The sequence below is a fragment of the Aegilops tauschii genome, chromosome 2 (genome assembly GCF_002575655.3).
Source record: "Aegilops tauschii subsp. strangulata cultivar AL8/78 chromosome 2, Aet v6.0, whole genome shotgun sequence".
Taxonomy (NCBI): Eukaryota; Viridiplantae; Streptophyta; class Magnoliopsida; order Poales; family Poaceae; genus Aegilops; species Aegilops tauschii.
In genome coordinates this window covers 89958478-90030566 of record NC_053036.3, presented here as the reverse complement: position 1 = coordinate 90030566, position 72089 = coordinate 89958478, and the positions used below count along the sequence as shown (strand labels likewise).

At 46.6% G+C, this 72089-nt stretch overlaps 3 protein-coding genes and 1 long non-coding RNA gene across 4 annotated transcripts in view; 2 read left to right on the top strand and 2 right to left on the bottom strand.

Moving 5' to 3' along the window:
• Window positions 1-37402: 37402 nt before the first annotated feature.
• Window positions 37403-39539, bottom strand: LOC109774433 (probable galacturonosyltransferase-like 4). The gene has a single exon (XM_020333153.4). The coding sequence runs from the start codon at window positions 38860-38862 to the stop codon at window positions 37801-37803; it is 1062 nt and encodes a 353-aa protein (XP_020188742.1). The 5' UTR covers window positions 38863-39539; the 3' UTR covers window positions 37403-37800.
• Window positions 39540-48490: 8951 nt separating this feature from the next.
• Window positions 48491-51209, top strand: LOC141041550 (uncharacterized). The gene is made up of 2 exons (XR_012201900.1): window positions 48491-49627; window positions 50605-51209. It is a non-coding gene; the product is annotated as an uncharacterized lncRNA (long non-coding RNA).
• Window positions 51210-55702: 4493 nt separating this feature from the next.
• Window positions 55703-58645, bottom strand: LOC109774436 (uncharacterized). The gene is made up of 3 exons (XM_020333154.4): window positions 58456-58645; window positions 58285-58365; window positions 55703-58178 (listed from the first exon to the last, which is right to left on the bottom strand). The coding sequence occupies exons 1-3, from the start codon at window positions 58606-58608 to the stop codon at window positions 55935-55937; spliced, it is 2478 nt and encodes an 825-aa protein (XP_020188743.3). The 5' UTR covers window positions 58609-58645; the 3' UTR covers window positions 55703-55934.
• A 12927-nt stretch (window positions 58646-71572) lies between these two features.
• LOC109748885 (uncharacterized) overlaps window positions 71573-72089 on the top strand; it is a 6404-nt gene continuing 5887 nt past the window's right edge. The window contains exon 1 of the mRNA XM_045232648.2: window positions 71573-71917. The gene's annotated coding sequence lies outside the window, so the exon portion shown is untranslated. The remainder of the gene's footprint in view (window positions 71918-72089) is intronic.

Here is a 72089-nt window from a genome sequence, read left to right as displayed (position 1 = left end):
CTGATCTTCAAACCCTTGTAACTTTTCAACCGTTTGTCCGAATCCAGTGAAACCAACGCCAAAATCTTCGTCTCGAAACCCTCTTTCTGTTTAATTAACTTGAACAAGGTTTTGACAAATTAAAATTTAGTTTCAAGCAGATTTGATTTCGAAGTTCTTTTGACCGTGGTTTCAGTTCCGTAGCTCCGATTTGGTTGATTTTTTTTGCAAATCGAATCTCTTCAGTTGAGTTTTCAGATTCGATCTTCTTATTTGAGATTTACCCGTGCATCTATGCTTGAGTGATTATGTATGCTATTGTTTGTTTGCGATAGAATTCCCGGAGTGCGAAGCATGCTACTACGAGTCACTAGGTTTTGCGGATCGTCAGCAAGGGAAGTAACACATTGATCATACTCTTTTTATACCCAGTTTTTATGCATTAGTTACAATCCTCAAACATTGCATGATTAGGATGTGATTAACATGTGGGTATTGGGAAGTAGATGATGAGGTAGAACCTATTACCTGCTTTATTATCAAACCCTTGGGAGTTACTTCTACGTTATGCTTATATTGCCATGCTATGCTCGTAGACGTGGATTGGGTTTGAGTGTATCCATGAAAGATGTGAGATTGTTAATTAATGGTTCAACTTAAGGTGGCAACTTTAATACACATCTGGGTGGATTGTTGGTTTGGGCACCTGGGGTTATACCAGTGTTCCTAGGAGATCCCGGGGTTATACTGTGTGATCCTCCTATGGTCCGCCACCCAGGCTCAATGGGATCATAAGATTGTTCATGCTAGAAACTCCCGTGTGTAGCCACAAGCTATTATGGGCTCTAGCATAGTTGAGTATGTTGCATGACCTCTTCCAGTGGTAGGCTAGCAGATATAGGGGATGTAGGTTGGTACTGTCTAACCGGGGTTAGAGTTAATGCTTCTGAAAGACTGTGTCTAGGTCATCCGTTTCTCAAACACCATGTAGTGCGAGAAATTCAACGGAGGAGATCGAGTCTTGTGGGGAAAAGTGCGCAAACCTTTGCAGAGTGTACAAACTAATCATGGTTAGCCGTGTCCCCGGTTATGGGCAACTTGAGTATCTAGTTCTTGGATTATCATGTGGATCTCATCACTCTAATTTAATTTGTTGGGTTGATAACTACTTTTAATTGGGATTGAGATGGGGGTACCATTCTCAATGCTTCAACTACCATGATAGTTAAATAAAATATATTCCTTTGTTGTAGGGAAAAATCAGCTTTTCGCAAAACAATATAACCATAGAGCCTCCACCAGCCATATATGCATGGTGATAGCATTTATCTTGTTCATTGCTCTACTGTGTTATATTGCCAGTATATTCCATGTGCTGACCCGTTTTCGGGCTGCAACATATCATGTTGCAGACTTTTCAGACGAAGAGTAAGGTGCGCTAGGTCGTTTGTCGTGCACTTAGCTATGCCGTTGGAGTTGATGGACTCACTTTATCTTCCAAGCCTTCCGCTGTTATCTTAATTAGATGGCCTTAAGCCATATTTATTGTAATAAGTTCTCTCTTTAGACTGTCGATGTAATAAGTGTGTGATTGCTACTCTGTTATAAGTCCTTCGAGTACTGTGTGTGTCATCATTACCGATCCAGGGATGACACTGAACACAGAGACTTGACCGTCTGAGGTCAGGTCGCTACACTTATCATGGAAGCTTCTTGCAAAATATTTAATCATTTGGGTAATTCATTCGGTGTCATTAAATTGGATCCCTTGCAGCTATGGTTCCGACCATATTGTCCTTCTTTGATCCCATTTCTCGGACAAGTTGAGTATTTGTCTTCTGCGGATCAACACCCCAGTCCAACCTTTACTTTGATCTATCGTCGAGTATTACACTCTCGTATCTCGAGAATATCATGGAACTGCATAACTTCTTATGGGTTCTTCATCAACTGTTATTTCTCACCGATTCCAATTTTCCTGGGTTCTGGGTTGTCGTCAATCGAGAACACCGAATAGTGAATCAAGTCCGCACTCCGATTCAATAACTCTTAAGTATTTTTGTTGCTTACGAGTTTAATAATCCTTCAAGTCATTCCTAGCATGATCGGCTATATCATTATCGTGCTAATTTTCCTTGATGATGAGCTAAGCTTACATTGATATTCCTTTTCTTATCGTTTCACCTCGAACAGTAAGCTTGATTCCGAGTTGGTGTCGTATCCGTGGTTCTAATAATCTTTCGCTGCTTTGGTCCTGTTGCTTGATTTAGTCGCCGATCAATTGCTTCTTCATGGAGCGTCTCGACAAAATTTGTCATGATCATCATCAGCATTCTGAGCTCTTCCAGGGTATCAATTGAATTCATGATGAGAAATACCATCTTTGCCCTTGATGATTTGTGTTATCATCGACAACATTCTTGCCTTCCCCCCAACACAAACTTGTTCCTGTTTTGTGTTGTACCTAGAGGTCCCTTCTATCCAACTTATGTTATGATTCTATCTTGGTGTCTTAATGTCTTTTATGTAAAGGATGTGGTGAGGATTGCTTCACCTTCTACGAATTCTTGAAATAGTGATACTTCTCACCATCACCATCCTTTCTTGGTTCCCGTGTTGATTCTAACCGGGGTACCAACAAGTGAACGGTGCTGCTTGGATTCTGTATTTCTAGCAACCTTATTGCTTTGAACTTTAATGGTCGACAGTTCAGTCTTAGACCATTGGTTATTAAAACACCATTCTAACCTCAACCATGCTACCTAATCCCATATTTCGGGTGCACCTTTCAACCAATGTTTAATTGTGTATGTTTTCCTTGAGCATACATCATTATATCATTTGATCAGACAAATGTTATTTCCTTGTTCACATAATTGTGGAATCCATCTTGTTGGTAATCTCGAGGAATTGTCGCTGAGTCCATCAGCCACCTCCTCATCCTCTCTTTTGTTTAATGATGAACTCATGTTTTGGAACTCGCTTCCATAGTTCATTGCCCGAGAATCTTGTAATGCCATCTCGTCAAATTGTGTTGCACCCCTTCCTTCTCAGGCATCCCGAGTCTGAGGTATCCTGACACCAATCAGTTCTGAATCTCGGTCAGATACGATGATTGGAACAAATTCCCAAGAGTTATAACGTTGGTCTTTATATGACCCGGTAAGGTGGTGTCATGCCTAGCGCACCTGGCCGAAGGCCCTATTGTTATAGTTTCCTTTTTAGCAAGGTTAACCATTCTTCCATGAGGAAATTGTAAGACTTATTCTTTAAGTTGTCCCTGATGAATCCTTTGTGTATCAAGAGTCCGACCTTTGCTTGAAAACCATGTCAATGCTATCTCGAAGCATGTTTGTGGTACTCTGATCTTCAATAAGAACATTTGAAGCACAATGCTAAAATTTCTTAATCAATTATCCAGCCACCGTTGTATGGGTAATGTCATGAAATTTCTCTCCCCTTACCTAAAGGGTTTTCTACTTTATATCCTGCCGTGGATATCATGCTCTGCTTGTCCTTGGGAAGGATATACCCCCGAAATATGTGTTTAAACCCATTTACCTTTCCATTGTTCTGTTTAATCTAATAATCATATTTTCCTTTCATTGTCTTGTTTAACCTTTCTTGTGATGTATATGATCTAAGAAGTAATATTTTCTGCTTATGCAAACACCTCGGTGTACAACTCTGTCAGTAAGGCCCTGTTACTATTGTTGATGACATTCCAGTAACCACCGATGGACGAGAACTTTGCCTATTGGTCCGCCTCGTTCAACGAGCAGGAAAATGGTTCTCTTCGTCCCTCGCCCTTGGTACCGATGTTGTTGCCGACATAACTGACATGCTATCATCTGACATGCCATGCTATCATAATCACGCAAAATGACAGCACCCTCCCTACTTTTGACCCACATGGTGGGCCCATAACCCACAGTTCCACAGGATCGAAACCTGACTCTCCTATACACCCCCTGTTCCCAAAGTTATTCCTCGCGTGTGGCCTCGTATGTAATTCACGAGCCACCGTCTGAGAGATCATCAATTCTGGTATCAGACACAATACTTATTCCCGTTGCTTGGAACCCCTTTCACGCCCTGTTTCAGGCATCGAACAATTCCTGCCCGCTCGAAACTCCCCATGATACCTCCTTACTTTGCTCTCGATATTTTCTTAAGTTTCAATTCGAGAGTTAGTTTCCTCCACCTCCCCCGATGTTAGCTACTAGGTAGCCAACCTTGCAGAGGTCCGTTCTTCTGGAATAACCACCCTATGTTCTTTCGTAAGTATGATGGAGTTCCCCAAGAAAGGATGCCGACTTCATCATGATGACCTGAAGCAGAGAAATAAAGACATCAATGAAGAGGATCAACTACTTCAGGAAGAGCAACCAACACCGAGAAGACCCGTTAGAATTTCGTAACCAAATCCCTTCCCCCTTACTCTCGCTCCTAAATCTCGGGTCGAGATTTCTTGTAATGGAGGAGAATTGTGACGCCCGGATAATTAAGCTACAGTAATTCCCTGCTAATGATGCCACGTCACCACGATTACCGTTAATTAAACTTGCGTTGATTCAAACGGAATTCAAATTCAAATTTAAACTAAAGCCAGACACTAAACGTTCTCAAACATTAAAACTAAAGTGTTCTAAATGTGAAAAATAAATGCAAAGGCTTATTGGTAAAGGAATCAACTTTTTATAAAATATTTAAATGGCCTTACTTAAATAAAACTGCAGCTTAGACACATAAATAAATGCCTTTTTCAATTAATAAAATATTAACTAAGTTATTTAATTGCCCAAAACTATTGGGGCAGTGGCATGTTTATTAAAACTAAATTAGGTACAACTTTGGTATTTTACTAAAACTAAAGTATATTGAAAATAATAGAAAATAGTAAAGAAAAATAAGTAAAAAGAAAAGAACAAAACAAAAAACAAAAATAAAAGAAAAAGGACCACCCCGATGGCCAACTAGGCCAGACGGCCCAGCCGGCCGGCCCAACCGCCCTCCATATCCCCACCAAGGGGAAATCCTAACCCCCGATCCACCCCACTTCCCCCACTCCCCCCACATCGCTCGCTCCTCTCTTCCCCCGATCTGGATCGAGAACGGGGGCAAGGACCCGACGCCCCCGACGCCGCTGGACCTCTCCGCTCGGAGGCCCTGCCGCCACCTCGCCGGACTACCTCCCCGTCTCCGTCGCGCGTCCCCATCGTCCTCCCCATGCCTCGCTGCCAAAATCCCTACAGCCCCCGTGAGCTCCCCCTCTCCTCCTCTCTCCCTCGTGCGCACGCGCTCACGGCCGCGGCCTCCTCCCCGCGGCTCCGCTGGCCGCTCGCCCGCTTCGCCCGCTCACCGACTCTTCCCGAACGCGCCCGCCTCTGCCGCTCGGGCCGCGCCCCCGCTCCTGCTAGCTGCTGCTCAAGCTGCTGCCGGCAGCGGCATGGCCGAACGCCCACGCCGTCCGCGCCCGGCGCGTGGCCGCGCCCCTGCTCTCCAGCGGCCGCTGCGCTGCTTTCCCATGCGCCTCGCCTGCGCGCACGCCCGCAGCCCCTCCAGTGCGCTGCCCAGCATCGTCGTCGCTCGCCGACCCGCCGCTCACCGCAGTAGCAAGCTGTGGCTGCTCCTCCTCCTCCTCCACCGTTTCCCCGCTCTGGCCCGTCTCCTCTGTCCGCCGTCAGCCGCTGCTTGCCGCGCGGCGTCGCCAGCCACCGCCCGCGCTCGGATCCGCCCCAGTCCGGCGCCCGCGCCCGCCACTGCCCTCCCGCCGGCGTCCCCCTCCTGCGATCGCCCGGCCTCGTCCGCCACGGCGCCCCTGGGCGTGCGCGCGATCGGGCCGCGCCCGAAACCGTCGCCCGCAACCATTAGGCCTCTGGGCCACTGCCAAACGAGGCCCACTGCCCAGAACGTTAAAAAAACGATAATGAAATTAGTAAAACTAATAATTAAGTAATTAATCAATTAATTAGTGAGTTAATTAAGTTAATTAATTCTCTTTAACTAAACTAATTAAAATTAGTTACCAAATCATTTAGTTAAACTAATTAATCCGGTCTAGTTAACCTGAGTCTATGACGAGTGGGCACGTGTCAGTTTGACCAGTCAACGGTCAGAGTTGACCGCTGACGTCATAAAATGATTTCCGATTTAATGAATTCTGTTAATTCTATAAATGAAATAAAACTTTGAAAATTAATATAAAATAATCTGTAGCTCGGATGAAAATACTTTGTAAATGAAAGTTGCTCAGAACGACGAGACGAATCCGAATACACAGCCCGTTCGTCCGCCACGCGTCCCTAGCATAGGGAACATGCAACAATCCACCTCTAGTCCATTTGTCCGAAAACGCGAAACACCGGGAATACTTCCCGGATGCTTTCCCTCTTCGCCGGTATCACCTACCACCGCGTTAGGGCACACCTAGCACCGCTCATTGTCATGTCATCCATCGTCATGCTTATGTTTGCATTATATTTATTGTTTCTTCCCCCTCTTCTCTCGTTAGACACGAGACCGACGCCGCTGCTACCCAGTACGACTATGGTGTTGACGACCCCTGCTTCTCGGCTGAGCTTCCAGGCAAGCCCCCTTGATCAACCCGATATCACCTATTCCTTCTCTCTACTGCTTGCATTAGAGTAGTGTAGCATCTTACTGCTTTCGGTTAATCCTATTCTGCTGCATAGCCTGTCATTGTTGCTACAGATGTTACCTTTACCTGCAATACTAAATGCTTAGTATAGGATGCTAGTATTCCATCAGTGGCCCTACATTCTTGTCCATCTGCCATGCTATACTATCGGGCCGTGATCACTAGGGAGGTGATCACGGGTATATACTTATATACATAATATATGATACGTGTGATGACTAAAGTCGGGTCGGCTCGTAGAGTACCCGCGAGTGATTCACGGATTGGGGGCTGAAAGGACATACTTTCCCGATGGCACTCTGTGTGGATCTTTGTGGCAGAGCGATAGGGCAGGTTGAGACCACCTAGGTGAGAGGTGGGTCTGGTCCTGGTCGGCGTCCGTGGTTGCTTCAAAATAACACGCATAACGAGATCTTGGTATTTGATCTGAGTCTGGCCACTAACCTATACACACGAACCAACTACGCGGGAACAGTTATGGGCACTCGACGTCGTGGTATCAGCCGAAGCCTTCTTGAAGTCAGTGACTGAGCGGCGCGCGCCGGATTGGACCGTAAGCATGTGCTTGTATTAGGGGGGCTAGGTCTGCTTCCGGCCGTGTTCGCACCGTGCAGGTGTGTGATACGTCTCCGTCGCATCTATAATTTTTGATTGTTTCATGCCAATATTATTCAACTTTCACATGTTTTTGGCAACTTTTTATATGATTTATTGGACTGACCTATTGATCGAGTGCCCGGTGCCAGTTCCTGTTTTCTGCATGTTTTTTGTATCGCAGAGTATCCATATCAAACGAAGTCCAAATGCAACAAAATTCCACGGAGAATTATTTTGGAATATATGTGATTTTTGGGAGTTGGAATCACCACAAACGGAGGCCCACACAGCCCACAAGACACCAGGGTGCGCCAGAGGCCCCTGACGCGCGGTGGTGGGTTGTGCCCACCTCGTACGTCGGTTGGAGCTCTACTTTGGGCGCAAGGAAGCTTATATCCGGAAAAAAATCGTGTTCAAATCTCAGCGCAATCGGAGTTACGGATCTCCGGGAATATAAGAAACGGTTTTCGGCCAGATCTGAGTAGCGCGAAACAGAAGAGAATAGAGAGGGAGATCCAATCTCGGAGGGGCTCCCGCCCCTCCGCGGCCATGGAGACCAAGGACCAGAGGGGGAACCCTCCTCCCATCTAGGGGGAGGCCAAGGAAGAAGAAGAAGGAGGGGGGCTCTCTCCCCCTCTCTCCTGGTGGCGTCGGAGTGCCGCTGGGGCAACGATCGGGACGGCGATCTACATCAACAATCTTGCTACCGTCAACACCAACTTTCTCCCCCTCTATGCAATGGTGTAACACCTCTTCTCCCCGCTATAATCTCTACTTAAACATGGTGCTCAACTCCATATATTATTTCCCAATGATCTATGGTTATCCTATGATGTTTGAGTAGATCCGTTTTGTCCTGTGGGTTAATCGTGATCTTGGTTGGTAAGATTGTATATTTTATTTATGGTGCTGTCCTACGGTGCCCTCCGTCTCGCGCAAACGTGAGGGGCCCTCGCTGTAGGGTGTTGCAATATGTTCATGGTTCGCTTACGGTGGGTTGCGAGAGTGACAGAAACTTAAACCCGAGTAACTAGGGTATGACGTATGGGAGTAAAAAGGACTTGATACTTAATGCTATGGTTGGGTTTCACGACCTTCATGATGTTTAGTAGTTGCGGATGCTTGCTAGAGTTCCAATCATAAGTGCAGATGATCCAAGTAGAGAAAGTATGTTAGCTCATGCCTCTCCCTCATATAAAATTACAAGAATGATTACCGATACTTGTTATCGATTGCCTAGGGACAAATAACTTTCTTGTTGACAAAAGCTCTCTACTAAAACTAACTTAGTTGTGTCTTTATCTAAACAGCCCCTAGATTTTATTTACGTGCTCATTATTATCTTGCAAACCTATCCTATCACACCTACAAAGTACTTCTAGTTTCATACTTGTTCTAGGTAAAGCGAACGTCAAGCGTGCGTAGAGTTGTATCGGTGGTCGATAGAACTTGAGGGAATACTTGTTCTACCTTTAGCTCCTCGTTGGGTTCGACACTCTTACTTATCGAAAGAGGCTACAATTGATTCCCTATACTTGTGGGTTATCAAGACCTTTTTCTGGCGCCGTTGTCGGGGAGTTATAGCGTGGGGTGAATATTCTCGTGTGTGCTTATTTGCTTTATCACTAAGTAGTTTTTATTTTCTGTTCCAAGTTGTTCTCTATCTTTAGTTATGGGTAGGAAACGCAAAATACCAAAAAAATTAGTTGTACCTACTGAGGGAGTCCTGGACTAAGGGGTCCTCGGGCGTCCGGCCTGTTATCCATTGGGCCGGACTGATGGGCTGTGAAGACATGAAGGCCGAAGACTGTACCCGTGTCCGGATTGGACTCTACTTGGCGTGGATGGCAAGCTTGGCGACTGATTATGAAGATTCCTTCTTATGTAACCAACTCTATGTAAACCCTAGATCCCCCGGTGTCTATATAAACCGGAGGGGTTAGTGCGGAAAGGACACATACACATTACCATAGTCATATAGGCTAGACCTCTAGGGTTTAGCCATTACGATCTCATGGTAGATCAACTCTTGTAACACTCATATTCATCAAGATCAATCAAGCAGGAAGTAGGGTATTACCTCCATAGAGAGGGCCCGAACCTGGGTAAACATCGTGTCCCCCGTCTCCTGTTACCATCGATCCTAGATGCACAGTTCGGGACCCCCTACCCGAGATCCGCCGGTTTTGACACCGACATTGGTGCTTTCATTGAGAGTTCCACTGTGCTGTCGGCAAAAGGTTCAATGGCCCCTTCAATCGTTGATAGTGACGCAGTCCAAGGAGAAACCTTCCTCCCCGGGCAGATTTTTGTGTTCGGCGGCTTCGTACTGCGAGCCAACTCGCTTGGCCATCTGGAGCAGGTCGATAGCTACGCCCTTGGCCGTCAGGTCAGATTTGGAAGCTTGAACTACGTCGCGGATATCCATGGAGACTTGATCTTCAATGGATTTGAGACCGCGGCGATCGCTCCCCCTCGCTCCGATGAACATGACTTAAATCTGTCATTGGATCACATCCAGGAGATGGTTCCTGTTGCTGCAACGGCCTTAGAACTAGAGCAGATCGTGCCATCCAAAGCCATAGAGTCCGCGGCGTTGGAGCCGCACACAAACTCAACACCCTGCAATATTTGCTTCAACGGAACTTCGGACTCGTCTCCGGCTATAAGTTCTGGACCGTGTACGCCTGCGGACACCGAGCTAGATCGGTTATCGATCTTCGAATTCAGCGCCACAGACGTTTTCCAGCACTCACCTTTGGGCGATGTGCTGAACTCTCTAAAGAATTTGTCCTTGGAGAAGGACTCGTAGCCGAACTATGTTTGGTTCGAGTTAGAGGCTGATGATGGGGAATTTTGCTTCCCACCCGCCACCCACTTCATAGCTACCGTCGAGGACTTAACCGACGAGCTCGATTATGGCTCCGAAGACATCGACGTTATGGACGACGATGCCGACAAGGAGCAATGCCAAGACCCGCCATTCACTGGACGTTGGACGGCCACCTCTTCGTACGACATGTACATGGTTGATACACCTAAAGGATCTGGCGACGACAAAGAAGAGCCAGATGCGAATAAACCCTCTGAGACACAGTCCAAGCGTCGGCGCCCTAAACGCTGCTCTAAGCCTCGTCGCTCAAAAGATGGCAACACTGGCACCGGAGAAAATAGTACTCGGGGCGACGCTGAAAACAATGAAGACCCTGTTGGAGCTGGATCCGAACAGGAGCACCAAGACAACGAGCAAGTTAACCCTGATAAACAGGCCACGCCCAATGACCCGGATGATGATAGTTATCGTCCACCCTCCGAGGATGATGAGAGCCTTGGCAATGAGGACTTCATCGTGCTTGAGGCACCCCTCGAGCAGGAGCGCTTTAAGCGCCAGCTCATAGCTACTGCAAGAAGCCAAAAGAAAAAGCAGCAGCAGCTCCAAGCAGATCAAGACCTACTCATTGATAGATGGACCGATGTTCTGGCAGCCGAAGAATATGGCCTCAAGCGCCCAGCCAAGAGTTACCCAAAACGCAGACTACTACCTCAGTTCGATGAGGAGGCACCAGATCCCATACCTCCCTCGCGCAATGCGGACCGACCACCACGCGGTCGGGATAGTGCGGCAGACCGACCACCTCGTGGTCGGGATAAAACGGCAACTCAGGCCGAACAACAGCCCGCCCCACCGCCTCGCAAACAGAGGGATAGACCAGCTCGGGACCAAACATACGACCTTCGGTAGGAATTGGACAGTAGAGCAGGACACACCAGATCAATCTACGGATCGCGAGGACGCTTCCCTACTCGGGATGACAGCTACCTATTCGTACGTGACAAACTTAATCACACCCGCGCCGATAACCGCAGACGGACTTCATCGGAGGTGCGCCGTGACGCGGCCCGATATAGAGGCGCCGCACACCCTCTCTGCTTCACAAATGAGGTGCTGGATCACGAATTCCCCGAGGGGTTCAAGCCTGTCAATATTGAATCATACGACGGAACAACCGATCCCGCAGTGTGGATCGAAGATTTTATTCTCCACATCCACATGGCCCGAGGAGATGACCTCCACGCTATCAAATACCTCCCATTAAAGCTCAAAGGACCAGCTCGACACTGGCTAAATAGTCTGCCTGAGAACTCCATCGGCAGCTGGGAGGACTTGGAAGAGGCTTTCCTTGATAACTTCCAAGGAACTTATGTCCGCCACCAGATGCCGACGACTTAAGCCACATAGTTCAACAACCTGGAGAATCAGCCAGAAAATTCTGGACTAGGTTCCTAACTAAAAAGAACCAGATCATTGACTGTCCTGATGCCGAGGCCCTAGCGGTCTTCAAACACAGCATTCGTGACGAATGGCTAGCGCGCCACCTCGGCCAAGAAAAGCCAAAGTCTATGGCAGCCCTTACGGCACTCATGACCCGCTTTTGCGCGAGTGAGGACAGTTGGCTGGCTCGTAGCAACAACACAGCCAGCGAGGCAGGCCCCTCCGAGGCCAAGAACAGCTCCGACGCAATAGACACAAACACCGAAGCAATGGCGACAACACCGATGACACCACAGTTAACGCCGGATTCAGCGGCTCCAAGTCCGTCCAACGGAAGAAGCCCTACAAAAGAAACAATGAAGGACCTTCCAGCCTGGACCGCATACTCGACCGCCCGTGCCAGATACATGGTACCCCGGATAAACAAGCCAATCATACCAACAGGGATTGTTGGGTTTTCAAATAGGCTGGTAAGTTAAATGCCGAAAACAAGGAAAAGGGATCACAAAGTGAGGACGAGGATGAAGAGCCCCGGCAGCCGAACACTAGGGGGCAGAAGAAATTTCCCCCTGGTGAACATGATATACGCTACACACATCCCCAAAAGGGAGCGTAAGCGAGCACTTCGGGACGTCTACGTGGTAGAGCCAGTCGCCCCAAAATTCAATCCGTGGTCATCATTCCCGATCACCTTCGATCGTCGAGATCACCCAACTAGGATCCGGCATGGCGGTTCAGCCGCACTGGTCCTGGACCCAATCATCGACGGATTTCACCTAACACGAGTCCTAATGGACGGTGGTAGCAGCCTCAACCTGCTCTATCAGGATACAGTGCGGAAGATGGGCATTAATCCCTCACGAATCAAACCCACAAAGACTACCTTTAAAGGAGTCATACCAGGCGTAGAGGCCCGCTGTACGGGCTCAATCACGCTGGAGGTAGTCTTCGGTTCTCCGGACAACTTCCGAAGCGAAGAGTTAATCTTCGATATCGTCCCCTTCCGCAACGGCTACCATGCACTGCTCGGACGAACCGCGTTTGCTAGATTCAACGCAGTGCCACACTATGCTTATCTCAAAATCAAGATGCCCGGTCCACGCGGCGTCATAACAGTCAATGGCAATACTGAACGCTCCCTCCGAACAGAGGAGCATACCGCCGCCCTAGCAGTAGAGGTATAGCGCGGCCTTCTCAAGCAGCACCATAATACGGCTGCCGAGCCCCTAGACATCATTAAGAGGTTCTGGACTACACTGCAATAGGACAGCGCGGCTCGTCAAGAGCTGGATTAGCAATCCAGCCTCCGTCCCAGTCCCGATGAAGCAGTGGCACTCGTACTACGCATACATAATTACGCACTCAAAATCCCATGGGACGGAGGCACAAGCAAGCCCGGGATCTACAGTTTGGCTAGACCGATCCCGGACACACATATAACTTTACTATTTCCCTTTTTCGCAGGTTTCTCTTAGGCGGGCCTCTTTTGACGGCCTGATTTATGGTCCTATCAAAGGACAAATACACCGGATCGACATGGAGCACAGGCGTACAGGGGCGGCCCTAGAGGCCAATCCAACGATTACTCTATCTGTTTTCATGACCCACGCGGAGCTTGCCTTTAGTTGATGCATGTCAAATAGCCAGTTGCTTATGGCATTACTTTGTACCGATGCACTTTGATGCATTAATCCAACTATAATGGAAACAGTTCATGGTCCAAGTTCAAAGGCCCCAGATATCATCTCTTCTCTCCTTCTGTTTTCCTTTCAATTACTTATTTCCTAGCAACCGTACACTCTGGTACATTTTTTATTTGCCAGGGGCACCTCATCGCCCCATAACACGGCAACAAAGTCCGAACACTTCTTATAGAGCAGTTCGGCACCCCGAATTTAGCATTATATGCATTGGCTCTGAATCATGTCTTTGGTCAATAGTTGGGTTGCCCGGCTCCTGTGCTTGCTACCCTACGTTCCGCTAAATCGGCTAGGGTAGTAAAGGGAGAACTACTGTGATTGTGCCCTGGCCTTGACTAGACGAGTGCATCAGTAGAGAAAGCCAAAAACTGACTGTCATGATAGGGCGAGAGCCGGTCAGCTGTTCGAGGGTTACAAATCATTGGAGATTTTTTTTCGCATTATGCGAAAGATCGGCACTTCCCGATCAGATGCTGACAGCACTCTGGTTTGAACCAGGGGCTGCGCCCACGCTTTATTATAAAACTCCTATGGCTAAGTGAGGGCGTTTAAGCCGTATAGTCTGATTGCCTTGTTTGTTGCGCTAAACAACTCCTTCAAGGACCATACAATTGGATCAAAATTGTTTAGATTCCATCCCGAACACCTCCGTACTACCTACGTGAGGGCAGAAGCCAACGATTGGCCAACCCTCAGATTACATACAACACGGACGCACAGGAGGAAACAATTAAAAGCATAACAAAATTACATTACAAAACATGCTTTGTTTTCATAATACAAGGCAAAGACAACACGAATGTTTCTCCTTCGAAAATAATGTCCTACCTGCACTGTGCTGCCGCAAGTCGAGACCCTTCTATGACATCCGCAAAGTATCGCTCGGGTGTGCAGTGCTCCTTGCCCTCCAGCGGCCCTCTGGCCACTTCAACGGCGTTCATCTTCGCCCACCATATCTTGCAACGGGCGAAGGCCATGCGGGCACCTTCAACACAGGCAGAGCACTTGACGACGTCCAGCCGAGGACGGGCGTTCACCATCCGCCTCACGAGGCCGAAGTAGCTGCTAGGCATAGCTTCGGTTGGCCATAGCCGGATTATCAAATCCTTCATGGCTAGTTCGGCCACCCTATGCAGCTCCACCAGCTGTTTCAGCTTATCGGTGAAGGACACAGGAGGCTCTAACGCCGCATATAGCTTCTCCGTAGAACCCCCTCCTTCGGCTCGATAGAACTCCACAGCGTCCGGTACACTGCATGGTAAATCCGCAAAAGCCCCTGGGGAACTCCAAACCCGGGTTAGTAAAAGGTACTGCTTCTCCGCATACTTGCTTTGCATCTTAAATGCCTTACCCGCCGTGATCTTCTTGGCCTCCTGGATCTCCTGGAGGGCGGCCTGGGCCTCATTCCGTGTGGTCTCCGTGCTCTGATGAGCCTTGGTGAGTTCAGCCCCTCGAGCCGACGCATCATGCTCCAAGGCCTCGCATTTTTTCGCCGCACCCTGGAGCTCCTGCTGGACTTCTTTGACCCGGGCCTTGAGCTTCTTACGGGCAGCTTGCTGTTGGACAACCTTCTCCTCGGCCTTGCCCAGGGCCTTCCTCAGGGCCTCGACCTCAGTCGCGGCTCCTGCACATATCATGACACCGCAGTCAATATACAACGCTTATTCTTTCCAAACACATAGCAAGTCGTCATTCACCTTGCTTCTCCTGGAGCCGAATTTTAACCTCACCGAGCTCGTTCTCGGTCTGCTCCAGCCTCTGCTTAGTTCAGAGACTTCGGCAGCATGCGAGGTTGCGGCCAACAGTGACTCCTACTTATAGATACATATTAAGTTAGTCTCCTATAACAAAGGATTGATCCTCTGTCCGGTTCTTCTCGCCGAACACCGGACAGTGTCTCAGGGGCTACTATCTACACGGGGTTTTTTCTCTTTCTTACCTCGAAACCTGTCAACAGGTTGCTGCAGGCTTCATTTAGTCCGCTCTTGGCAGACTGAACCTTCTCGATCACTGCACACATAAGGACACGGTGCTCGTCCACAACGGAGGCGCCTCGTAGCGCCTCCATCAGGTTATCCGGTGCCCTGGATGGACAGGGGCCACCGGTGGAAGCGGCGCACCCCCCTCCTTCAAAGGGGGCTGCTCGCCGGACTCCGGAGCCATATGAGTCTCCGGAATCGTATTAGCCTCCATGGGGCTTGGCTCCCCCATGTGTCCGGCAGTGGAGGTCTCGCCTCATGGTGCCTCCCGGACAGCGTCCTGGGCTCCTCCCCGGTTCGGAGCGATCCTCCGGGACAACACCTCTGTGTCGTCCCTGTCCCCGGGGGAATAAGCAGGCGGTGGCGACATGCTCGCCATCTCCAACGGAGCCAACGAACCTCCGAATGAGGATCCCTGGATAAGGTCGCGGGCCGGACTGCAATAGTACAGTTAACTATGTCAAAATAAGGAAGAGAAAGGGCCGGAGGTGCGCATGAGCAAGCCATGTCACTTACGATGCGGCCTGGGGCTTAGTGCGGGGGCGTCGTTCCGGACTACTATCAACGTCCCACGCGGTATTGACCGCTGGGACGCCCTTCCCCTTCTTGGGCGTTTCCGCTTCCAGATGCACTGAAGCCGCCCTATTCTTCCTCCTCTCCTCAGGGGGAGGGTTGTTTTCCTCTTCCTCCTCCTCTTCCTCATTATTGTCCTCAGGGACAGAGGAATGAGCTTCGTCGTCTTTGGACGTCACGTCCGAAGTGCCCTTGCGACGGGGGCCACTCTTGGCCCCCTTGGCCTTCTTCTCCGGCGCCTTATATGGCGCCGGCACCAGATCTTCGCTAGACGCGGGATGACCGGTTCTTCAGGCAGCGGAGCCGGACACTTGATCCGCTTCATCCTCTCCATCCAGTCCTGAAAAAGCAATAATAACGCTCAGACGTCATCCTCGAAACAATTAAGTTAGGGATACGTCCAAAATAACATACCTCGCTGGCGGGGTGTTTACAATCGTGACCACGGTCTGAATCCGTGGCCGGCGGTTTCTCGTTGCCCTTAAAGAGCAACTTCCAGGCATCTTCGTGGGTGGTATCGAAGAGCCTCACCAGGGTCTGATGCTTCTTCGGATTGAAATCCCACAGAGGGCGACTTCTGCGCTGGCATGGGAGAATCCGGCGAACTAGCATCACCTGGATCACATCGACGAGCTTGACGTCCTTGGCTATCATGCTCTGGACGCGCGTCTGCAATGCTATCAGCTCATCGGACGAACACCAGTCCAGACTCTTCTCGACCCAGGAGTTGAGTCGCATGGGAGCACCGGAACAGAATTCGGCAGCCGCGGCCCAGGTAGTGCCGCGGGGTTCTGTGATGTAGAACCATTGTCTCTGCCACTCCTTTACTGTCTCCACGAAAGTACCTTTCAGCCAGGAGACGTTGGGCAGTTTGCTCACCATGGCTCCTCCACACTCCCCATGCTGGCCGTCCACCACCTTTGGCTTCACGTTGAAGACTTTGAGCCACAGCCCGAAGTGGGGATGGATACGGAGGAAGGCCTCACACACGACGATAAACGCCGAGATGTTGAGGAAGGAATTTGGGGACAGGTCATGGAAATCTATCCTGTAATAATACATCAGCCCGCGGAGGAAAGGGTGGAGTGGAAACCCTAGCCCACGGAAGAAATGGGGGATGAATACTACCCTCTCGGTGGGCTTCGGCGTGGGGACGACTTGTCCCTCGGCCGGCAGACGGTGGGCGATCTCCTTCGCCAAATATCCGGCCGCCCGAAGCTCAGTAATGTCCTCCTCCTTGACGGAGGAGACCATCCACTTGCCCTGACCTCCGGATCCGGACATGGTTGCTTGAGTGGAAAGGAGACGAGAACTTGGGGCTGGAGCTCGAGATTGGAAAGGCGGAGACAGAGAAAAGGCGTGAGAGAGGAAGAGGGAATCCTTATCCCCTTATAGAGGCAGCGAATATTAAACGCCTCCTCACCCGCCTCAAGATCCGCCTATTCCCAAGGGTTGTATAAACGGCACGGTTGGGTTACCCATGCCCGCATTGATGAGGATCCCGCAATAAGGGGACACGATCTCTGCTTTGACAAGACGTGCCAATGACAACCGCGTCTCGGGACGTGGGGCGTCGAACACAAAAACGATTTGTAATTATGACCGGTCGAACGTACTGTCGTGCTACAAAAAGTTGTCAGTGGACGGAACTCGTGTAAAAATATATTCTCTCTGCGGTTGTGTATGGTGTGTGTAACAGGTCCGGATACAATTATCGCATCCGAAGACTATCTTGGAGTACGGAAAAAAGGGGAACCCGCATTGCAATGCCGAAGACAATCTCTGCGCCGGACTCCTCGTCATTGAAGCCAGGTTCAGCGGCTAATGAGGGAGTCCTGGACTAAGGGGTCCTCGGGCGTCCGGCCTGTTATCCATTGGGCCGGACTGATGGGTTGTGAAGACATGAAGGCCGAAGACTGTACCCGTGTCCGGATTGGACTCTACTTGGCGTGGAAGGCAAGCTTGGCGACCGATTATGAAGATTCCTTCTTATGTAACCGACTCTATGTAAACCCTAGATCCCCCCGGTGTCTATAAAAACCGGAGGGGTTAGTCCGGAATGGACACATACACATTACCATAGTCATATAGGCTAGACCTCTAGGGTTTAGCCATTATGATCTCGTGGTAGATCAACTCTTGTAACACTCATATTCATCAAGATCAATCAAACAGGAAGTAGGGTATTACCTCCATAGAGAGGGCCCGAACCTGGGTAAACATCGTGTCCCCCGTCTCCTGTTACCATCGATCCTAGACGCACAGTTCGGGACCCCCTACCCGAGATCCACCGGTTTTGACACCGACACCTACTAAACCAATGGTTGAAGAACCACCCAAAAAATATCATACTACTGAAGCTTTCTACTTGGATCATCTTTGATCCATTTGTGCTCGTGCTGAAAACCCAACTAGCTTAGTTGAGGGAAAATCATTAGATGAGCATGCTTGTTTTGTGCGACATCGTTTATCTGAAAAAGGGAAACTTTTACAGCATCAAATTAATACTATGCAATGCTATGCTTGGAATTTATGTGAATTATATGATGTTACTTGTTGTTTTGAAGACCCTAAGAAACACCTTCCCTACCAATGTGAGTTTATTGATAATGGAATCGTATCTTCTTATGCCGAAGGTATTTATAATTACTTTGATATCGAACAAAGTGAAGAATTTGTTGCTTTTAAGGGTGCTTATGAAATTGCTTCTTTGATTGAAAAGTATGATGCTACTCTTTACAAATCTGAAAATTGCGCTATACTTAAATATTGTTATGATAATTATGCTTCTAATGCCTATGTTAAACCATATATTGAGGACTCCTCTGCTATCCAAGAAGAGACTAATATTTTGCAGGAGTCTATGGAAGAAGAAATTGATGAAACTGCGAGCTCATTGGATGAAAAAGATGATGAGGAGAGCAAAGAACAAAAGGAGGAAGATCGGATTAGCTACCCGTGCCCACCTTCTAATGAGATTAACTCTTCAACTCATACATTATTCAATTTCCCTTCGTTCTTACCGAAGGATGAATGCCATGATAATTGCTATGACCCCGTTGATTCGTTTGAAATATCCCTTTTTGATGATGCTTGCTATGCTTGTGGCCATGATGCCAATATGAATGATGCTTATGGAGATGAACTTGCTATAGTTCCTAATGTTAAGAATGAAATTGTTGCTATTGCACCCGCAGATGATAGTCCTATTATCTTTTTGAATTCTCCAAACTACACTATATCGAAGAAGTTTGCTCTTATTAAGGACTATGTTGATGCGTTACCTTTTACCGTTGCACATGATAATTTAGATGCATATAATATGCATGTGCTTGCTGCTCCTACTTGCAATTATTATGAGAGAGGAACTACATCTCCGCCTCTTTATGTTTCCAACACGAAAAAATTGCAAGAAACTGCTTATGCTATGTATTGGTCTTTACTTGATGTTCATGAATTGTTCTTGTATGACATGCCGATGCATAAGAAGAGAGTTAGACTTCGTCATTGCTTGATATATGTTGCTTTGTGCTCACTTCTAAATTCTAAATCATTGTTGATTCAAATTGGCTTTGATATACCTTGGGATCCGGGTGGATCCATTACTTGAGCACTTTATGCCTAGCTTAATGGCTTTAAAGAAAGCGCTTCCAGGGAGACAACCCAGAAGTTTTAGAGAGTCGTTTATTTCTGTTGAGTGCTTTTATAAAGTGTAAAAACAAAAAAATATAGAGGGAACTTAAAACTTCACAAAAAGAAAAGTGAAAGTGAGATAGACAAGCACCGTGGAAGCGGGAGCTAGCCTTGAACTTTGTAAATGCCCATGGAAACTTTGTGAATCTTAAATTACAGAAACTTTTCAATAAAAGTAATTATCCCCTTGTACAATTCCATTGTGTTATAAAAATAATGTGCCACGACATTGCTCGTTGGTTTGTGCGGTGCAAAACAAAAACTTTGGCTGTAGTGCGTGATTTTACATTTTTTTACTGGAACGTCAAACGGTTCTGAAACTTTTTGCACTGTCTTTCTATACAAATTGTTTATTTTTCCTAAAATTTTCAGAATTTTTGTAATACCAGAATTATGGTGAATGTTCAGATTACTACAGACTATCATGTTTAAGGCAGATTCTGTTTTTGATGCATTGTTTGCTTGTTTTGATGAAACTATCGATTTCTATCAGTGGATTAAGCCATGGAAAAGTTATATTATAGTAGCTACAATGCAAAAACAAAATATGAATTGGTTTGCAAAGTACTTAGAGTAGTGATTTGATTTATTATACTAACGGATCTTACCGAACTTTCTGTTGAGTTTTGTGTGGATGAAGTGATCAAAGATCGAGGAGGTTTCGATATGAGGAGAAGGAGGAGAGGCAAGAGCTCAAGCTTGGGGATGCCCAAGGCACCCCAAGTAAATATTCAAGGAGACTCAAGCGTCTAAGCTTGGGGATGCCCCGAAAGGCATCCCATCTTTCTTCAACAAGTATCGGTATGTTTTCGTTTTCGTTTCATTCATGTGATATGTGCAAATCTTGGAGCGTCTTTTGCATTTGGTTTTTCCCTTTTTCTATTATGCACCATGCTGGTATGAGATAGTCCATGGTTGATTTATAGAATGCTCATTGCACTTCACTTATATCTTTTGAGTATGGCTTTATAGAATGCTTCATGTGCTTCACTTATATCATTTGAAGTTTGGATTGCCCGTTTCTCTTCACATAGAAAACCGTTGTTTGAAGAATGCCGCTTCACTTATATTTATTAGAGCATAATCTTTTGTAGAAAGAATTAAACTCTCATGCTTCATTTAGATCTATTTAGAGAGTCAAAAGGAATTGGTCAATTGCATGGTTAGTCATGAAATCCTACATAAAACTTATGGATCACTGAATATGATATGTTTGATTCCTTGCAATAGTTTTGCGATATAGAGATGGTAATATGTGGGAGGTACTAGTGAATGGTTGTGTTTAGTAGGAATATTGGTGTTAAGGTTTGTGATTCCCGAAGCATGCATGTATAGTCTTTCGTTATGCTATGAAGTTGGAGCATGATTTATTATTGATTGTCTTCCTTATGAGTGGCGGTCGGGGACGAGCGATGGTCTTTTCCTACCAATCTACCCTCCTAGGAGCATGTGTAGTAGTACTTTGCTACGAGGGCTAATAAACTTTTGCAATAAGTATATGAGTTCTTTATGACTAATGTGAGTCCATGGATTATACACACTCTTACCTTTTCGCAATTTGCTAACCTCTACGGTACCGTGCATTGCCCTTTCTCACATCGAGACTTGGTGCAAACTTCGCAGGTGCATCCAAACTCTGTGATATGATACGCTCTATCACACATAAGCCTTATTATATCTTCCTCAAAACAGCCACCATACCTACCTATTATGGCTTTTCCATGGCCATTCCGAGATATATTGCCATGCAACTTCCACCGCTTCCGTTTGATGACTTGAGAATTCATTGTCATATTGCTTTGCATGATCATATAGCTGACATAGTAGTTGTGGCTCAGCCACTGTTCATCATTTTTCATACATGTTATGCTAGATCATTGCACATCCTGGTATATGCCAGAGGCATTCATATAGAGTCATATTTTTTCATTGGTATCGAGTTGTAATTTTTATTTCTTTTGAGTTATAAGAAAATAGAAGTGTGATGATCATCATTATTCATTTTTAGAGCAGTGCCCGGGTGAGGAAAGGATGATGGAGACTATGATTCCCCCACAAGTCGGGATGAGACTCCGGACAATGCGAGAAAAAAGAAGAAAAAAAGAAAAGAAAAGAGAAAAAGAAAAGAGAAAAAGGAAAGAAAAGAAAGAAAGAAATAAAAAAAACAAAGAGAGAAGGGGCATTGTTAGTATCCTTTACCACACTTGTGTTTCAAAGTAGCACCATGTTTTTCATATGGAGAATCTCCTATGTTGTCACTTTCATATACTAGTGGGAATTTTTCATTATAGGATTAGATGCACACCCACTTAGTTTTCATATTGAGCTTTCATACACTTATAGCTCTTAGTGCATTCGTTGCATGGCAATCCCTACTCCTCGCATTGATATCAATTGATGGGCATCTCCATAGCCCGTTGGTTAGCCGCATCAATGTGAGACTTTCTACTTTTTGTCTTATTTATATTTACACCTATCATCATACTCTATTCCACCCGTAGTGCTATATCCATGGCTTGCGCTCATGTATTGCGTGAGGGTTGAAAAAGCTGAAGCGCATTAAAAAGTATGAACCAATTGCTCGGCTTGTCATCGGGGTTGTGCATGATAAATACTTTGTGCTAATAATACATAGCATGACAAGACTATATGATTGTGTAGGGATAACTTTCTTTAGCGTTGATATTTTGAAACACATGATTGTTTGTTGGGCTTCCTGAGTATTCATGTCATTATGTCAAATTATAGACTATTGCTTTGAATCACTTATGTCTTAATATTCATGCCATGATTAGATATATGATCAAGTTTATGCTAGGTAGCATTCCACATCAAAAATTATCTTTTTATCATTTACCTACTCGAGGACGAGCAGGAATGAAGCTTGGGGATGCTGATACGTCTCCGTCGTATCTATAATTTTTGTTTGTTTCATGCCAATATTATTCAACTTTCACATGTTTTTGGCAACTTTTTATATGATTTATTGGACTAACCTATTGATCCAGTGCCCAGTGCCAGTTCCTGTTTTCTGCATGTTTTTGTATCGCAGAGTATTTGTATCAAACGAAGTCTAAATGCAATAAAATTTCACGGAGAATTATTTTGGAATATATGTGATTTTTGGGAGTTGGAATCACTACAAACGGAGGCCCACACAGCCCACAAGACACCAGGGCGCGCTAGAGGCCCCTAGCGCACGGTGGTGGGTTGTGCCCACCTTGTACGTCAGTTGGAGCTCTACTTCGGGCGCAAGGAAGTTTATATCCGGAAAAAAATTATGTTCAAATCTCAGCGCAATCGGAGTTATGGATCTCCAGGAATATAAGAATTACTTTTCGGACAGATCTGAGGAGCGCGAAACAGAAGAGAACAGAGAGGGAGTTCAAATCTTGGAGGGGCTCCCGCCCCTCCGTGGCCATGGAGACCAACGACCAGAGGGGGAATCCTCCACCCATCTAGGGGGAGGCCAAGGAATAAGAAGAAGGAGGGGGCTCTCTCCCCGTCTCTCCCGGTGGCGCCGGAGTGCCGCTGGGGCAACAATCGGGACGACGATCTACATCAACAATCTTGCTACCGTCAACACCAACTTTCTCCCCCTCTATGCAGCGGTGTAACACCTCTTCTCCCCGCTGTAATATCTACTTAAACATGGTGCTCAACTCCATATATTATTTCCCAATGATCTATGGTTATCCTATGATGTTTGAGTAGATCCGTTTTGTCCTGTGGGTTAATCATGATCTTGGTTGGTATGATTGTATATTTTATTTAGGGTGCTGTCCTACCATGCCCTCCGTCTCGCGCAAACGTGAGGGGCCCTCGCTGGGTGTTGCAATATATTCATGGTTCGCTTACGGTGGGTTGCGAGAGTGACAGAAACTTAAACCCGAGTAACTGGGGTATGACGTATCGGAGTAAAGAGGACTTGATACTTAATGCTATGGTTGGGTTTCACGACCTTAACGATCTTTAGTAGTTGCGGATGCTTACTAGAGTTCCAATCATAAGTGCATATGATCTAAGTAGGGAAAGTATGTTAGCTCATGCCTCTCCCTCATATAAAATTACAAGAATGATTACCGGTACTTGTTATCGATTGCCTAGGGACAAATAACTTTCTTGTTGACAAAAGCTCTCTACTAAAACTAACTTAGTTGTGTCTTTATCTAAACAGCCCCTAGATTTTATTTACGTGCTCTTTATTATCTTGCAAACCTATCCTATCACACCTACAAAGTACTTCTAGTTTCATACTTGTTCTAGGTAAAGCGAACGTCAAGAGTGCGTAGAGTTGTATCGATGGTCGATAGAACTTGAGGGAATATTTGTTCTACCTTTAGCTCCTTGTTGGGTTCGACACTCTTACTTATCGAAAGAGGCTACAATTGATCCTCTATACTTGTGGGTTATCAGTGTGCAACAGGCGATGGGCCAAGACCCCTGCGCGCTTAGGATTTAGACCGGCGTGCTGACCTCTCTGTTGTGCCTAGGTAGGGCTGCGACGTGTTGATCTTCCGAGGCCAGGCATGACCCAGGAAAGTGTGTCCGGCCAGAGGGATCGAGCGTGTTGGGAAATGTGGTGCACCCCTGCAGGGAAGTTGATCTATTTGAATAACTGTGTCCCTCAGTAAAAGGACGACCCGGAGTTGTACCTTGACCTTATGACAACTAGAACTAGATACTTAATAAAACACGCCCAGACAAGTTCCAGAGACAACCCGGTGATCGCTTTCCCACAGGGCGACGAGGGGAGGATCGCCGGGTAGGATTATGCTATGTGATGATACTTGGTGAACTTACCAGCTACTCCCTTCTACATGCTGCAAGATGGAGGCTGCCAGAAGTGTAGTCTTTGATAGGATTAGCTATCCCCCCTCTTATTCTGGCATTCCGCAGTTCAGTCCACCGATATTACCTCTTTACACAGATACCCATGCATATGTAGTGTAGATCCTTGATTGCGAGTACTTTGGATGAGTACTCACGGTTGCTTTGCTCCGTCTTTCCCCCCTTTTCCTCTTCTTCTAGGACATCGCAACCAGATGTTGGAGCCCAGGAGCCAGACGCCACCGTCGACGATGACCCCTACTACACCGAGGGTGCCTACTACTACGTTCAGGCCGCCGCCGACGACCAGTAGTAGTTTAGGAGGATCCCGGGCTGGAGGCTCGCGTCTCTTTCGATCTGTATCCCAGTTTGTGCTAGTCATCTTATGGCAACTTGTTTAACTTATGTTTGTACTCAGATATTGTCGTTTATGTTCGCACACGAACATGTCACGTGTACCCTCGACACCGGGGGTGATGCACCGCAGCTCACGTCGAAGGAGTCTCACCGGAAGCGCGATTCGCAAGTCGACCGGCGAGAGCTTTTGAGGACCCGAAACCCCACACTCCCGGGAGGGACCCCGTCGGGGAGTGCTGCAGATATGGGCTGCCCTAGGTCGGTCCAACCGCCCCTGGAGCCTCGGGATTCACAGCTCTCCAACACGAAGAACGAGGAAGCAAAAACGGGGGAGGGACAAAACGTAGATGAAAAAGTAGTAGATGTGTTTTTTGCGATTGTGTGTTGTTCAATCGGCCGTCACCTCTCATCTATTTATGAGGCGGCTGGACTTCCCTTACAAGAAAAGGACTAAAAATTCCGTCCAAAACATCAAAAACCCTAACCTAACTTGGACAGGAATCTTTGGTAATTTCCCGGATCAACTCGGTCCCACCGATTGGTTCGTTTCGGTCCCACCGAGTGAACGTTGCCAACTCTCTGTATCCTTCTGTAATTTCTCGGATCAACTCGATCTCACCAATTGGTTTGCTTCAGTCCTACCGAGTGAACATTGCCAACTTTCTGATAAATTTTCGGACCAACTCGGTCTCACCGATCAAATCAACTCGGTCGGTCCGAGATGACTTTGCAGCTTTTGTTTCTGACCTTGTTTTGCCTCCACAGGTTGCATACGACCTCGAATTAAGACGATTTTTGTATCAAAATCAACCGTTTCGACGAGACGCACAACTTTCAAGTTGAAACGTTTTCCATTAGAGTCCATATTAATTGAGTTTCATCTTATTCTTTAATCTGGTGTCAACATGAGCATCTGTGAACTTGTCACAACTATTGTTTCTGAGCTCCGTTTTAAACCATCTTCATATCCATCTCGATCTTCTTAAAGAGAGCCATTCAGAGGTGGCCTCCAATCATAAGTTTGAATGAGTCTTGATGCAGCCTATGCTAATTTTATGAATGTGCCACTTTTGAGCGTCAATACATGCCCCCCTGTTTTTCGGCATAGCTAGCGCGCCGAAAAATAACTTGTACGAAGTTTGTTCTAAGGATGATGTCAACACTCCATCGGCCATTTATATGTTCCTAGGACGATAAGTATATATCGGCCATGTTTATGCTAAGGGCGATAGTTATTTATCGGCCGTTGCCTATCTAGGCTTCTTGCGACACACTTGGGTGGTACTTCTTTAAATATTTTTTATTGAGAGCTCGAGGTAACAATGCCACTTGTATGGATTCCACCAAATATGAATTTCCAGGAACCACTCTTGTAATCCTAAAAGGACCTTCCCAACTTGGAGACCACTTCCCGAATTTTCTGTCTTTCGAACCAATTGGTAGAATCACCTTCCACACGAGATCGCCAACTTGAAAAGTATTCAACTTGACCTTTTTATTGTAAGCTCTTGCCACCCTCAACTTATCTCTCTCTATGGCCTCCAAAGCAGCCAAATGTTTATCGGCGACTTCATCAATATTGTCCATCATCAAGTTATAAAAGTCCACCGCCGATAAATCATTTTGTTTGGCTATTCTCAAAGCATTCAAATTCACTTCCACTGGTAAAATGACCTCTTGACCATATACGAGCTCATATGGAGTTACCTTTGTAGCACCATGCCTTGAGATTCTGTGTGCCCACAAAGCTTCGGACAGTAGCTCATGCCATCTCCTTGGATTATCCTCAATCTTCTTCTTGACGAGCTTGATTAATATTTTATTGCTAGACTCAGCTTGTCCATTGGCTTGGGCATAATATGGAGAGGAATTGAGCAACTTTATCTTATATGATTCGGCAAATTCTCTAACTTGATGTGACATAAAGGATGAACCTTGGTCTGTAGTTAATGTTTGAGGAATGCCGAATCTATGAATAATGCGCTCAGTTATGAATTACCTCTGTATGAGTCATATTTTTGAGTGATATTGCTTTAGACCATTTAGTGGAATAATCAGTCGCCACCAACACGAACCGATGCCCCTTTGAAGAAGAAGGATGAATCTCTCCAATAAAGTCTAATCCCCAACCTCTAAAAGGCCACGACTTGATAATAGGATGTAACATAGCAGCGGGAGCCAACTGAATATCACCAAACTTTTGACAAGCTTCACATCCTTTATAATACCGGAAGCAATCATTAACCATTGTCGGCCAATAAAACCCAGCATGTCATAATAACCATTTCATCTTGGGAGCCGACTGATGAGTGCCACAAATACCTTCATGGACCTCTCCCATAGCAACTCTCGCTTGGTCCTCGTCCAAGCACTTTAAAAGAACATCATCAACAGTTCAGCTACAGAGACCATCATCTCTCATTGTGTATTTGGAAGCCATATGCCGAACAGTCATGTCCACCCTCTTACTAGGATCACACAAATAATCAATTATGGGTTTCCTCCAGTCTTGATTTTCTCCTGCATTAAATATTTCATTAGTGGCCGAAACGGTGGGCTTCGGTTCGACCTCCCCTATGTTGGCAAGACTAGACATCGGCCTTTGAGAAATATGAAACATGCCACGATCAACATGATAGCCGGATGCTTGTTGTGCCAACTCATTTGCTCTCCAATTGTCATGTCTAGATATATGAGCAATGCTAAAATAATCCAAAGTAGAAATTATATCTAGACATTTATCAAGATAAACATTAAGTGATTCGTCAAAACATTGAAAGACTTTGGATATTTGTTGCACTACTAATAACGAATCACCAAAAGCCTCAATATGTGTAGCACCTATGGCAAGCAACATTTCTAAGCCGAATAACAATGCTTCATATTCAGCTTGATTATTTGTGCAAAAATATTCTAAGCGGCATGAGGCTTCAAAAACAGCACCATGAGGAGATATATAAACAATAACAACACCTTGGACATTGCTACAAACTGAACCATCAAAATATAATCTCCATGGTACTAACGAGACAAGGTTTATATCAATATCATGCTTGTCATCAATCTGATGCTCAACAATAAAATTAGCAACGATTTGGCCTTTCATGGATTTCAGAGATTCATAAGCCAAATCATATTCAATTAAAGCATAAGCACACTTGCCAATTCTACCACTAAGAATTGGCCTATGCAACATGTACTTGATGACATCGGTTTGACAAGCTATAATGCAAGTACTAGGCACTAGATAATGTCTCAATTTTGTACAAGCATAAACATAAACATAATTTCTCAATAAATGTATACCTTGTCTCGGCGTCCAATAAGCGTCGGCTAAAATAAGTAATAGCATGCTCCTTTCCTTCTGTCTCTTGAGTCAAAACAGCACCAATGACACCTTCCTCCGCCGCGATATAAAGCTTAAAGGGCTCTCTATGTTTGGGAGCTTTCAACACCGGAGGAGTGCACAAATAACTTTTTATCATATCAAATGCTTCTTGCTGTTTTGCCCCCCAAGTAAAATTGGCGTCGTCCTTTAACCGAAGGATGGGAGTGAATGCATCAACCTTCCCTGACAAGTTGGCTATGAATCTCCTTAAATAATTGACTTTGCCAAGGAACTTTTGCATATCTCTCTTGCATGTTGGAGCCTCCACCTTTTGTATAGCTTCTATCTTTTTGGGATCAATCTCTATGCCATCTTGATGAATAATGAAACCCAAAAACTTTCCAGCCGATACACCAAAAGCACACTTCAAAGGACTCATCTTTAGTCCATATTTTTTCATTCTCTCAAAAGCTAAGCGCAAATCGGCTAGATGAGATTCAAAAGCATCCGATTTGACAACAATATCATCAATATAAACCTCAAGTATAACACCAAGAAAATCATGAAAAGTTAAATTCATAGCCCTTTGATACGTGGAACCGGCATTTTTTAATCCAAAGGTCATCACTGTCCACTCAAATAAACCAAGGAAACCGGGACACCGAAAAGCCATTTTGGACATGTCCTCTTCGGCCATAAAAATCTGGTTATACCCCGCATTACCATCAAGAAAGCTAATGACCTTATGTCCAGAAGCATCATTAATAAGCATATCGGCTATTGGCATAGGATACTCATCTTTAGGTGTAGCTCTATTCAAATCTCTGAAATCAATGCACACCCTCAACTTGCCGGAGCCTTTCTTCTCTACTGGTACAATGTTAGAAATCCACTCGGCATACCTGCAAGTTCTAATAAAATTAGCTTTAAGCAAACGACCGATCTCTCCCTTGATCCGGTCATACGTTTTTGGATTAAACTTTCTGGCCGATTGCTTGTATGGTCTAAAACCGGCCTTTATAGGTAAACGATGCTCCACTAGCTCTCGGCTTAAACCTGGCATCTCATGATATTCCCATGCAAAGCAATAAACATATTCTTTCAATAGCTCAATCAACTTAGCTTTATTATCGGCTCTTAAATTTTTGTTTACAAATGTCGGCCTAGAAATTGAACCATCTCCTATATCTATCTCTTCTAATGGATCGGCCGATGTAAAACCTTGTCCTAATTTATCCATATCATCTAACTCTTCTATGGACTCATACATATCGTTCTCATTGGACCGATATTCTATAAGACGCTTTTGTAACCACTCTGAGTTAGGATCCATTTAAATACATCATACCTTGGAGCCGATTATCGCCAACCGGCTTTAAAGAAACGAGCACAAAACCACTTTTTGTGGCGCTAAGAAAATCTAATTCTGACAAGTCGCGCCCCGTCAAGCAAGTAGCATTGGGATGTTGCCAATCCACCGATGCATCGGCCAAAGCAACACAAGCCAAATTATCCGCATGAATGACTTCTAATTCATCATCAACCCATTGAATTAAAAACTGGTGCATAGTAGATGGCACGCATTGGTTTGCATGAACCCAATCGCGGCCTAATATCACATTGTAGTTACCTTGCACCTCGGCGACAAAGAATGCGGTAGCCAAAGTTTTGCTTCCCACCGTAAGCTCCACATACATTACTCCTTTGGCTTTAGTTTTCTCTTTGCCTTCAAATCCATTAAGCACCATGTTGGTCTTTATTAACTCTTCATCACGCAGCCCCAATTTTTTGAAGACCGAATATGGCATAAGATTCACCACAACACCACCATCGACAAGCATTCTAGCAACCAGCGATCCATTAATATGACCTTTAAGGAACAATGGCTTCAATTGCGTCACCGGTTCTTTTGGCTTCTCGAATATAGCATTTTTAGGACCAAAATCTAGCTGAGCTACTTCCCCTTCTTCATCTATAGCACGAAATTCAGCGGGTAAGTAATACACCATATTAATATCCATCCCTTCATGAACCGGTGTAGACTCATAATCAAGCATTTCATCTCCTTCCGCAAGCATCTCCACTGACTCCGAAATATCTCCAAGGGAAGAAGAAGTAGTAGGCAAAGTGGACAATGTAATAGTAGCCGCATCGTCCTCCGTTGGTGGTGTAGGTGTTGCTATGATCAATGCAGAAGCTGCTATGTTTTCCTTTTGCTTTGGCCTCCACACTTTTTTTGGGGTTACCATGGGTGGCTTTCATTGAATAAGTTATCCCTTAGCTTTTCTACTTCTTGTTCCTCCTTCTCATGACTCCTCATGCGCTGCAATCTCCTTTTTTTGCGCCTTGGTCAGACCGGAAGGACACCACTTAGGCTGAGTATATTTTGGATCCCTCGACTTGGCCTTGCTTGTGCTAGCTTCATGATCATTAGCCATGGGGCCTTGCTGGACCGCAGCCACATCTTTATTAGAATCAGCCGAATTATCAACAATAATTGGCTCTTTGATTATTAATTCTTTAGTGCCTATTATAATAGTTTCACCACTATTACTCTTCTCCTTTTGCTTGGTAGGCTCTAAAATTTCAGCACTTGGTGATTTGGCACGCCACACTTGCCTGCTGACCCTTTTTTGATTATCTTGCATTGGCCGATTGACACCATTGTTCAAACGGCCTCGTGTGGGATAAGAAAGCCTCTCATGAACGAGCCTCCTTGGTTCTGCCCAACCCGGATGAAAAGCATAAGGGGCTATTGGGGGTTGCCCCCATCCTCCATTGAAGTCTCCCATGTAGTATGGCGCATAGGGGGGTGGCGCCATCCATGGTACCGGTGCCCATGACCCATATGGCCTTGCATGATGCTGAAATTCTTCCCGAGGAGGTGACCTTGAGCGCTTCAAATTTGACCGGTTAGAGCTAGAATCGGCCGCTTGATTGGCATACTTGGACAACAACATATCAAAAGTTGGCTTGATTTTCTTGCGCTGCACTTTAGCTTCATTCGTCTTCCACTTGCCAACCTCTGGACTATTGGGCTTAACAAATTTTACATGAGTGTTCTCTTGCACTTGTGGTTGCCCCCCGAGTGTAGGATTCATGATGGTGATCTTGATTATCTCCTTGCCATCGGGTTGCTTGTCAAGCACAACTTGTCTCCCCAAGACCTTGCCGCTCTCCTTATTTTTCCTGGGCTCACCAATGACAATATTATCCTTATTAGCTGATTCGGCTATGCTGGGCCGAATTAACATCTTATTCCCCTCCAAATCCATGGTGTTCATTGGGAAAGGCTGCTTATCAACTTGCATCTCAGAAAAATTCAATCGTCCGTCATTAATGGCCGATTGTATCTGTCGTTGAAAAACATTACAATCATTAGTAGCATGAGAAAAAGAATTATGATACTTGCAATAAGCATGCTGTTTCAGCTCTTCAAACGGCGGTAAAGTATGAGATATTCTAATAATCTTCGCTTGCAATAAAGCATCAAATATTCTATCACAGTTAGCAATGTTAAAACTAAATTTCATCTCTTCATCACGATTCTTATGAATCGGCTTTAAATCATTGCAAGTAAATGGTTTGGCCTTAGATGGCCAAACAAATTCAGCAGCATAAATATCACCCTCATCGTCCAAGTGGTCACTATCATACTCGACCATATTCATCTTAGGACGATCAGTTTTATATCTATGCACCTCTTTAAGATCTTTGCTTCGGGTTTCTTGAGCCAAAGCCCTTTGCAAGACTTGGTTGATATTTAAAAACTCATGTCCTTCTAGCCTTTCTCTAATGTGAGTTCTCAAACCACTAAGCACAAGATCAGCCAAATCCCTGTCGGTTATCACCAAACTATAGCACCGGTTCTTGTCTCTCTAAATCTCTTGACGTAATTGGAGACCGATTCATCATGCTTTTGTCTAACCGATGTAAGATGTGACAACTTAAGCTCATTATCACCACTATAAAAATGATCATGAAACTTTTGTTCCAAGTGAAACCATGTAGTAATAGAACTGGGTGGTAACGCACAGAACCACGAGAAAGCAGTACCGGTTAAAGATAAAGGAAAATAATGTACTCTCCACTCATCTCGTGAACTTGCCTCACCTAATTGTGCCAAGTACTGACTAACATGCTCCCAGGTGGTTTTTGTGCCCTCTCCATTAAACTTAACAAAATCTGGAATTTTATATCCCGGAGGGCATTGAATTGCATCAAAGTATTCTGGATATGGCTTTTGGTAAATACGGTTCCTTGGTAACTCAACTCCAAAATTCTCTCGGAGCATCTTAGCCATCTCCTCTCTAAGATTAGCTAGACCATCATCCACAGTGGACGATGGAGCTTGTGGCAGTAGCATAGGAGGAGTAGGGTAGGGTTGGTAGTTGCAGGTGTGAATTGTGGCATGTATGCCGAATTGTAATTCAGCAGTGATCTAACAGTGTTTGCTCTTGTAGGTAGGGTTTGGTTCGGCGTCACCACCAAACTTGGCATACTTATGATAGGATTAATGGGTGCATCAACAATTTGATTTGTGGGGTTAGGATCAAAATTCATCGGCACGGGAGGCGCCGATGAAATAGGTAAAGTTGGACTAGGGATTTCTGCGGTAACAGGCACACCAACATTACCACAAGATGATTGAGGCATACTATTTTTAGCATTACTATTTTCCAAGAAAAATTGGTATAAAAGATTATTTCTATCAGTAATGCGACTATCAATTTCAGCCCATACCTCGGGAGAGAAGGTATTACTTACAGAGGGTTTAACCTGTTCATCATGAAGAGGAGGAAACTTGATTTCTCCAACCGGAGTGATATTGCCTTGGCGATCCTTCTTGAACTTAGCACGGAACTCCTGCATCTCCTTCTCTTCATGCGCCTTCTTGTACTCCTCATAAGCTTGGCGATGTTCCTCCGATAACTCCTCAAAATTGGGCTTGATTATGTTATCGGCGTTGATTTCCGAGGCTTGGGAATCTTGTCGTTGCCAGAAATGATGGATGATGATGACGATTGATCTTTAGTCCCCAGCGGAGTCGCCAAAAAGAGGGTTCGCACACGAACACGTCACGTGTACCCTCGACGCCGGGGGTGATGCACCGCAGCTCATGTCGAAGGAGTCTCACCGGAAGCGCGATTCGCAAGTCGACCGGCGAGAGCTTTTGAGGACCCGAAACCCCACACTCCCGGGTGGGACCCCGTCGGGGAGTGCGACGGCTATGGGCTGCCCTAGGTCGGTCCAACCGCCTCTAGAGCCTCGGGATTCGCAGCTCTCCAACACGAAGAACGAGGAAGCAAAAACGGGGGAGGGACAAAACGTAGATGAAAAAGTAGTAGATGTGTTTTTTGCGGTTGTGTGTTGTTCAATCGGCCGTCACCCCTCATCTATTTATGAGGTGGCTGGACTTCCCGTACAAAAAAGGACTAAAAATTCCATCCAAAACATCAAAAACCCTAACCTAACTCGGACAGGAATCTTTGGTAATTTCTCGGATAAACTCGGTCCCACCGATTGGTTCGTTTCGGTCCCACCGAGTGAACGTTGCCAACTCTCTGTATCCTTCTGTAATTTCTTGGATCAACTCGGTCTCACCGATTGGTTTGCTTCGGTCCTACCGAGTGAACATTGCCAACTCTCTGGTAAATTTTCGGACCAACTCGGTCTCACCGATCAAATCAACTGGTCGGTCCGAAATGACTCTGCAGCTTTTGTTTCTGACCTTGTTTTGCCTCCACATGTTGCATATGACCCCGGATTAAGACGGTTTTTATATCAAAATCAACCGTTTCGATGAGACGCATACCTTTCGTGTTGAAACGTTTTCCATTAGAGGCCATCTTAATTGAGTTTCGCGTCATTCTTTAATCTGGTGTCAACATGAGCATCTCTGAACTTGTCACAACTATTGTTTCCGAGCTCCGTTTTAAACCATCTTCATATCCATCTAGATCTTCTTAAAGAGAGCCATTCAGAGGTGACCTCCAATCATAAGTTTGAATTAGTCTTGATGCAGCCTATGCTAATTTTATGACTGTGCCACTTTTGAGCGTCAACAGCTTCCGCTGACTCGTCTATGATCGAGCACTTGTATTCGAGCCCTCGAGGTCCCTGGCTTGTATTATGATGCTTGTATGACTTATTTAATTTTTAAAGTTGTGTTGTGATATCTTTCCGTGAATCCCTTATCTTGATCGTACACGTTTGCGTGTATGATTAGTGTACGCTTAAATCGGGGCGTCACAAAAAGAAAAAGAAAAAATAATAATAAACAAAGAGAGAAGGGGCATTGTTAGTATCCTTTACCACACTTGTGTTTCAAAGTAGCACCATGTTTTTCATATGGAGAGTCTTCTATGTTGTCACTTTCATAATCTAGTGGGAATTTTTCATTATAGGATTAGATGCACACCCACTTAGTTTTCACATTGAGCTTTCATACACTTATAGCTCTTAGTGCATTCATTACATGGCAATCCCTATTCCTCACGTTGATATCGATTGATGGGCATCTCCATAGCCCGTTGGTTAGCCACGTCGATGTGAGACTTCTTACTCTTTGTCTTCTTTATATTTACCCGTATCATCATACTCTATTCCACCCATAGTGCTATATCCATGGCTTGCGCTCATGTATTGCGTGAGGGTTGAAAAAGCCAAAGCGCATTAAAAAGTATAAAACAACTGCTCGGCTTGTCTTCGGGGTTGTGCATGATAAATACTCCGTGTTAAGAAGACAGAGCATGACAAAACTATATGATTTTGTAGGGATAGCTTTCTTTAGCGTTGATATTTTAAAAGACATGATTGTTTGTTGGGATGCCTGAGTATTGATGTCTTTATGCCAAATTATAGACTATTGCTTTGAATCACTTATGTCTTAATATTCATGCCATGATTAGATATATGATCAAGTTTATGCTAGGTAGCATTCCACATCAAAAATTATCTTTTTTATCATCTACCTGCCCGAGGACGAGCAGGAATTAAGCTTGGGGATGCTGATACGTCTCCGTCGTATCTATAATATTTGATTGTTTCATGCCAATATTATACAACTTTCACATATTTTGGCACCTTTTTATATGATTTATTGGACTAAACTATTGATCTAGTGCCCAGTGCCAGTTCCTGTTTTTTGCATGTTTTTTTGTATCACAGAAAATCCATATCAAACGAAGTCCAAATGCAATAAAATTTTACGGATGATTATTTTGGAATATATGTGATTTTTGGGAGTTGGAATCACCGCAAACAGAGGCCCACACAGCCCACAAGACACCAGGGCGCGCCAAAGGAGCCTGGCTTGCGGTGGTGGGTTGTGCTCACCTCGTATGTCGGTTGAAGCTCTATTTCGGGCGCAAGGAAGCTTCTATCCGGAAAAAATCGTGTTAAAATCTCAGCACAATCGGAGTTACGGATCTCCCGGAATATAAGAAATGGTTTTCGGCCAGATCTGGGGAACATGAAACAGAAGAGAACAGAGAGGGAGATCCAATCTCGGAGGGGCTCCCGCCCCTCCGCCGCCATGGAGGCCATGGACCAGAGGGAGAACTCTCCTCCCATCTAGGAGGAGGCCAAGGAAGAATAAGGAGGGGGCTCTCTCCCCCTCTCTCCCGGTGGCGCTGGAACGCCGCCGGGGCAAGGATCGTGACGGCGATCTACATCAACAATCTTGCTACCATCAACACCAACTTTCTCCCCCTCTATGCAGCGGTGTAACACCTCTTCTCCCCGCTGTAATCTCTACTTAAACATGATGCTCAACTCCATATATTATTTCCTAATGATATTTGGTTATCCTATGATGTTTGAGTAGATCCGTTTTGTCCTGTGGGTTAATCGTGATCTTGGTTGGTATGATTGTATATTTTATTTATGGTGTTGTCCTACGGTGCCCTCCGTGTCACGCAAACGGAGGGGCCCCCGCTGTAGGGTGTTGCAATATGTTCATGGTTTGCTTATTGTCGGTGTTGCGGGGGTGACAACAGCCTAAACGTGGATAAGTGGGTTATTGTGTATGGGAGTAAAGAGGACTTGATACTTAATGCTATGGTTGGGTTTCACGACCTTAATTATCTTTAGTAGTTGCGGATGCTTGCTAGGGGTCCAATCATAAGTGCATATGATCCAAGTAGAGAAAGTATGTTAGCTCATGCCTCTCCCTCATATAAAATTGCAAGAATGATTATCGGTACTTGTTATCGATTTCTTAGGGACAAATGACTTTCTTGTTGACAAAAACTATCCACTTTTATTACCTTACAATTTATCCGTAGTTTTATTCTCGCAAAGTACTCGTAGTTTTATTCTCGCAAAATAGTTTCATACTTGTTTTAGGTAAAGCAAACGTCAAGTGTGCGTTGAGTTGTATCGGTGATCGATAGAACTTGAGGGAATATTTGTTCTGCCTTTAGCTCCTCGTTGGGTTCGACACTCTTATTTATCGAAGAAGGCTACAAACGATCCCCTATACTTGTGGGTTATCAGAGACTATGGGAGGCATGGGTGGCTTCGGAGCACCTCCGGGCGGCATGGGAGGCATGAGTTTTGCGTCTCTCATGGGAGGCATGGGAGCACCTCCGGGCGGCATGGGCGGAATGTCTTCCGGTGTGCCTCACACACCTTCGCATGAAGATGCTGTTGAAGATCTTGCCAACACCTTCCGAGCTTCACATGATGATGCGGAGCGCGACAATGAAGAGGAGGAGGAAGAGTCGTCTTCGGAGGAGGAGGATGAGTCGGAGGAAGATAAGGATGAAAACGAGGACGAGGCTTGATTGTTGATGTGCCTTTCATTGGTGTGAACTTTTGTGTCATGAACTTGGTTCAGATTTTGAACTTGTGGGCATGAATTTGAACTTGTGGGCATGAACTTTTATGTCATCATGAACTTGTTTCTATGATTTAAATTATGTCATGTCTTTGTTTTGATGTTTGAAATTCATTTTGTGTCCAAAATGCAACATATGGCATGCGCCGGCTGCTCGCGCGCGCTGCATTTTAGCGCGCCTCCTGGAGCTACGCGCGCGCTAAATTTATTGCGGCCGCTGGAGCCAGCGCTCCCGCTGCGTTAAAGTAGGCGATCGGCGTGCTGCAAACTGATTTTTAGCACGCCACGCGTTGGGCGGCTGTTGGAGATGCTCTTAGCAGATGCCCAAAACGTGCGGCTAATAGAACACGCAGTGTAAATTGTGAAGCGCGCGCAATCCGGCGCCTCAAATTTACTGGTTTTGATAGCATTTTTCAGCGCGCGTCTAAATTTTTTTTACGCGCGCACTGTTTTACAGCTTTTGTTGGAGCTATCCGACGTCAAAAAACCTAAAATTTAGTACGCGGCCCAGTTTTTGGGCGCCTCTTGGAGATGCTCTATTTGTAGTCCACCCGGTTTCTGCTTTAAATCAGAGGAGAACAAACCTCACATTTTCGAGAAAGAAACGTATGAATTATCGCGTCGACACTGTACCTAGTACATTCGCACGTATACATGTACACATTTGCTGGAGTACAAAACCTGCGGCCCGACCCACCCACGTGTGACGTGTCCTGTATATATATATATACAATCCAAGGGCAGAAATGTCAATTGCACGATGACCACCCCCAAGAAAAAAAATGGGAATTCGATCCCCTCTGCTTCCCTCGCAAAATTCTTCGAGCTCTCCCGAATGACAAACTTGCTCTCCGATCCTCGCGCCCGTATGATACGTCGTGTTTCCTCTTCGATCTGCCTGCCTCTCAGCTCGACCAGTGCCAGCTCTCAGTCGAACCGATCGACTGGTCATGGCGGCTCATTCCTCGACCGCGGCGGCGGCGGCGGCTCACTCCTCGATCGCGGTGGCCGCGGCGGCCTTGTAGAGGTCGTAGGGCTCCCAGAGGTAGTCGACGGTGCACGGCTTCCGGGTGTCGAGCCGCAGCCACGGCTTCCCCTTCCCGCTCCAGTGCAGCAGGCTGATGGGGCCCGGGTGGAGGCTCCGGCACCTCCCCTCCGCGTTGTCCCCGCCGAGCCCGTGCTGGTTCCACCGGTGGTCCACCGGCATGATCTCCCCGGCGAGCACCAGCAGGAACGGCGGCAGCGACCCCAGGCTGTAGATCCGCTTCTCCTCCTTCTGGATCGCCATCCACTCCTCCACCCGCCGCGAGTATCCCCCCGCGCGCCACCGCGCCACGTCGATCACCATCACGCCCGTGTTGAAGTAGCACGGCCGCCGGCGCCGGTGCGGGCCCTGCCGGAACGTGGCGCTGAGCCGCGGGTCCGACCAGAAGGCGTCGGTGAAGTACTTGGTGAAGTTGGTGTGGCAGTACTCGGGCGCCGCCACCACGTGGCCGCCGCCGGCGTCGAGGTCCACGGACCAGAGCTTGCGCACGTCGTCCACGACCACCACGTCGGAGTCGAGGTAGATGACGCGGCGCACGGCGCGGGGCAGCGTGTCGGCGAGGTAGATGCGCGCGTAGTTGAGCGGCTGGTCCAGCGCGTGGCGCACGGAGCGGGAGATGCGGCCGCTGACGCGGGCCGGGTCGAAGAGGTACACGCTGGGGTCCAGGTACGGGAACGTGGCGCGCACGGCGTCGGCGTCCCGCCGCCGCGCCGCCAGGAAGTGGAAGGACACGTCCTCCGGGCACGCCGTGTGCTGCAGGATGGAGAAGACGGCCGCGACGGTGCCGCGCAGGTAGTTGGCGTCCAGCGTCATGGCGATGTGCACGCGCTCCCCCGCCCCCCGCGGCGGGCACCCGTCGCCGTTCCGGAACGCGGGCGCCTCCCGGAACCCCGGCCCCGACGACGGCAGCCGTGTAGCGTCCGCCGCCGCCCGGGCGCCAGACACCGCCGCCACGCCGTGGGTCGCCAGCAGCACCGCTGCCAGAAGCGCCCACGACGACGCCATCGCGCTTCGCACCACCAGAACGCGCGCGCGGCGGGTGAGCGCGGCGACAAGGACTGTACGCCGGCGCACACGGGAAGGGTGGCTAGCTAGGACGCCGGGACCGTGCCCGGTGAGAGGGAGGAGGAGGCGAGCGAGGATTAGCCGAGTAACCTGGCAGCTTGCCGGGGCAGGAGCAGGACTAGAGGCCGGTAGGGTAGGAGGCACACGCGAGCTAGAGCCTCCTTTGGCAATGGCAATGGAGACGACGGCGGCGACCGACAGCGGCACTCTGTACTCGGATCACGCAACGGCACATGACCACATGCGCATCAGATTATATAGTACGCCTTTCAACTCCAGGTGTGCAGAGAAAGGACATCGGACAGGGGCGATGATTGCCTCGACCGACGATGTCGGTGCGCGACCCACGTTTTTTTACAGAGGGAAAATCAGAAGGGAATCCGGGAGGAAGGAGCGGGTGTAGGTGTGCAGGTACGTTTCGTGTTGGGTGGTACTCCGTCCGTCCATCCGTGCTCCGGCCAGCTTGTGTTTTGCGCGTGGAGGACGATCGAGGGGCTCCATCACGCACGTTGCCGCCAGCGTGGCGTGCATGCGCCGCACCGGTGGTTGGCAGGCAGCGGGCTAGCTGTTCACAGCTCTGGGTAAAATGCTTTCAAAATTGAAGCTTTTTAGAACACTATTTTGTCTTTTTTTTTCATACACACAATGGATGTCATTTCTTCATGAAAATTCAAATGTGGGTAGAAATCTCAGACCATGGCGACATGGGCGGGGACCATACCTTCCCGGCCAGCTCCTCCTCCCTCTTGCCGTCATCGGTAGCCTTCAGCGGGCACGAAGACGGTGACAGTGGGATATGTTCTCCGCTTCATGGGAAGTGCGCCGGTGCACCAGGGATTTCACCGCGGCAGGCGGCACGGAGTTGTTTGTGTTGTCGCTCCCAGTGTTGTTGTTTGCGCCACAAAACTATGGCGGCCTTGCAACGGTTGCAGCAGCTTGATTGTGGGCTCGGGAGTCTGAATCGGGCTTCTACCGATCTATTTGCTCCTGCAATGTTGGCGGCTGGTTGTGCCGCCCCTGGTCTTCGGTGGTCGCGTCGGCGTCCTACTGGTGGATGGGCGGCATGGTGGTGTGAGGTAGAGGACGTGCTACAAGGAACGCGCGTGGTCGTGGCGGGCTCGTTTTAGGTTTGGGGCAAGCCTCGGTTGAGGCCTGCGGTGGTTACAAGCCCGCTCATGACGATGTGGTTGTGGTTGTCTAGCGGCAATGGTGACGGGGGTTGTCAGCAATACTGGGAACATGGTCTCCTGGGCCAGCTGGAATGGGCCGGACTCGAGACCATCAGGCCCAAGGAGTAGATCTTTGTAAAGGCCCTTACTAGCAAGACCATCACCTTTGAGGTAGAATCGTCTGACACCATGGATAATGTCAAGGCCAAGATCCAGGATAAAGAGCAAGGGTTGTGCTCAGGGCTCCTCGAGCACAAACTCTCAATCAACTCAGGCTGGGCAATCACACATTGCCCCCCGACCATCTTCAAACTTCAAGGTTCTACGACTTTGGCTTCAACATCAGCAAAGACAATCCAAGGAGCCAAGAGGAGTGCTCGGGGACTGCCTCGAGCACCCTCCACTCCCCGGGGCACCATCTCTGCTCTGATGCCCACCCAGGGGATTTGCCAACTGACAAGGCTTTTAATGCAAGGCATGTGGATCTCTCATGGTGTTCCGTGGGCCGAGTAACGTGTTTAATGCAAAGCTTACAAGCCTACAAACCTACGCCCCGCAAGGGCTGATGATGAAAGTTTCTCATAACAGGTCACATCCCCCGAGGCGGTAAGGCCCATCACCTATCAAGGTTTGATAGACGCGCGTGTACTTCTGATTTGGGCTTCATCGAGGTCAGTATGTCTACACTAGCTCTCTTTCCCTAGCCAGAAGATTCCGATGCATTTGGCGGCAAGGCAACATGTTTCCCTAGGAAATTGCCCTCACATGTCGTCCACTAGTCCCACGATGCCCTGACGTACTCGAGTGGATGCAACCTGGTTCAATGTACCACCTGCAATGTAAGCCCACTGCAGTGCCCCCCTCCCATTCCTATATAAGGGAAGGACTGATGCCATGCATATATTATCACAGATTCAACCGAAGATAACAGAAGCGTAGTCCACTAGCACGAGAGAGAGCTCATGTATATCATCCGGTAACCAACCACATACACCATACATCAACAACAAAACAGGAAGCAGGGTATTACACCCTCGTGGTGGCCTAAACATGGGTAAAAACCTCTGCCGTTGGTATCTCATTAGAAGGAAGAACTATTGTAGTGTTTAGTCTCTTGCCGAACAAAAAACCGGGAGGGAGGGGGGTATCTCTTATCCCCGATTTTGACGATATCATTGTCGACACTGGTGCTCATTGTCAACTTGGTCTGAGCTTCGGGGTGACGTTGTATTGTTTGCGGTTTTTAATAGATCTACTGCTTTTATTCGTCGGTGTAGATGCAGACAGAGCCTTTGGTCTGGTCAGGCAATTTGACATCAGTTCAGTCTCCTCCTTGGGGCTTGATAGTTCGATACGCATAAGGCTATGGGGAGAACTAAGTCTTTGATGGGGGTGGATGCATGCCATTATGGCGGTCGAGGGTATCTGATGCGGCTCGAAGCTATGTCGGTATTTCCCCAAAGAGGAAGGGATGATGCAACACAGCAGCGGTAGGTATTTCCCTCATATATGAAACCAAGGTTATCGAATCAGTAGGAGAACCAAGCAACACAATGTAAACAGCCCCTGCACACAAATAACAACCACTCGCAACCCGACGTGTTAAAGGGGTTGTCAATCCCTTTCGGTAACGGCGTTAGAAATTGGTGTGTGGACAGGAGATAAATTGTAATAGACTGATAGATCGAACGCCAAATAAAATAAATAAAAATAAAACGCAGCAAGGTATTTTCGTATTTTTGGTTTAATAGATCTGAAAATAAAAGTAAAGGAAAAGTAGATCGCAAAGGCAAATATATGAGAAAGAGACCTATTTCACTAGTGGCTTCTCTCTAGAAAAATAGCAAACGATGGGTAAACAAATTACTGTTGGGCAATTGATAGAACTTCAAATAATCATGATGATATCCAGGCAATGATCATTATATAGGCATCACATCCAAAATTAGTAGACCGACTCCTGCCGGCATCTACTACTATTACTCCACACATCGACCGCTATCCAGCATGCATCTAGTGTATTAAGTTCATGGAAAAATAGAGTAATGCAATAAGAACGATGACCTGATGTAGACAAGATCTATCTATGTAGAGATAGACCCCATCGTTTTATCCTTAGTAGCAACGATACATACGTGTCGGTTCCCTTTTTGTCACTGGGATCAAGCACCGTAAGATCGAACCCATTACAAAGCACCTCTTCCCATTGCAAGATAAATAGATCAAGTTGGCTAAACAAAACCCAAATATCGGAGAAGAAATACAAGGCTATAAGCAATCATGCATAAAAGATATCAAAGGAACTCAAACACTTTCATGGATATAAAAAGATAGATCTGATCATAAACTCAAAGTTCATCCGATCCCAACAAACACATCGCAAAAACAGTTACATCATATGGATCTTCAAGAGACAATTCTATTGAGAATTCAGCGAGAGAGAGGAAGCCATCTAGCTACTAACTACGGACCCGAAGGTCTACAAAGAACTACTCACGCATCATCTGAGAGGCACCAATAGAGGTGGTGAACCCCATCCGTGATGGTGTCTAGATTGGATCTGGTGGTTCTGGACTCTGCGGCGGCTGGAATTGATTTTCTTCGACTCCCCTAGTGTTTCTGGAGTATTTGGGTATTTATTGAGCAAAGAGGCGGTCCAAGGGGCACCCGAGGTGGACACAACCCACCAGGGCGCGCCTGGCCCCCCTGGCGCGCCCTGGTGGGTTGTGCTCTCCTCGGAGCACCCCTCCAGGCGCAGCCTTGGCCCATTAGGTGTCTTCTGGTCCAAAAAATTCTCCGTGAAGTTTCGTTGCATTTGGATTCCGTTTGGTATTGATTTCCTGCGATGTAAAAAACATGCAGAAAACAGCAACTGACACTTGGCACTATGTCAATAGGTTAGTACCAAAAAAGATATAAAATGACTATAAAATAATTATAAAACATTCAAGATTGATAATATGAAATAATAAAAAATTATAGATACGTTGGAGACGTATCAGTATCTTGCTCCACGGAGACATCATCGAAGAGTGCTTCCTTGACACAGGATCATGACTAGCCGAATCCGAGGTGGCCGTAGAGGCTGTTGGTGTGGCTGGACCCTTCCCCAGGGTTAAGATCGTCTTCGGTTTTGGGCGCATACTTGTGTCATCTATGGAGGTCGTAGCCGCGACTGAGGACACCCATGTGCGTCATTTTCCTTCTTGGAGGATTCTTGAAGAATTCGCTCACGGCTCCCCGAGTAGGGGTCATGTTAAACTCGTCGTCGTCATTAGTAGGACGGCGCATGCTAAATATAAGGAAAATTTGCTTTGGTTGCGTGGGGGAATGAATGAACAAACTCTTGTGTTATCATTAATAAAAGAGGGAACACTGCTTCTACATTTTTGTGTTTTCACTTCTTACATATAACATACGTTTTACATAGAAGCCCCCAGATAGCTTTCATTTTTTGATCAAAAAGTGGATTCCAGTCAACAGTTTAAACTCCAGCTAGCTAGCTTAGCTAGCTGTGTGTGATTGGTTCGATGGACGTGGTTGTTGCAACATAGGAGTCGTTGGTCGTTGGTAGAAACAACTATTCCCTTTTGCTTATATATCCTATAAACAAAAGCCCGGAAAGATCGTCTACTTGTCCAGAAAGATCTTGGAAGCAGCGACCTTCTGAAAAATCATGTTACATCATCAAACAGCTTATACAACTTCATTGATTAATTGGTAGGAGCATCGCTTTATTCTCCATGGGTGCAACGTGAGGATGTTGTTGTTCCCATCATTTCTTTCCCCAATATAAACAAACAAATATGGATGCTCGACGAAGAAGTCTCGATCGGTCATATACTCCCCGTGCATGCATGATCATCAGCAAAGGATTGACCAACGGCATAGAGTGGATGGGCCTGATACACATTCTGATTTAATTAGTAATTAATTCTCGGAAGAGCAACGCCGGAGACTACATGCATGCACAACACGAGGCGGACGTGGCAACGGAGCGTGTCGGTGACCGCTCGATCGGCACATGTACAGTTGAGCTGAAAGCAGCGTGTCAACACACTCCACAGTCTGACATTCTAGTACTGTATCAAGTTTCTGCATTTAATGGAATTCAGGACTCAGGAGGCACTCGGTGGCGGAGCCGGGATCTAGAATTGGAAGGCGCCAAATCAATCGAGCTCGTGATAACAAAGGCCAAACCATGTGCTAACGAATTTCTTTCTTCACTTTGAAATATTATTAAGAGGACACTAGTAAGCGTGCACGCGCAACGCACGTCTATCAAATATGACACATGTTCTTTGAAATCCATTTATTTTTTATCGAGTTGATTTTTTATTCAGTTTTTGCCACTTAAATAGGGTATCATGGGCCTAACAGTGTAAGTATGCGAGTGCAATGCACGATTCACACACATGAAATTTTATAAATTCGATAAAGCATGAAAATATAAAATATAAATATATTATTATTAGTTTCCAAATTACAATTCAATCCCATTTTGAAGCAACAATTTAAAAATAAAATATTAAGCAACGGTATACACTATTTATTCTCCTATAAAGGTCCACATCTTTATGCGCATGACATAGATATTGTTTGTTGCTTTACTCTTAGTGAACTTTAAAATATGTATCAAAATTGCTTCTGTGGATCCATGGTAGTAACATATATTTTCTATACCTTCATCCCCATCAGACATATATTATTTTACAAAAAAATATCGAAAAATCTTAATGTTTTTAAATTAATATATAAATGTCAATGGGTTCTTTATATTAATCACAACCTTTCCCGCAAAAATATATGGAGTATTATTCACAACCTAAAGCACGACCTAACGGGCAGACTTGATAAAAAAATGACACTAACAATCGCCCCCAAATCGCGTGCACTAACCGCTTCGCTCCCTCGTCCATGAAAAAGCGATCAGGGAGGCGACCACCTCCTCCCGTACTTTGCTGGCGAGGCCGCGGACAACGGATGGGTGGGGGAACCCCGGCTCTCTGCCTCAGCTGTAGTTAGGGTTAGGTTTAATGTGTCCCACGGCGGCGTTTGGATGGCGGTGTGCTGGCGTTTGGAATAAAATTTCCCCGATCTCAGCCCCATCTCGATGACATCCTCGGTGGTGAAATCGAGGGATCTGTGGGAACCATATTCTATCGTTTTCTTGGAGCGATGGATCTGGTGGCGTTCATTGTGTCTATGGCAGATTTCATCTTGTGTGGTGTCGCCTTTGTTTGGGGGAAGATAAAGGTCCAAGAACAAGGTTGGAGGCTAGTGGGTGGCGGTACCGATGTTCTACCTCGACAACATCGACGGTATGCAACGGATCTGGGTTTCGAGAAGCACGGGGATGATCCCCAGTTGATTGGCCACAATGAGAGTAAATTGCATAAAACTACTACTTTACAGGCTAGGGTTCCAAAAAACTACCGAATTTATTTTTTCCGCTGATAACTACCAAGTCAGGGGTTGGCTGTTTCAAAAAACCCAAAATCCTCTTTGTTAAAAAATTAAACATGTTTATGACAGGTCGGGCCCGCCACTAAACGCACCGTTTGGTTGACCGTTTGTTTGATCGTTAACTTACATGTGGGGGCCACATGCCAGTGTCTGAAAAAGCAATCAGGTCCCTGGAAATTTTCTAAAAAAGCAATCAGGTCCCTGGAAGTTTTCAAAAAAAAGCAATCAGGTCCTCCGGCGCACCCGCCATGGCCGCGATGCCACCTCCTCCGGGCCGACGCCGTGCATCGCCTGCAGCCGGCGAGCCACGCCCGTAGTGACCGGATCCACGCCGCCCCTCGCCTGTGGCCGCCGCCATGCCGTCCCTCGCGTGTGGTCGCCGCCACGCTCTGCCTCGCCTGCGGCAACCCCCAGGTGCTCCCCATGGCGGGCGGCAGCAGGGGACCTGAGCGGAGACCCATGGCTGGCGGCGCCCCAGGCAGCTCCCCATGGCGCGCGGCGGTGTGGCGACCTGAGGGGAAGGAGCGGGTCGCACGAGGTGGGCGCACGAGGGGAGTGAGCGGGTCGCCGGCGGGGTGGGCGTGACAGGGGAGGGGAAAGGGTCGCCGGCGGAGTGGGCATGCGAGGGAAGGGGACATGGTCGCCGGTCTGGTTGAAGATAAGAGAGAGAGAGTACAGGAGGAAGAGGAGAGAAGGAAAGAGAAGAAGAAAAGAAAAGCTGACATGTGGGCCCCACATGTCAGTTAACGGTCAAACTAGAGCTTCGTTTAGGTGCGGGTCCGACCTGTCATAATCACGGTCAATAGATAAGCATTCGGCAATTTGGGCTTTTTGAAACAGCCGACCTCTGATTTGGTAGTTATTTGAGAAAAATTAAAAATCAGTAGTTTTTTGAAACCCTAGCCTATAAAGTAGTAGTTTTATGCTGTTTACTGCTACAGCGATAATGGCCTTGCCGGTGGCAGGCCTCTTTTTCGGCTCACAAAGTCCTTATGGACGATGGTGTTTCTCTGTCTCCGAAGACGGCAAGTAGTCAAGATGACGGTTGCAGAAATTTTCTCCAGTGAGGTTTTCTTGCATATGTTCTTGGGCATGTGTCTTTTCTCTTTCTTTCTCGTGATTTTCACAATTTCGTGTTGTAATTTGACATTTGTTTAATGGTATGCGAAATCTCTCAAAAAAAATTGACACTCGTCGAACACACACACCGCGTGGCCACACACTCCACTCCACTGCCACACCCTCATCTTCCTCCCTCTGTTTCTCTCTATCTCTCTCTCGCACGGACATCGACAAGCAGCGCGTCCATCCTTGCTGTACACTGCCTCCCGCCGCCGGCGCAGGGACCCTCCTCCCTTGCTGTACGCTGCTTCGGCAAGGAACGCCCCTCCCCTGCCTCCTCAGTCCCCACCGCTGCTGAGACAGCCTCCCTTCCCTTGCCTCTCCACATCCATCGGCGGAGGCGCAGACTTCGTCTCCACCAGATCCTCGGTCGACGCGAGCGCTGGAGGGCTATGCGGCGCCTCCCTCCTCCTCCCGCGGGACACGAGGCAGAATCGGATCAAGCGCCGAGGAGCGCCGGCGAGGACGCGTTGCTCCGATGGGTTGGGCGTGTCGCGAGCCTCACCGTGTGGCCAAGTACGACATGCTCCAGAGTGGATGGTCGATGGCCTCCCCTCCTCGCCTGTGACTGGTATTTCGTCATCCCCCCTCTGCTTGGTTTGGCTCTGTCCAATGGCGCCGCCTGCGCCTTGACGCTGCCGCCGTAGCCACAGCCCCACGCTTCGGCCGCTTTAGCTATTGTGCATAAGTGTGATCTAATAATCAGAAATGTTTTTCTGTAATTAATTGGTTATGCAATTCTATAGGCTGTGGAAACTGCTCTTTTACAGAGGTACAATTGCAGTCTTAAGTTGGAACTTATTTGTAGTTTATTCACAATGAGTACATAATATCTCTATATAATGACATACCAATCAGGCATATTTGATTAGTCTTGCTTGGTCTGAACATTCTTACATGTAATTCTGGATGCTATAGCTACTCCGTGTTCTCATTTCTGACAAGAAGCATTGCTGTCTATCTGAAAAAACAGGTTTTGGGGCATTAAAGAGAAGAAATATATATATAGGACAAATGTTTCCTACAAGCAGTGGTAGTTACCACCACTTGCGTTTTGTATGTTGTATGTAGTATCTGTCGAAACCGAGAGTATGTATGTGTAGTATGTAGTATATAACAATGATTAGGTAGTATATATACTAATTTTTAGGTAGTATGTACCATTTTTTGGGTATGCTCTTTTTTACGTACAAATATGTACGTGTTTCACAAATATAACAAAAACTATGGGCTCATATGCAATTTTTTCATGTAACTTGCTTTGAAATAGCTTAGATATAGTATATGAACATATTTAAAATAATAAAATAGTATATATAGTACCGTATGGTAGTATATGAGACATGTGGGGTAACTACCACCGGGGAAATCCATCCTACCACCCGGTGGTAGTTACCTCTCTCTCTCTCTCTCTCTCTCTATATATATATATATATATATATATATATATATATATATATATATATATATATAGGGAAAATTCATCCTACCACCCGATGGTAGTTACCCCACATGTCTATATATAGGGAAAATCCATCCTACCACCCGGTGGTAGTTACCCCACATGTCTATATATAGGGAAAATCCATCCTACCACCCGGTGGTAGTTACCCCACATGTCTCATATACTACCATATGGTACTATATATACTATTTTATTATTTTAAATATGGCATTCAGATAGTCCTTCTGAACTGAAATCCCTATATATATATATATATATATATATATATATATATATATATATATATATATAGGGATTGACTATTCGTCACCCTGGGTGAGGAATAGTTATTCTTCACCCCCTCTATTTTAACACCAATGCACTGTAATTTTACGTTCTGTAAGTTTTGTCTTATTTCTGATGTAATAAGAGACCGTAAAAAATATATAATCGCCGTAAAAAATATTTTATGTTATGTAAAATTACAAACGTAAAAATATAGTGTTAAATATACATAAATTTCAAATTTTTTTGTCTTATGACCTATATTTTTTATTTTCTTATACCAAATTTTACATAGTGAATCAATAGGAATGTAACTATTTGAATTTCAAATGTAATTTATTTATGAAGTGATCGTAAGATTACCTCGGGTGAAAAATAACTTATTCTGCACCCTGGGTGATGAATAGCATCACAAATGATTATTTCCAAGCTTTACATGGCCATGCAGTTGAGTATTTCCAAGCTTTGCAAATTAAATTTGAAAGGAGGTTAAGAATTGTTCTTAAATTTTGTTTGAAACCAGATGATGGAATGACGCAGCCATTTACATGATATTGGACATGTACAAATGCTCGAGCATATATTGTTTTATTCTAAAGATTGGTTTGTGCAAGTTTCTGCAAGTTTTTTTTGTTTGACAACATCAATTAGAAGGGAAGATATTGAAGTATTCAAGGTTTATATGTCCTGCCTCCTTTTTATTTAGAGTTATTTGTAAATTGAATAATTCACTTAAGAGTTATTTGTAAAGATTAATATTAGCTTGAAAAATGCCCATGCTATGGCTGCACTGGTTTAACACAAGACGCTGTTGTGAATTAATTTGAATTGTATATCCAGTTGCTAGCAGTCTGTAGTTGCGAAGTAGAAAACTTTCCAGATCATTGAGGCAATCAACATGCATTTACATAGCTTCTGTAACTCAAATGAATGCTATGTAAATAATATTTTTTTATCTAACTATTGTCAAAATGCATGCAGGTTTAGCTCTGATAGAAACAACTAAGGGACAGGTACACCATGAAGTTGGGTTCTAGTGTTTTAGCTACAGTGCAGGTACATCTTCCTAGCTTAGTCTAATTATGACTGTCAAATGTTCCCTTGATTGCTTATTTTTTTGTCAAATCTTCTTGTAAGGGAAGCAAGCTTGAATTCACCGGATGATGTATACACACCAAGTGCACCTTGCTTTCATATTCGCAAGCAACCCCATTCTGAGGTACGTTCTCTTCGCTTGCAGCCTTTTCAAGTGTTTAATTTTTCAATGTGCTGTCTCAGAAAAGCGATTGATAATTGTAGCTCTATATGCTTGTGTTGCCAACAGCATAAGCAACTGGACAGCCATTTGGTTCATAAAACTCAAACCATTGAACCTAAAAACATGCACACATACTCTCGATTGTAGAAAGTCTGATGAGTTACTACATAAATGGCCAAAATGACTGCATGGCCATAATAATGTTGGTAACCATACATTGTAAGTTCCAGTGAATTCAAGCTTGCTTCCCTTACAAGAAGATTTGACAAGCAATCAAGGGACATTCAGAGAAGCACAAATGGCCTAAAATTGACATAAAAATGTGGTAATCTGTTGGCACAAATAGACTGCATACAGTACTCTCAAGTATGCAATACATTACCAATAATTGGCAGGCCAACATTCAGAGAAGCATGTACTGAACTTAGCTTGTATAAATTCAGAGAAGCATGTACTGGATTTAGCAAGTAGTAATTCAGAGAAGCATGAGTGGAGGAGCCGAGTCTACCTTTTCCTATTATCAATTGGGATGTCACTGTTTTCTCTTAGGCGAAAAGACATGCTCAGAGTCTTGTTGATACAGAACTTGTTGAATATCTGACTTCCATGCTACAAAAGATAGGCATCTCCTAAATTATGTTGCTAATTCTTTCGTTTACCCAAGCTGGATGTCAGTACTCAATTATGTGCTTACGTATATAGAACAGAAGAAATTAGAGATATGTTCAGTGCCATGCATTCAGTTTCATGCAAAGCACATAAACTCTATATTATAGGTCATTGTAGTATATTAAGAAATAGCAGCATAATTGTATTCAAGTTTTTTTTTGTTACTCTTTGTATTTCTGAATTTTGACCCAAATCCGCGAATCTGCCCATGAACTTTGACTGATATCCATCATTTTAGCCATTATTAATTTCGTTGTCGCAAATTGCAGATTCTTCTAATTATGGTACTCTTAATAATTGAATATGTGGGGAGAGTTGGTGTTTCTCGTGCGCTAGCTTTCTACACGCAGCCGGCGGCTTGATGTTAAGGTAAAGACAATCTGATCAAAGTTCGTACCTGATCAAAGTTTTTTTTGAATTTTTACCTGATCAAAGTTCGGTGGCTTGGTGGCGAGAGCCTCAACGTGGCGACGGCGGCAGACTGCGCTCGCACCCGTGGGTCAGCAGAGGACAGCGGCAGGCGGCCACGGCGCCCCCCGCTCACGTCTGTGTGGCAGCAGAGGTGGAGCGGACGGTGGTGCCGGAGACCCTCGCTCGCATCGATTAGGCCACAGAGGAGAGCGGCAAGCGGCAGACGGCGGCCTGTGGTCACATCCTTGTGGCAGTAGAGGAGGAGCGGACAGTGGCGATTGAGTCCTGTGTTACGCGTCCGTGCAGCAGCAGAAGAGGAGCGGACAGCGGCGACGTCAATCTGCACACGCCCCCATGGGGCAGCAGCCAGCAGAGGAGGAGCGGTGGGCGGTGGCGGGCGATCTGTGCTCGCGTCCGTGGGGAAGGAGGAGAGGCAACGTGTTGTGAGGGCAGAGAGAAGATTACGGGATAGAAATTCCCTATCCCCGCTAATTGAGGACCAAGGGAGGCGCGTCTGCTGGCAGAACATTTAATCTGGATCGTTCATTTGCGTGACAGACCCTTGATGTAATATAGACTGTTAGATGTGATTTGGTTAGATTAATCGAACGTCTCTGGTAATCCTGTGTACACTTTGTGGTATGTCTCTAGGAGAGTTCATGTTTGCTTTTTTAATAGTAATATTAATAGTAATAATAAGTAAAATAAGTAATAAGTATAAGTATAGAAGTATAGATAGAATAGAAGTAAGCAGTTAGTGGATCATAGGGGGGCCATTTGCCCCCACCGGCCCCCACCTTGTCTCCGCCGCTTAGACACTGCAACCAGTATCCGCACATCACCTCGCGTCACCGACGACATCATCACCTGGGCGTCGGAGAAGAACGGCATCTTCACCGTTCGTTCTGCCTACCGGTTTGCTATGGACGAGCGCGAGTGCACATCGGCCACCGCCATGAGCAGGGCACCAGATGATCGTCACGCCATCTGGAAGACCATATGGGGGTGTCCTGCTCTCCCGAAGGTACACGTGTTCACTTGAAGGATTGTGACCAACTCACTAGCTACTTGGTCAAACAAATTCTTTCGTCACATTGAGATATCTAACGTTTCTCCCATTTGTGGTGTGGAACGAGAGGATGAGTTCCATGCGTTGTGCAGGTGCCCCCTTGCGAAGGAATTATGGCAATGCCATGGCGCTCGATTGGCACATCCTGACGGTCGAAGCAATCTACAACTCGGGCCGGAGTGGCTCTTACTCCCCTCGAACCACTGGACAAGACGGCGCGTATGGTCGTACTGATGACCATGTGGAGGATTTGTTACGTGCGGAACGAGATAACACATGAGAAAAGGCCTCCGCCTACTGAAGCTTCTCGCCGGTTCCTGCATGGATATATTAGCTCGCTTTTGTGCCTCCAGCAGTATCCCAATGGCGGCGGCGCGTTGGTGTCGTTTCCTCCTTGGGGGCGTCATTCTTGGAGGCGTACACGGGATCGAGGGACCAGTGAGCGGCTTTTTTGGTGGAGTGGTGCTTCATCCTACACATTGATGACGGCGGATCTCAACGGCGTGGTGCAGTGGAGACTCGGCGCCCGATGCGCGGTGATGGACTCGCGCAGGAGGAGGTAGCTGTCTGGCGTCATGGTGGCGTCGATGGCCGAGTGGCCTGACAAGGTAGAAGCCTCAATATCTACTCTGAAGACGGGCCTGTGGAAGATGGCGTGCGACGACACATGTGAGTGCGCCAGACCAGTTTATGCCCCAGACCTGGTATGTGGCTTGGCTAGGGCTTCTGGCTTTTGATGATAGGCTTAGGTGAGTGGTCTGGGTATTTGGCCCAGCTAGCACCCCTTCATATGGATAGGAGTAGTGGCATATGTTGCCAAGATGGCGGATTCAGGCATATTGTTGCAATACTTTGTAAGGTTCTCGAGAATAATCAATAAAGTGGCCGCATGCATTGTTGGAGAACGTAGCAGAAATTCAAAATTTTCTACGCATCACCAAGATCAATCTATGGAGTAATCTAGCAACGAGGGGAAGGGGAGTGCATCTACATACCCTTGTAGATCGCGATGCGGAAGCGCTGCAAGAACGCGGATGAGGGAGTCGTACTCGTAGCGATTCAGATCGCGGTTGATTCCGATCTAAGCGCTGAACCACGGCGCCTCCGCGTTCAACACACGTGCAGCCCGGTGACGTCTCCCACGCCTTGATCCAGCAAGGAGAGAGGGAGAGGTTGGGGAAGACTCCATCCAGCAGCAGCACGACGGCGTGGTGGTGATGGAGGAGCGTGGCAATCCTGCAGGGCTTCGCCAAGCACCGCGGGAGAGGAGGAGGGAGAGGGGTAGGGCTGCGCTATGAGGGAGATGTGTTCTCATGTGTATGGCAGCCCCAAAACCCCAATATATATAGGGGAGGGGGAGGGCTGCGCCCCCATCTAGGGTCCCCCCCCAAGGGGTGCGGCCAGCCCTAGATGGGGCTTGGGGGGCGGCCAAGGGGGGAGAGAGGGGGGCGCCCCACTAGATGGGCCTTAGGCCCATCTGAGCCTAGGGTTTCCCCCTTCCCCCCCTTCCTGCGCCCTGGGCCTCTTGTGGGGGGGCGCACCGGCCCACCTGGGGTTGGTCCCCTCCCACACTTGGCCCACGCAGCCCTCTGGTCCCGGTGGCCCCACCTGGTGGACCCCCGGGACCCTCCGGTGGTCCCGGTACATTACCGATAGCACCCGAAACTTTTCCGGTGACCAAAACAGGACTTTCCATATATAAATCTTTACCTCCGGACCATTCCGGAATCCTCGTGACGTCCGGGATCTCATCCGGGACTCCGAACAACATTCGGTAACCACATACAAACTTCCTTTATAACCCTAGCGTCATCGAACCTTAAGTGTGTAGACCCTACGGGTTCGGGAATCATGCAGACATGACCGAGACGTTCTCCGGCCAATAACCAACAGCGGGATCTGGATACCCATGTTGGCTCCCACATGTTCCACGATGATCTCATCGGATGAACCACGATGTCGGGGATTCAATCAATCCCGTATTCAATTCCCTTTGTCTATCGGTATGTTACTTGCCCGAGATTCGATCGTCGGTATCCCGATACCTTGTTCAATCTCGTTACCGGCAAGTCTCTTTACTCGTTCCGTAACTCACATCATCCCGTGATCAACTCCTTGGTCACATTGTGCACATTATGATGATGTCCTACCGAGTGGGCCCAGAGATACCTCTCCGTTTACACAGAGTGACAAATCCCAGTCTCGATTCGTGCCAACCCAACAGACACTTTCGGAGATACCTGTAGTGCACCTTTATAGCCACCTAGTTACGTTGTGACGTTTGGTACACCCAAAACATTCCTACGGTATCCGGGAGTTGCACAATCTCATGGTCTAAGGAAATGATACTTGACATTAGAAAAGCTCTTAGCAAACGAACTACACGATCTTGTGCTAGGCTTAGGATTGAGTCTTGTCCATCACATCATTCTCCTAATGATGTGATCCCGTTATCAACGACATCCAATGTCCATGGTCAGGAAACCGTAACCATCTATTGATCAACGAGCTAGTCAACTAGAGGCTTACTAGGGACATGGTGTTGTCTATGTATCCCACATGTATCTGAGTTTCCTATCAATACAATTCTAGCATGGATAATAAACGATTATCATGAACAAGGAAATATAATAATAACCAATTTATTATTGCCTCTAGGGCATATTTCCAACATGCATCTCCTAGATGCATAGGCCGGGGGTCATCCTCCTTTTCTTAAAAAAAAGCAGTATCCCAATGGTGACGTTGTCAAAGGAAAAATGGTGCTCAATGCCCTTCCGTCAGCCTATAAGGCCAATGCCGAGCCTAAGGAAGAGCTGCGTTGGGGAGCTTCATTCCGTCCACAGGTATGGCAGGAGGTGGTATGATACTCCAGGATGCACATGGAGATATTATCTATAGCGCTTGTCGGGAAATCCGTACATGTGATAGGGCGCTGGGTGCAGAGCTAGCGGCGTGTCAGGAAGGGCTGGAACTGGCCCTCCATCGGACGGTGCTGCCCATTTTGGTCGAGCTTGACAGCGTGGAGGCGGTGTCATTGATCACAGCAAATTTCGAGGATCGATCAATGCATCACATATTGGTTAAGGAGATTCAGAGACTGGCCTCAACTGATGATAGAGAGATTTCTTTTACTCTTTGTTGTTGGTCGCAGAATAAAGTTAGTCATGAACTTGTCGCGTACGGCCGTAGCACTCCCCGTACTGCAGTATGGCCACATTCAGGAATAGATTTTGTTGTAAACTTGATAATGACCGAGAAGTCTCCGTGAGTAATGAGAATCTCTTTTCTCCCGCAAAAAAAAAAAGAATTGAGGGGCAAATTTTAAATTAAAAAATTGTTTACCGCCGGGAGTATCTATGAATTTGTTATGTGAAATTTGTAAGAAAGAAAAAAGCATTTTTCACGATGCACAGACATTGGCCGCAACCTTGCTACCAGAGAGAATTATCCTGAAGCCAATGGTAACAAAAAGAAGGCAAGGATTTTGAACCCTGAACCTCTTTGCCCGTGTCTGCACCTTAAAACAAGCAGTATCTGTAATCTGTAACAGCACATGAAAACTGAAACTGGTCTTGCACTGCTTCTGAGGTACCAAAACAACGTGCACCTTACTCTACTTCCCACATGTCACGTAGGTTGTCACTGCCCTTACAGAATCTTACTACTTATGTAGTTTGTAATCCTGAGCAGTGCGTGCTCAGAGAAACTTGAACTGCTGACAGTAAATGGTTGCTTGATATACTAAGATTACTGGAGTCTATCAAGTGCTTCTACTGACAATTTCATAAACTGAAGTGGTATGCATGTCACACTATCAGCCAAGAAGTGGTGTCTTCTCGGAGGATTTAGCATTTGAGCATACAAGAGTTTCAAGAAAACACAAATCAAGCAAGAAATTCAGATACCAAACTGCAACCTAGTACTAGCAAATATATAAGAAGTTCGGTTTCCAGTGCAACATGGAAGCATCGCGAATAATAACAGAGGTTCAGAGTTTGCCTAGGATAGCTAACTTCATCGGCTAAAACGCATACTAAGCGTCCAAAATATGAATAACTTCAGAGTTTGACAGATGAGATTAGAATCTCAAATCTGGCTAGGTTCTTCTGAGTGTCTCTAGGTTTCATGATTGCCTGCAACTGCTCCATCTTCAGTTCTGCAATGCTCTTCCTCGACCACGACAGTTTGTACGCAGTCCGGCGACAGACAAACAGGAAGGCCACACTCCAATCTTTTGTCTGGGATCCAAGTTGGTGTTTCACCTTCAAATGTTATGATACCTCTGAAGCAGTGTGGTATGGTATCTCTGTAGTCGTGTGAGAACTTATTGAATTTTTGCCTCCAGGTCCTACCTAGATAGGGCAGGCTGTAGTATGGGGACATGTATGTAGCAGTGCTAACCCCAATCTCACAACAGACCGCAATGACATGAGAGCAAGGCTTGTGAAGTACCTGTGGCTTGCCGCATGAACAGGTGGCAGTTTTCCGAATTGTGCATCCTTTAGACTTATTAATGCCGACGATATAGTCTGTCTTCAGGTGAACAGTCACCTCCCTCTTCCTTCCCTTGACTGTAAATTTTCGATCCACTACCTTACCAAGATAATTCTTTTCATCAGCGTATGTGTACATAAATCTATGCGTCTCGGATTTCTGCATTTTGGAATTCATGTCAACCTGGACACGTTCAGGGAAGTTAATTATTGGGTTGCCAATCGCTTTGTTTGCTGCGACACTTGTGTTTTGGAAGTACTCTACCAAGCGCAGGAATGTCACCTCCACTATCGCACTGAGTGGAAGGCATGTGATCCCTTTCAAGATAGGATCGTTCTTATATGCATCAACTGTATCACTGCCCATGATGCCATACCTTGCTCCATCACTGTCATATGCCAGTGACCACTTCTCCTTTGGTTTCAGACCGATCCAGTGAGAGAACTTTGTTATCTTTCTGTTGCTACCTTCGGCATGATATCCTTCCTTCACATCCTCCACTGAATCATGTTGATTGCAACTTAGGGCCTCAAGCTCTGCCACATCATGCTCGACTGATTCCTGCTGCATTTTCCTACTACCATCATGTTCTTTTGCCGCCATATATGTGGAAGTCAACTCGTCTAGCTCCTTCCAGATTTTACCAAACTTATGGCGTCGCTTCTGCTGGCAAAGTTTCTTGAACATCATCACCAGCTTCTTGTCGCCAAAATACGCAAAGAAGTTTTCAGCAAGGTCTTCCATGCACCATCGGCTTTCTGCATTACGCCACTGTCGTTCACGGGAATTCAGAAGGTCCTCCACAGCATCAATCAACTCCTTTTTGTAGTCGTGTATGATGCACACGTCAGACTGATGCACCACTGCTCGCTCCAAATTCCTAAGAAACCACAGCCAGCTTTCCTTGGTCTCATCCTCGACAACAGCACATGCTACTGGAATGGAGAAATCATTAGCATCTAATGCTACAGCAGTCAACAGCATCCCTTGATATTTCCCGCATAGTGGTGTGCCCTTGATGCATAGCACAGGGCGACAGGTACAGAAGGCCTGTAAGCACTGTCCAAATGCCCAAAACGTATGCTGCAGAACTCGAAAATCTTTACACCCTGCAACCTCTGCATCCTTGATGTCAACAAAAGTACCAGGGTTTTTACGTGCTATTTCCTTGAGTAACCTCGGGGCAAAGTTGTGTGAATCATAAAAGGTACCAAATTTACTCTCCAGAGCAAACTGTTTTGCTCTCCACGCCTCAACAGGACTAATCCACTCGCCATAGTGACGAGTGAGATAATCTGCAATTTCCTCAGCTGTCATTGTTGGGTCTTCCACAAGGGCACCAAAGCTGAAGCGACCCGTCAGGCTTTTCGTCCCGGGCAACACAACCGTCGCCAGTTGAGAATAATCGTCACTTACAGCTTTGAGCAAAATGTGGTAGTGCTTGATCTCAGAAGATTGCACATACAACATGAACTTCTGCGTCACATTTCTTTTTCTCTTCAATTTATTGGCAAAGGAACTCCAGCATTTGTCGGTCCTAAAATAATGTATGTCCCACGGGTAGTACTCCAAAGAACAGTCTGGTTCGGAGGACTCGTCGTCAGTGAGGTCCTTTTTGTGTTGTTTGAAGAATCCCTTGATATCAAGATCTTGTGTTTCTGGATGGAGCCGGAACAGCTTGAAGACCCAGAGCTGTAGATCCACCAATGACATGGACTGTGGCTGCAGCGGTAGCTCGCCGATGACGTGTGCACATTTGTTCTCTACAAAAAGGTCTGAGCAATCTTCAGCTAAATCATTCCCCTCCACGCTGAGAAACTCTTTTCTAAGTCCGTAGTACACAGGCATCTGAATCGGTTCTTCAACCTACACCACCAAACAATGCACAACGCAGATGCAACAGAATCAGACGAATCAAACTACCAACCTAGATTGCAGGAGGAGAGGGGACGGGTACAGTGAAACTACAGACCTGCGGCTTGCGAGGCTTCCTGGCAGCCTTCCCCGTCGTCATAGCCGGGGCCTTCCGCTTCCTCGCGCCGGCGGCAGTACCCTGCGAGATTAGAACGCACGGATTTGAACAAAACGGGCGGTGGCGGAGAACCCATCGGGTGGTGCCCGGGGGGCTGCGGGGAGAGCGTACCGGGTGGGGGGCGGGGAGCGCGTCGGTGCCGGCGAGGGAGGGGTCTGCAGCGACATCGGTGGCGGCGCGTGGTTCCTCCATGGCCGGCTTCGCCGGAGCAGGGTTGCCGCCGTCGGGGCCGAGGTCGGCGTAGGTTTCCATCTGTGCGCGCATTTGGGGAACGGGAAGAGAGTTTTCCCTCGCTTCTGCACCTTTTTCCCTCCATTTTCTCGCGATGATGGGCCGTTCGTCAGGCGGTTCCGCAGCTGTATCTGGGCTGTAGGAAGGCTCTGCGTGAGTGGATGAGCCTGCATTTCCATTTGTTGTTGGGCTCATCCGCCAGACCGCCACAGAGAAATAAAAGAAATCCGCTCTCCTGAAAAATAAAACTCTCTTAATAAAATAGCAGACCCCTGAAAAGGAAAAACAAATTCAAGTTCCAAATCAAAATCATTTGGGAGGTATGAAAAATTAAAAAATCCAGCAATGAATATAGTGGCAAAAAGTGCAGCATTCATTATCATGCCATATTACCCCTGAAGCAACTATTTGGAGGTAACATCACTGCATTGCCTTCCATACAATTGCGATATTCAGGTTCTCAACATTTTTCTAAATGACAGAATTCTGCATTCATTAAGAAGAAAAAGGAACTCAAATTGCTCAGTTGATTATGAAAAATCAGGCGAAAACTATAACAACCGGCTGAGTGGCACAGATAAAAACCTCACGTACACCATTCCAAAGAGGGCCTCGCCAAGACAGCACATAGATGCCATCGTCATCACTCCTCCCCTAGAGGCATCATTCCCATCCCTAAACTCTGAGCAAACGAGATTAGGGCATCTCCACTGTTGACACCCAAGCTGGACAATGTATCCGTCTGTGGACCGGTGGGGACCGTCTACACACACTGATATGAGAGCCGGCCATCCATAGTTATCCCTCGAATGTCCGGCCAGGTACAGTCAATTCGAAATTCAAATTTGCCTGATCACATAGCGCGCGCTAGATCACACAGTACCCGATCAGAACCAAAAAAAGAGACAAGTATGCATAGTTTTTACATGCCCGGTCACAAAAGAATATCAGTCCGGCAGTCCGTGCAAAAAAATCGCCCCGCCGGACCGGCCATCTAAGCCTCATCGCTCACTCTGCCGCCGATCATGCAATCTCAACCTTCTTCTTTTCGAGCATGACCTTCTTGCCTTTGAGTGTTATCTTCTTGTTGGTCGCCGCCATCAACATGTTAAACCTCTCGGTCTTGCATGCCTCATTGACGTTGGAGCGTTTGACGTATGCCACCTCTTTCTTGGCCAAGATGTCCTCGAATCTCTTCGTCATCATGGTCACTACCCATTCTCGCTTCGCCTCCCCCCCCCCCGCTTCTTTCCGAAACCCTCTTCTGACCTTCTTGGTCGACTCTTTTGTTGGTTCGGTTGGATCACAGGTTTCTTCTGTTGGGAATCGTAGCATAATTTTAAAATTTTCCTACGTTCACCAAGATGCATCTATGGAGTGTACTAGCAACGAGGGGAAGGGAGTGCATCTACATACCCTTGTAGATCGCGAGCGGAAGCGTTCCAATGAACGTGGATGACGGAGTCGTACTCGCCGTGATCCAAATCACCGATGACCGAGTGCCGAACGGACGGCACCTCCGCGTTCAACACATGTACGGTGCAGCGACGTCTCCTCCTTCTTGATCCAGCAAGGGAAAAGGAGAGGTTGATGGAGATCCAGCAGCACGACGGCGTGGTGGTGGATGTAGCGGGTCTCGGCAGGGCTTCGCTAAGCTTCTGCGAGAGAGAGAGAGAGGAGGTGTTGCAGGGGAGTAGGGAGGCGCCCAAGGCTGTTGTGTGCTGCCCTCCCCCCCTTTATATAGGCCCCCCTGGGGGGGACGCCGGCCCTGGAGATCAGATCCAGGGGGGGCGGCGGCCAAGTGGGGGGGAAGGGGTGCCTTGCCCCCCAAGGCAAGGGGGAACCCCCCTAGGGTTCCCAACCCTAGGCGCATGGGGGGAGGCCCAAGGGGGGCGCCCCAGCCCACTAGGGGCTGGTTCCCTTCCACTTTCAGCCCACGGGGCCCTCCGGGACAGGTGGCCCCACCCGGTGGACCCCCGGGACCCTTCCGGTGGTCCCGGTACAATACCGATAACCCCCGAAACTTTCCCGGTGGCCGAAACTGGACTTCCTATATATAATTCTTCACCTCCGGACCATTCCGGAACCTCTCGTGACGTCCGGGATCTCATCCGGGACTCCGAACAACTTTCGGGTTTCCGCATACATATATCTCTACAACCCTAGCGTCACCGGACCTTAAGTGTGTAGACCCTACGGGTTCGGGAGACATGCAGACATGACCGAGACGCCTCTCCGGTCAATAACCAACAGCGGGATCTGGATACCCATGTTGGCTCCCACATGTTCCACGATGATCTCATCGGATGAACCACGGTGTCGAGGATTCAATCAATCCCGTATACAATTCCCTTTGTCAATCGGTATGTTACTTGCCCGAGATTCGATCGTCGGTATCCCAATACCTTGTTCAATCTCGTTACCGGCAAGTCTCTTTACTCGTACCGCAATGCATGATCCCGTGACTAACGCCTTAGTCACATTGAGCTCATTATGATGATGCATTACCGAGTGGGCCCAGAGATACCTCTCCGTCATACGGAGTGACAAATCCCAGTCTCGATCCGTGCCAACCCAACAGACACTTTCGGAGATACCCGTAGTGCACCTTTATAGTCACCCAGTTACGTTGTGACGTTTGGCACACCCAAAGCACTCCTATGGTATCCGGGAGTTGCACGATCTCATGGTCTAAGGAAAAGATACTTGACATTGGAAAAGCTCTAGCAAACGAAACTACACGATCTTTTATGCTATGCTTAGGATTGGGTCTTGTCCATCACATCATTCTCCTAATGATGTGATCCCGTTATCAATGACATCCAATGTCCATAGTCAGGAAACCGTGACTATCTTTTGATCAACGAGCTAGTCAACTAGAGGCTTACTAGGGACAGGTTGTGGTCTATGTATTCACACATGTATCACGATTTCCGGACAATACAATTATAGCATGAATAATAGACAATTACCATGAACAAAGAAATATAATAATAATCATTTATTATTGCCTCTAGGGCATATTTCCAACAGTCTCCCACTTGCACTAGAGTCAATAATCTAGTTACATTGTGATGAATCGAACACCCATTGCGTCCTGGTGTTGATCATGTTTTGCCCTAGGGAGAGGTTTAGTCAACGGATCTGCTACATTCAGGTCCATGTGTACTTTACAAATATCTATGTCTCCATTTTGAACACTTTCACGAATGGAGTTGAAGCGACGCTTGATATGCCTGGTCTTCCTGTGAAACCTGGGCTCCTTCGCAAGGGCAATAGCTCCAGTGTTGTCACAGAAGAGAGTCATTGGGCCCGACGCATTGGGAATCACCCCTAGGTCGGTAATGAACTCCTTCATCCAGACTGCTTCCTGTGCTGCCTCTGAGGCTGCCATGTACTCCGCTTCACATGTAGATCCCGCCACGACGCTTTGCTTGCAACTGCACCAGCTTACTGCTCCTCTATTCAAAATATACACGTATCCGGTCTGTGACTTCGAGTCATCCAGATCTGTGTCGAAGCTAGCGTCGACGTAACCCTTTACGACGAGCTCTTCGTCACCTCCATAAACGAGAAACATATCCTTAGTCCTCTTCAGGTACTTCAGGATATTCTTGACCGCTGTCCAGTGTTCCTTGCCGGGATTACTTTGGTACCTTCCTACCAAACTTACGGCAAGGTTTATATCAGGTCTGGTACACAGCATGGCATACATAATAGACCCTATGGCCGAGGCATAGGGGATGACACTCATCTGTTCTATATCTTCTGCCGTGGTCGGGCATTGAGCCGTGCTCAATTGCACACCTTGCAATACAGGCAAGAACCCCTTCTTGGACTGATCCATACTGAACTTCTTCAATATCTTGTCAAGGTATGTACTCTGTGAAAGACCAATGAGGCGTCTTGATCTATCTCTATAGATCTTGATGCCTAATATATAAGCAGCTTCTCCAAGGTCCTTCATTGAAAAACACTTATTCAAATAGGCCTTTATACTTTCCAAGAATTCTATATCATTTCCCATCAATAATATCTCATCCACATATAATATGAGAAATGCTACAGAGCTCCCACTCACTTTCTTGTAAACACAGGCTTCTCCATAAGTCTGTGTAAACCCAAACGCTTTGATCATCTCATCAAAGCGAATGTTCCAACTCCGAGATGCTTGCACCAGCCCATAGATTGAGCGCTGGAGCTTGCACACTTTGTTAGCATTCTTAGGATCGACAAAACCTTCCGGCTGCATCATATACAACTCTTCCTTAAGGAAGCCATTAAGGAATGCCGTTTTGACGTCCATCTGCCATATCTCATGATCATAGTATGCGGCAATTGCTAACATGATTCGGACGGACTTCAGCTTCGCTACGGGTGAGAAAGTCTCATCGTAGTCAACCCCTTGAACTTGTCGATAACCCTTAGCGACAAGTCGAGCTTTGTAGATGGTCACATTACCATCTGCGTCCGTCTTCTTCTTAAAGATCCATTTGTTTTCTATGGCTCGCCGCTCATCGGGCAAGTCAGTCAAAGTCCATACTTTGTTTTCATACATGGATTCTATCTCGGATTTCATGGCTTCTAGCCATTTGTCGGAATCCGGGCCCGCCATCGCTTCTTCATAGTTCGAAGGTTCACCGTTGTCTAACAACATGATTTCCAGGACAGGGTTGCCGTACCACTCTGGTGCGGAACGTGTCCTTGTGGACCTACGAAGTTCAGCAACTTGATCTGAAGCTTCATGATCATCATCATTAACTTCCTCCCCAGTCGGTGTAGGCACCACAGGAACATTTTCCCGCGCTGCGCTACTTTCCGGTTCGGAAGGGGTGACTATCACCTCATCAAGTTCCACTTTCCTCCCACTCAATTCTTTCGAGAGAAACTCCTTCTCCAGAAAGGACCCGTTCTTGGCAACGAAGATCTTGCCTTCGGATCTGAGGTAGAAGGTATACCCAATAGTTTCCTTAGGGTATCCTATGAAGACGCATTTTTCCGATTTGGGTTCGAGCTTTTCAGGTTGAAGTTTCTTGACATAAGCATCGCATCCCCAAACTTTTAGAAACGACAGCTTAGGTTTCTTCCCAAACCATAATTCATACGGTGTCGTCTCAACGGATTTAGACGGTGCCCTATTTAAAGTGAATGCGGCAGTCTCTAAAGCATAGCCCCAAAATGAGAGCGGTAAATCGGTAAGAGACATCATAGATCGCACCATATCCAATAGAGTGCGATTACGACGTTCGGACACACCATTTCTCTGAGGTGTTCCAGGCGGCGTGAGTTGTGAAACTATTCCACATTTCCTTAAGTGTGCACCAAACTCGTGACTTAAATATTCTCCACCACGATCTGATCGTAAGAATTTTATTTTCCTGTCACGTTGATTCTCGACTTCACTCTGAAATTCCTTGAACTTTTCAAAGGTTTCAGACTTGTGTTTCATTAGGTAGACATATCCATATCTACTTAAATCATCAGTGAGAGTGAGAACATAACGATATCCTCCGCGAGCCTCAACACTCATTGGACCGCACACATCGGTATGTATGATTTCCAATAAGTTGGTTGCTCGCTCCATTGTTCCGGAGAACGGAGTCTTGGTCATCTTACCCATGAGGCATGGTTCGCACGTGTCAAATGATTCGTAATCAAGAGACTCCAAAAGTCCATCTGCATGGAGCTTCTTCATGCGCTTGACACCAATGTGACCAAGGCGGCAGTGCCACAAGTATGTGGGACTATCGTCATCAACTTTACATCTTTTGGTATTCACACTATGAACATGTGTAACATCACGTTCGAGATTCATAAAAAATAAACCATTGACCAGCGGGGCATGACCATAAAACATATCTCTCAAATAAATAGAACAACCATTATTCTCGGATTTAAATGAGTAGCCATCTCAAATTAAACGAGATCCAGATACAATGTTCATGCTCAAAGCTGGCACTAAATAACAATTATTGAGGTTTAAAACTAATCCCGTAGGGAGATGCAGAGGTAGCGTGCCGACGGCGATCACATCGACCTTGGAACCATTCCCGACGCGCATCGTCACCTCGTCCTTCGCCAGTCTCCGTTTATTCCGTAGTTCCTGTTTTGAGTTACAAATATGAGCAACCGCACCGGTATCAAATACCCAGGAGCTACTACGAGTACTGGTAAGGTACACATCAATTACTAGTATATCACATATACCTTGGGTGTTGCCGGCCTTCTTCTTGTCCGCTAAGTATTTGGGGCAGTTCCGCTTCCAGTGACCACTTCCCTTGCAATAAAAGCACTCAGTCTCGGGCTTGGGTCCATTCTTTGACTTCTTCCCGGTAACTGGCTTACCGGGCGCGGCAACTCCCTTGCCGTCCTTCTTGAAGTTCTTCTTACCCTTGCCCTTCTTGAACTTAGTGGTTTTATTCACCATCAACACTTGATGTTCTTTTCTGATCTCTACCTCAGCTGATTTCAGCATTGAATATACCTCGGGAATGGTCTTTTCCATCCCCTGCATATTGTAGTTCATCACAAAGCTCTTGTAGCTTGGTGGAAGCGACTGGAGGATTCTGTCAATGACCGCGTCATCCGGGAGATTAACTCCCAGCTGAGACAAGCGGTTGTGCAACCCAGACATTCTGAGTATGTGCTCACTAACAGAACTGTTCTCCTCCATTTTACAGCTGAAGAACTTGTCGGAGACATCATATCTCTCGACCCGGGCATGAGCTTGAAAAACCAGTTTCAGCTCCTCGAACATCTCATATGCTCCATGTTTCTCAAAACGCTTTTGGAGACCCGGTTCTAAGCTGTAAAGCATGCCGCACTGAACGAGGGAGTAATCATCAGCACGCTGCTGCCAAGCGTTCATAACGTCTTGGTTCTCAGGGATTGGTGCTTCACCTAGCGGTGCTTCTAAGACATAATCTTTCTTGGCTGCTATGAGGATGATCCTCAGGTTCCGGACCCAGTCCGTATAGTTGCTGCCATCATCTTTCAGCTTGGTTTTCTCTAGGAACGCGTTGAAATTGAGGACAACGTGGGCCATTTGATCTACAATACATAGTGTAAAGATTTAGACTAAGTTCATGATAATTAAGTTCATATAATCAAATTATTTAATGAACTCCCACTCAGATAGACATCCCTCTAGTCATCTAAGTGAAACATGATCCGAATTCGACTAGGCCGTGTCCGATCATCACGTGAGACGGACTAGTCAAGATCGGTGAACATCTCCATGTTGATCGTATCTTCTATACGACTCATGCTCGACCTTTCGGTCCTCCGTGTTCCGAGGCCATGTCTGTACATGCTAGGCTCGTCAAGTGAACCTAAGTGTATTGCGTGTGTTCCGAGGCCATGTCTGTACATGCTAGGCTCGTCAACACCCGTTGTATTCGAACGTTAGAATCTATCACACCCGATCATCACGTGGTGCTTCGAAACAACGAACCTTCGCAACGGTGCACAGTTAGGGTGAACACTTTCTTGAAATTATTATAAGGGATCATCCTACTTGCTACCGTCGTTCTAAGCAAATAAGATGCAAAAACATGATAAACATCACATGCAATCAAATAGTGACATGATATGGCCAATATCATCATGCTCCTTTGATCTCCATCTTCGGGGCACCATGATCATCTTTGTCACCGGCATGACACCATGATCTCCATCATTGTGTCTTCATGAAGTCGTCACGCCAACGATTACTTCTACTTCTATGGCTAACGCGTTTAGCAATAAAGTAAAGTAATTTACATGGCGTTTATTTAATGACACGCGGGTCATACAAAATAATAAAGACAACTCCTATGGCTCCTGCCGGTTGTCATACTCATCGACATGCAAGTCGTGATTCCTATTACAAGAATATGATCAATCTCATACATCACATATATCATTCATCACATCTTCTGGCCATATCACATCACATAGCACTTGCTGCAAAAACAAGTTAGACGTCCTCTAATTGTTGTTGCAAGTTTTTACGTGGTTTGTAGGTTTCTAGCAAGAACGTTTCTTACCTACGTATGACCACAACGTGATTTGCCAATTTCTATTTACCCTTCATAAGGACCCTTTTCATCGAATCCGTTCCGACTAAAGTAGGAGAGACAGACACCCGCTAGCCACCTTATGCAACTTGTGCATGTCAGTCGGTGGAACCAGTCTCACGTAAGCGTACGTGTAAGGTCGGTCCGGGCCGCTTCATCCTACAATGCCGCCGAAACAAGAAACGACTAGTAGCGGCAAGAAGAATTGGCAAACTCAACGCCCACAACTGCTTTGTGTTCTACTCGTGCATAGTAACTACGCATAAACCTGGCTCTGATACCACTGTTGGGAATCGTAGCATAATTTTAAAATTTTCCTACGTTCACCAAGATGCATCTATGGAGTGTACTAGCAACGAGGGGAAGGGAGTGCATCTACATACCCTTGTAGATCGCGAGCGGAAGCGTTCCAATGAACGTGGATGACAGAGTCGTACTCGCCGTGATCCAAATCACCGATGACCGAGTGCCGAACGGACGGCACCTCCGCGTTCAACACACGTACGGTGCAGCGACGTCTCCTCCTTCTTGATCCAGCAAGGGGAAAGGAGAGGTTGATGGAGATCCAGCAGCACGACGGCATGGTGGTGGATGTAGCGGGTCTCGGCAGGGCTTCGCTAAGCTTCTGCGAGAGAGAGAGAGAGGTGTTGCAGGGGAGTAGGGAGGCGCCCAAGGCTGTTGTGTGCTGCCCTCCCTCCCCCCTTTATATAGGCCCCCTGGGGGGGCGCCGGCCCTGGAGATCAGATCCAGGGGGGGCGGCGGCCAAGTGGGGGGGAAGGGGTGCCTTGCCCCCCAAGGCAAGGGGGAACTCCCCCTAGGGTTCCCAACCCTAGGCGCATGGGGGAGGCCCAAGGGGGGCGCCCCAGCCCACTAGGGGCTGGTTCCCTTCCACTTTCAGCCCACGGGGCCCTCCGGGACAGGTGGCCCCACCCGGTGGACCCCCGGGACCCTTCCGGTGGTCCCGGTACAATACCGATAACCCCCGAAACTTTCCCGGTGGCCGAAACTGGACTTCCTATATATAATTCTTCACCTCCGGACCATTCCGGAACCTCTCGTGACGTCCGGGATCTCATCCGGGACTCCGAACAACTTTCGGGTTTCCGCATACATATATCTCTACAACCCTAGCGTCACCGGACCTTAAGTGTGTAGACCCTACGGGTTCGGGAGACATGCAGACATGACCGAGACGCCTCTCCGGTCAATAACCAACAGCGGGATCTGGATACCCATGTTGGCTCCCACATGTTCCACGATGATCTCATCGGATGAACCACGGTGTCGAGGATTCAATCAATCCCGTATACAATTCCCTTTGTCAATCGGTATGTTACTTGCCCGAGATTCGATCGTCGGTATCCCAATACCTTGTTCAATCTCGTTACCGGCAAGTCTCTTTACTCGTACCGCAATGCATGATCCCGTGACTAACGCCTTAGTCACATTGAGCTCATTATGATGATGCATTACCGAGTGGGCCCAGAGATACCTCTCCGTCATACGGAGTGACAAATCCCAGTCTCGATCCGTGCCAACCCAACAGACACTTTCGGAGATACCCGTAGTGCACCTTTATAGTCACCCAGTTACGTTGTGACGTTTGGCACACCCAAAGCACTCCTACGGTATCCGGGAGTTGCACGATCTCATGGTCTAAGGAAAAGATACTTGACATTGGAAAAGCTCTAGCAAACGAAACTACACGATCTTTTATGCTATGCTTAGGATTGGGTCTTGTCCATCACATCATTCTCCTAATGATGTGATTCCGTTATCAATGACATCCAATGTCCATAGTCAGGAAACCGTGACTATCTTTTGATCAACGAGCTAGTCAACTAGAGGCTTACTAGGGACAGGTTGTGGTCTATGTATTCACACATGTATCACGATTTCCGGACAATACAATTATAGCATGAATAATAGACAATTACCATGAACAAAGAAATATAATAATAATCATTTATTATTGCCTCTAGGGCATATTTCCAACATCTTCCTCGGCGCCTATGCTGGCGGTCTTGGCAATGAATAGATCCCACTTGGGTTGTACATTCAACTTCAACCAACAATGCATGACGATCAAGTTCCTCTTCTCTAACTTCAAGAAAACATTGCATGCACGGGAAGGCTGCAAAATAAAACATTATCAAATGACCAATAGAACAATGCATATCCGGTTAAATAATCAACACAATCACACAACAATTCATATCCGGACAAACGGCCAATACAACAATGCATATCCGGCCAAATGATCAACACACCAATGCATGTCCGGCCAAATGATCAACACAACAATGCATATTCAGCGAAATGACCAACAGAACAATGCTTATCCGACTAGATGATCAACACATATTAACAACTTACTTGCTCGGAGATTTGTGCACCAGTTGGCCACCGGTTGAAGAGTTGCCTCAAGTGGTCGCAATACTTGGACACGACCTCTTGCATGATGTACCATCGATGTTGATAGATTTCACCCCCACTGTTGTGGATGAGCCTATCGAAATAGGGTTAGAAATGCTTGTGGTCATGAAACCAAGTGTGAAAATTGGCCCAAAATGTTTAGCCCTTTTACTTCGTCCCATGGATCAAATTGATGTTAGTTGCCAACCATGTATCGCACAACGACTCGTTCACCCGCATGTTAAAGTTTTCTCCTCTGCCTTTCTTCTTTCGATCCACATCAAATTCATCCGGATCATCATCGTCGTCGTCCTCCTCCTGCGGTCTGGTGGGTGATACTTATCAAATGTATCTATAATTTTTTATTGTCTAATGCTACTATATTATCATTTCTATATACTTTTAATAGCAATTTATATTATTTTCATGTACTAACCTATTAATTTAGTGCTCAATGCCAGTTCATGTTTCTTGCTTGTATTTAATTTCGCAAAAAATCAATATCCACAGAGGCCAAAATACGTTGTCGATTTAACATGATTTCTTGGCAACAAGAAACACCGGAAGCTTTGGGAAGCGTCAAGTGGACCCACCAGTCACCCACAAAGGCCTTATAGTGCGCCCAGGGGGTGGCCGCTTCACCTGAGCTTGTGGGCCCCTGGTTACCACCTTGACCTGATTCCACCACCATAATTCCTTTTAAATGCCGAAATCATTTGTCATTCCTCCAGAAGAATTTTATCGCCGAGTCTCTGTTCCGAAGAGATCCCATTTGGAGCCCCATTCCGGAGCTCCGTCGGAGAGGGAAGCCATTGCCAGAGGCCTCTTCATCAACCTTGTTGCCTCCATGACCATGTGTTCTTCAGGACCTACGAGTCCATTGTAGTGCCTAGATGGTGCTCTCTTTCTCTCTCTCTCTCTCTCTCTCTCTCTCTCTCTCTCTTGGATCTTCAATACCTATTCCCCTTCTTTCTTGTGTGTTTGAAATCAATCTGATGTAATTTTGTGATGTGTTTGTTGGAACATGATGAATTGTGTGTTTATGATCAGATTGTTCACTAAATCTATTTGAATCTCTTGAAGTTTTTTTGTTATATAATTAAGTAGCTATGCATGCTTTTCAATCTATTTGTCTTATCTGGCCAAGATTGATTGTTAGATCTTCAGAGGGAGTGGTGCATAATAGTTGACTCAATTTTACGGCGATTTCTATATTCCAATGACAAAATGGGAGAATGATAGCCACTAGAAGGACGACGACTGAGCGGATTGCCTCAGAGGACATGTCTACGAGGTCACAGTCCGGTATCTCACTTAGTTTAGTCTTTTTTTAACAAATAGTTCAACTTGTTAATTAGCGTCCGGTTTACACATAGTATATGAAAAATTGCTTAAATTTTGTTCCGGTTTGCATTTTTTTAAATATCCATTTATAATGTAGATTTAGTGCGTCGAGTTATGTGGCTGCCCTCTATCCTTTTTTATGGACAATTTCGGGTGTGCTCATGAATTTTACGTATCCAATTTGATGAGCCGGCGCTGGAGATGCCCTAACGCAACTCTACACTTTTACCACCAAATGTTTGATACTCTCTCTATTCATCTATACAGGGTCTAATGCATTTTTTGAGACAAACATTGACCACATGTTAGAGCAATAATATATGACATACAAATTACACAAAGTACACAGTTAAATTCCTACGTGAAACGAGATTTTAATGATATAATTTTCATATTATACAACTCATATACTATTAATCTTATTATCAATAGTCAAAGGCAACCTCGAAAACACATTAGGCCCTATATATATGGATGGAGGGAGTATGACGTACTACTATTTCGCACGCCACGAATAAGTTCGGATTTGTACTACAATTTCGCATTGTCCTAAACACTGGAGCATTAAATGTTCACCACTCGTTGGAAAATTTAATATAAATGTGTACGACGCCCTATCTTCTTTTCTCCACCACCATGCGTTCCACAGGGAACGTATTTGGTGCAACGGTGAATTTGGTGCTACCGGTGCACCGATCTCCATATCTCACTTTATAAACATTGAAAAAATATGAAATTTTATGAGGTGGTAAGTATGACACGTATCTACCATAGTAAAAAAATTGGATTCAAATTTAACGTACATTGTTAGAAACAAAAAAGACAAATCATGCTGTGAATAGTACCTAATGCAACCTGGGCCTTGAATTCAGCCCATTTTCTATATCATCGATGAATTTGTCTTTTTTGTGTCTAATGCTGTGTTTTCAATTTGGATCTCAAATTTTATAGTACTACAGATTCTTGTTGCTTGTACAACATATCTTTTGTTCAGATCTTTTTGACATTCATAAATTGGATTTTATTAACTTGGTGCACAGGTAGCACAAGATAACTGAGTGCACTAAATATTTTCCCGCGTTCCACATGCCGCAGCCCACAAGCACCGCACAAAAAAGGGGTCAAGGCGGCTCACCCGCTACTATCTGCTAATCTCCAGTCCCGCAGTCCACATCGCTATATCTCGTCGATCGCCATCGGCACCAGACACCACAAAATTAACCGAGCTCTTCTCCCATCTCGTGCGGCGGGCCGACATGTCCTCGGCTTCAGCTCCGCTGCTCGGTGCCTGCGAGCCTGCCGACGGCGAGGCGAAGCCCTGCTCGCCGGCGTGGCTACGCCGCTTGATCGACACGGAGGAGGCATGGGCGCAGCTGCGGTTCGCGGTGCCGATGGTCCTGACCAACATGTCCTACTACGGCATCCCGCTGGTGTCCGTGATGTTCTCCGGCCACCTCGGCGACGTCCACCTCGCCGGCGCCGCGCTCGGCAACTCCTGGGCCACCGTCACCGGTTACGCCTTCGTCGTACGTACTCTGCCTGCTACCACACTCTCATGATTTGTCGAACCTCGATTAGATCGCGTATTAGTTGCACCTCTTCAGATTTTGCGTGATCGTTACATCTCTCACTCGCCCGTTCGGGGAGAGAGTGGAGAGCGTGCGTGGACTTGAGGTGACATATGTGTGCTGGTTAAGC

Coding starts and splice junctions, on each gene's coding strand:
- LOC109774433 (XM_020333153.4), bottom strand. CDS start 38,862: ATGGCGTCGTCGTGGGCGCTTCTGGCAGCGGTGCTGCTGGCGACCCAC.
- LOC109774436 (XM_020333154.4), bottom strand. CDS start 58,608: ATGCGCGCACAGATGGAAACCTACGCCGACCTCGGCCCCGACGGCGGC. Junction 58,366..58,455: donor CGCTCCCCGCCCCCCACCCG/GTACGCTCTCCC, acceptor CTAATCTCGCAG/GGTACTGCCGCCGGCGCGAG. Junction 58,179..58,284: donor GGAAGCCTCGCAAGCCGCAG/GTCTGTAGTTTC, acceptor TTGGTGGTGTAG/GTTGAAGAACCGATTCAGAT.